The sequence below is a fragment of the Nematolebias whitei genome, chromosome 19 (genome assembly GCF_014905685.2).
Source record: "Nematolebias whitei isolate Nwh7 chromosome 19, NemWhi1, whole genome shotgun sequence".
In the NCBI taxonomy this organism is placed as follows: domain Eukaryota; kingdom Metazoa; phylum Chordata; class Actinopteri; order Cyprinodontiformes; family Rivulidae; genus Nematolebias; species Nematolebias whitei.
Window position 1 is genome coordinate 24,463,445 of NC_056516.1, and position 58,928 is coordinate 24,522,372.

At 39.2% G+C, this 58,928-nt stretch overlaps 7 protein-coding genes across 8 annotated transcripts; 5 read left to right on the forward strand and 2 right to left on the reverse strand.

Moving 5' to 3' along the window:
* The first annotated feature begins 4,479 nt into the window (after positions 1–4,479).
* Positions 4,480–8,341, forward strand: sgo1 (shugoshin 1). The gene is made up of 9 exons (XM_037692882.1): positions 4,480–4,651; positions 4,773–4,981; positions 5,152–5,204; positions 5,297–5,352; positions 5,460–6,311; positions 6,405–6,527; positions 7,507–7,671; positions 7,880–8,066; positions 8,164–8,341. The coding sequence occupies exons 1-9, from the start codon at positions 4,507–4,509 to the stop codon at positions 8,312–8,314; spliced, it is 1,941 nt and encodes a 646-aa protein (XP_037548810.1). The 5' UTR covers positions 4,480–4,506; the 3' UTR covers positions 8,315–8,341.
* A 1,094-nt stretch (positions 8,342–9,435) lies between these two features.
* kat2b (K(lysine) acetyltransferase 2B) lies at positions 9,436–19,274 on the reverse strand. Its single transcript, XM_037693203.1, has 18 exons — positions 18,953–19,274; positions 17,597–17,723; positions 17,369–17,514; positions 16,331–16,417; positions 16,066–16,247; positions 15,790–15,981; positions 15,194–15,297; positions 13,254–13,379; positions 12,752–12,885; positions 12,425–12,633; positions 12,228–12,354; positions 12,039–12,149; positions 11,805–11,948; positions 11,612–11,726; positions 11,482–11,512; positions 11,223–11,286; positions 10,886–10,970; positions 9,436–9,916 (listed from the first exon to the last, which is right to left on the reverse strand). Exons 1-18 carry the CDS (start codon positions 19,151–19,153, stop codon positions 9,723–9,725), a joined length of 2,379 nt encoding a protein of 792 aa, XP_037549131.1. The 5' UTR covers positions 19,154–19,274; the 3' UTR covers positions 9,436–9,722.
* A 2,449-nt stretch (positions 19,275–21,723) lies between these two features.
* On the reverse strand, positions 21,724–27,920 carry rab5aa (RAB5A, member RAS oncogene family, a). Of its 2 annotated transcripts, none has more exons than XM_037693205.1 (6): positions 27,697–27,920; positions 23,910–24,128; positions 23,582–23,733; positions 23,317–23,439; positions 22,163–22,256; positions 21,724–21,935 (listed from the first exon to the last, which is right to left on the reverse strand). In XM_037693205.1, the coding sequence occupies exons 2-6, from the start codon at positions 24,073–24,075 to the stop codon at positions 21,820–21,822; spliced, it is 651 nt and encodes a 216-aa protein (XP_037549133.1). In that variant the 5' UTR covers positions 24,076–24,128; positions 27,697–27,920; the 3' UTR covers positions 21,724–21,819. The 2 variants fall into 2 exon arrangements, with proteins under 2 accessions (XP_037549133.1, XP_037549132.1); XM_037693204.1 differs by having other exon boundaries at positions 23,910–24,131.
* Positions 27,921–30,157: 2,237 nt separating this feature from the next.
* On the forward strand, positions 30,158–33,767 carry otud6b (OTU deubiquitinase 6B). The gene is made up of 8 exons (XM_037692753.1): positions 30,158–30,370; positions 31,543–31,691; positions 32,114–32,209; positions 32,395–32,595; positions 32,678–32,798; positions 32,881–32,942; positions 33,046–33,152; positions 33,520–33,767. Exons 1-8 carry the CDS (start codon positions 30,304–30,306, stop codon positions 33,602–33,604), a joined length of 888 nt encoding a protein of 295 aa, XP_037548681.1. The 5' UTR covers positions 30,158–30,303; the 3' UTR covers positions 33,605–33,767.
* Positions 33,768–37,827: 4,060 nt separating this feature from the next.
* Positions 37,828–39,261, forward strand: LOC119426126 (ecto-ADP-ribosyltransferase 4-like). The gene is made up of 2 exons (XM_037693685.1): positions 37,828–37,890; positions 38,545–39,261. Exons 1-2 carry the CDS (start codon positions 37,828–37,830, stop codon positions 39,259–39,261), a joined length of 780 nt encoding a protein of 259 aa, XP_037549613.1.
* A 5,156-nt stretch (positions 39,262–44,417) lies between these two features.
* LOC119425273 (T-cell ecto-ADP-ribosyltransferase 1) lies at positions 44,418–46,690 on the forward strand. Its single transcript, XM_037692796.1, has 2 exons — positions 44,418–44,562; positions 45,974–46,690. The coding sequence occupies exons 1-2, from the start codon at positions 44,500–44,502 to the stop codon at positions 46,688–46,690; spliced, it is 780 nt and encodes a 259-aa protein (XP_037548724.1). The 5' UTR covers positions 44,418–44,499.
* Positions 46,691–48,067: 1,377 nt separating this feature from the next.
* lrrc69 (leucine rich repeat containing 69) lies at positions 48,068–50,240 on the forward strand. Its single transcript, XM_037693132.1, has 8 exons — positions 48,068–48,262; positions 48,366–48,492; positions 48,570–48,642; positions 48,784–48,979; positions 49,094–49,165; positions 49,229–49,330; positions 49,415–49,594; positions 50,063–50,240. Exons 1-8 carry the CDS (start codon positions 48,068–48,070, stop codon positions 50,183–50,185), a joined length of 1,068 nt encoding a protein of 355 aa, XP_037549060.1. The 3' UTR covers positions 50,186–50,240.
* Positions 50,241–58,928: the final 8,688 nt, after the last annotated feature.

The following is a 58,928-nucleotide window of genomic DNA, read 5'->3' on the forward strand; positions in this document are numbered from 1 at the left end:
AGATAGATAGATAGATAGATAGATAGATAGATAGATAGATAGATAGACAGATAGACAGACAGACAGACAGACAGACAGACAGACAGACAGACAGACAGACAGACAGACAGACAGACAGACAGACACTGTAAAAATGTAATGATTATAGATTTTGAACATATAAGATGATTTGAATATCATTGTATCTCGGCATAATAAACCTCTTAATGCAAATTAACTGTGAAATAAATATTTATTAAACTGTAACTGCATGATTTGATATGGACTTTTCAACTTAGAGTTGTTTTAAAATGTCAGCAATCCATTTTGTTATCAGCGCTGCGTGGACCAGCCATTATCTTCTGGTGCTCTTTTCTGAGAACAAAAATGGCTCAGTTTCATAAACAGGCTAAAATCGGGTGTGGTGGTAGCTGCAACTCAACTTCATCTCATACTCCGAGCTCTAAAATATTGCACCAGATTCTTGTTTCAAACATTGACATGTAAGGTAGCAATCAACATACAATGCTAGTTTTATTTATCAGTTGTATCATTTCCTCAGCCCATTTTGATATTTCTTAGAGATTAATAAAAACATATTCAAACGATTTAAACTTCACTGTCACTTTGTCTTTTTATCCTCATTTCACCTATATGTCTCACACTGCCACAGAGCTCATGCTATTTCTTTTTTTTTTTTTTTTTTTTTTAATGAACACCTTCATTTCCTGTACCTCTGATAATAAGTTTTTCTCCAGGCACCTGACATGTGGATAGTAAGAGGTGGCATGAAATGACTGTGTGATGGATTTGTCCATTAAAGCAAGCTGAGCAAAAACCCGAGGAGTCCCTCTGGCTGTCTGTCTCCCCGACTTTATAAGTGCCTCTCCCTCCTTCTATGCCGTTTTCTTTTGCTCTTTAAAAATTGACTCACAAAACGCACACACAGACACACACACGACTTCGTATTTCCCTGCTGTGAGGGAACAGCTGTAACATTTGCTGGCTTTTAGCAAGAATATTACCTTTTAAGTAAGCACAAGTGATGTTATTGTTAAAACAATGAGTCATTTTGTAAGGCCACTTTGTAACAGAATGCCCATTTAGTCCTCGAACCCTCCCTAAACTGGTAACACCTGTTACTGAAATCACATATGTCCTAATTTATCCTTTTTTTTTTTTGTCTTAATAAAATTTAAGTGCAACAAGTCCTCAGTTAAGCTTTATGGAAATATTTGGAAAATGCATAGAAAGCATCAAGCTCTGCATAGATGGACTGAATAGCTCATTTGCTGCTCTACAGGGTGCAGCCTGAGTCTGTTTCACAGCTGGGACACCTCGATGAAGTCATTTGTTTTCACTGGGTGACACCTGGCGACGCTCGAGCTTTAAAAGAAGCCTCTGCGGCCTCCGTGCGCTGCAGCACATCTGCCTGTGCATTCAGCAGGTCAGACAGTGGATGGTTTTGCAAATGAAGAGCCACTTTTAGGCACGAAAAAAGAACTGGAGGAAGATTTACCATGAACATTTGTTTAAAATGGTGCAGTTCCTATAGAAACGGCATCACTTTGAAATAAAAAGCTTGTTTTTCAAGTTAATACTCTTCCTAGAAACTCTCATATGAATAATTGTTGGTTATTTCCACCTCTAATATGAAAACTTTACTTCCAGGAAGCCTGTTAAAAACTTTCTTCACCTAACTCATGATGACATTATAGTCCGATATATATAATTAATGCTCTAATTTATCCATCTATTTCACATGTTTCATAGTTTTACATGAACTCTGGTCACTGATGGCCCATGAAAGCTCTTTCTGTTTTGAGCAGAAGAACGGAAGAGGAATGGGAATGAAACGTGCAGAACATGCGAGCAGGTTCAGGGAGAACACCTGAACTCCAGAAACATTCAAGTCACATGCCCCTGAAATAAAATAAAAATAAATAAAATATAAGTGGTGAAAACAAACCTATCAAAAAAATAAAATTCTGCTTGTGCCAGGTAACTTAAGTTTTTAATTCCCACATTCTTCAGTCACTTTTCCAAGATGCTCAGCGTTTTTAACATGACATTTAAGATAAGATAAGATAAAACTTTATGTCCAAGGTGGACATTTTCCTTCGGCTCTCCAACCATAAAATAAAACACATTCATACGATCAAAATATCAACACTTTGTGCATACAATAAAACATTTCACATACCATAGGTAGATGTTATCAGGTGGTTTGATTAAGAATGGCTATTGCACTCGGAATAAATGACTTCTTATAGATGTCAGTTATCTAAAGATGTCTTTCTGTCAATAACTGATTTTCTTAAAGAGCTGTAACCTTTATCATTTCTGTGAACAAATACTTGATCATCTGTATTTTGAGATGATGGGACAACAACTTTTTCAACCACAGTTTTAGTCTGGGATAGAGCCCCTTTGTTTGCACAAGTAAAAACGTAGCTAAACGTGCAGTAAAATGTTCCAGTGCCAGTCACTTGGTTTGCATGGACACTTTCTTGGATGCCCGTTGACAGAGCATCCAAATGGATGCCGTTAGCTCCATGCTAATTACGTCCTTGCACTCTGCCAAAAAGTCATGTCATGTTTGACTTTTAATGTAAATGAAATCACGGGTCTTGGTGTATCGTAAAGCATTCCAGTATTCATGGAACATTTATTGAGAAAATCTCAAGAGGGTAATAATGAATGCTATGAAGGCAAGGTGGCTTTAATAAGAACAGCTGTGTAAACGCACGAACGGTGTTTGTTTAGGCCCAATGTCAAAAGCAAGACGGTAGGAATGTAGACTCTTAAGAAAAGTGTCAGAAAACTGAAGTTAATTGACTTCTTAGCTGAAGTGAAATCTGAATAAGCCTTGAGAGGTTTAGAAGAATCTCAGGGAACATTACTGAAAATTCTGCCTGTCGGTGAGATTAACACGGTTATTAGCTCCATCCACTCGCTGCACAGCACTTTACAGCACTAACTCTTATCTACAGAGGTCAATTAAAAACACTAATTTCAGTGGAGCTGCAGGAGCCCCATGGAAATTAGATATTCACTCATAGATTACGGTCTTTGAGCTTATTAGGCCTTCATTTCCTAGTGGTACACATCTTCAGTGTTTTGTTTGTTTCCAGTTGACTGGCAGGAAAAGGGTGAAAGAGGACTGATTATGAGACGTCAAGAGTTATAATTAGATAATTGTAGTGCTGTTTGGACCTAACAGATAAAACAAATGAGGAGTTACAAATACAGGTGCATCTAAAAAAATAATAATTAAGAATCATAGTTCAATTTTTATTGTCAATCGTTTCATAAAGTGAAACTCATACAGGTTCATTACACAGTGAAATATTTCAAACCTTTATTTCTTGTAAATCTGATGATTATGGCTTATGACAAAAAAAAAAAATTCAATCTCAGAAAATAGGAATATTGTGAAGAGGTTCCAGTATTGTAAACTCCTGGTGTCACACCCTAATCAGCTGATTAACTGAGTTACAAATGTCTCATTCCTCAAGTCGAACCACTCCTGAATCAGAGAATATCAGAAGCATCTTACCTACAGGAGAAAAAGAACTGGACTGTTGCTCAGTGGTTCAATGTCCTCTAAAGAAAAATTTTCACGTCATTTAGAAATCAAGGTCCCGGAGTCTGGAGGAGGAGTAGAGAGGCCCAGAATCCACGTTGCTTGAAGTCCAGAGTGAAGTTTCCACAGTCAATGGTTTGGGACGTGTCCTCTGCTGGTGTTGGTCCACGTGCTTTCTGAAGTCCACAGTTAACGCAGCACCTATTTTAGAGCACTTCATGCTTCCTTCTATAGACAAGCTTTATGGAGATGCTACTTTCATTTTCCAGCAGGACTTGGCACCTGCCCACACTGCAGTGGCTACTTAATATTCTAATTTTCTGAGACATTTAATTTTGTTTATTTCATTATTTGTACATAATCATCAAAAATTACAAGAAATAAAGGCTTGAAACATTTCACTGTATATGTAATGAATCTATGCAATATATGAGTTTCACTTTCTGAAGTGAGTGACAATAAAAATTTAACTTTTTCATGACGTTCTCTTTTTTTTTAGACGCGCCTGTAGTTCACGTCTCTTACTTCCTGTACATTATCGCCATCTCGCGAGCAAAACTGTTATTTCACGCAAAGGAAGTGACGTCACTACAAAAATTTCACCAATCAGCAGTCGCGGCTCTGAATTCGAACAACAACTGACAACTTAGCCGAGATGAAATGGATTGTTTTACCGCATAATTTCCATTATTTTTGTTATTGAAACATTTAAGATAAAATCTCCGTGATATATATATATAGTCTCTGATAGGTTTTAGGTTTGCTTCATTGTAATTTATAAAGTCGGGTTGCTAAATATAGCCTAGCGTCCTACCAAACCAGTAACGTTCTCTAACTTAGCTTGTAAGCTAACAACACATTAGCGTCGTCGTGTAGCGATATGTGTCATTGATGCTGCGGAACGCCTAAATAATAATATTACTTTACATAGACCCTAAGCCATGGCTAGAGAACGGGTTCAGAAGAAGTCTTTCCAGCAGAGTCTGGAGGACATCAAGGAGAAGATGAAGGAGAAAAGGAGTAAACGGCTGGCCAGTGCTGCAAATCCGGGCATGAGACGATCAAGAATGATGAACAAAAATACTGGTAAGCGGTCAAGCTTATTTATAACAATTGTAGTGCATGTCTATATGGTTATGCATACAGATGTTTCAGGCAGCTGTTGTTATGCAGGATAGTCAAATGTTCTGACCAAACTTTCTCCCAGGGCCTAATTCTACACACAGCATCTTAAAGGGTGCACAGCTGAACAACAAAGCGCTGGCTGTGGCCCTTCAAGCTGAAAAGGAGAAAGTGAGGCAGGCCAATGCTGTGATCCTGCAGCTAAAGAGGGAGCAACAAGCCCTGTTCCTTCACCTGCTACTCCTGAAGAGGAAGCTGAAAGAGCAGGAAGCTCTGGCAGCTAGTGCTTCAATGGTACACTCTCTAACATGTATAACTTGTTTACTGTTCAAGACTGATATTGAACTAGTCTAAATTATTTAGGTTTCAAGTCTAAAAGTAAGTTTTCTAGAATAATTTTGTAAACCATGCCAAATAATTAATTTGCTTCAATTGTTGCATTTCTTTTTTTTTTGCTGAGCTAGACTAAACCTGCAGACATTCACGTGGAAACTCAGCACCATCCTCATTCAGCGAGGTGAGTTTTAAAATGAAGAGACTATCCGAAAACGATGTTGTGTTCTGTATATTAACTGTCTTGTCAACATTTTTTACCTTCATTTTTCAAAGGAGCAGCCAGAAACTTGAGGAGCCCTTTCTGAGTAAAGCTTCACCAATTTGTGAAGGTATTATTGTTTTATTTTTATTTGTGGCGTTTTAATAACTTTTACATTTGTTGCGACCCGGAATTAATTTATTTTAATCACACTGATGTTTGTTTTATTTCACATAGATCCTCCAACCTCTAGAAGGAATGAACAGTATTGTGACAAAGAGATTACCTTACCATCCACAGTTGGTGTGAGACGCAGACACACAGACGGAAAAAGCAGGCGAAGATCTGAGCGCCTTAGACGTTCAAGCTTGTTAAGTGAAGGAGACCCGTTTGCAGACTTTGGTGCTATACTTTCAAGTCCTATTCACAGTGACAGTAGAGATCTGCATCCAAACCAACAAGGAGCAGAGCCAGAAGCAGTAGATCTCAGCAACACTGAGGAAATGCGTCACTCCACTCCTGAGCATGTTCCTCCCAAAAAGTCAAAGCAGCCAACCAGGAAGCAAGCCCAACAGCAGCAGCAGCCTTGCTCCAAACTAGAACCAGCGTCGCAGAAACCTGACAGAGGCCGCAAACCAGACCGTGCCCAATTAAAGAAACCATGGGAGAATACCAAACCCAGAGCTCGCTCTAACAGTCGGGACCGTTCAGCCACACGGGCCAAAACAGCACCACCAGCACATAGTAATAAGCTTAACACATCACTCGGCTTTAACGACACGTTTGATTTTGACTGTGAGGAGGCTATCCACGTCACACCGTTTAAGGCCAAAGCAGAGAACAGTCAACCAGCCACACCCATAAACAAGGAGGCTCAAACCGAAGCAGCATGTGCAGCTTCCAAACAAAGTGAAACCAGCTCATCCTCTCCGTCCTCAGACTCGGACGACAGCCTTTATGTCCCTAAGAAAACAAAAGGGAGACCGATTTCTCCTGACAAGATCAGAGGGATCACCACTCGTAGACGCCAGTCCTCAAACGCTGTCCCACGGAAAATAAATGACGTCCCTCCAAGTCGAGGGTTCTTTGGTGAGTACCGGTATTTACAAAACCCATTTAAAGCTTCAGGTTCATGCCTGTTTTTTACAAGTGATAATAATCACCTGCTTCTATAATTTTCAGTTTTTGTTGATGAGGAGGAGTCAGTTTTCAAAGAGGCAGACTCTGACTCTAATGAAGCTAATTGTCCTCACTTGCCTGATTCTACTCTTGCTAACGTCTCTGCTAGAGATGAAAATTCCCAAAGTAAGTAAATGATCTGTTTACTTCCCATTTATTAATTCTGTCTTTTTTGCAGTTACAAAAAAGTTAAGTCAGGCCATCTGGACAGATTTTTCTTGGTTGTAACGTTTTGTCTTTTATTCGAAAGACTTCATCAGTCTGAGGCCTGCCAACCAACTCTGTCGTACAAATAGAACCTTTTCAAAGTGGTTCAGGCCAGTCTGCTGTGGAATTCCAGAAACTAGCTTTTCACATGTAAAATATGGAACACCAAAATGCTCAAAATTAAATAAACAAATAACACATTAAGAATTTGTTCTGCTAAAGTTACCTGAGCTGAACAAAGTTCATGCAATTCTGCCATCTTTGATGACTGTTGAGCTAGCAAGTCGCTACTAGCTGCTATGTTAGCTGTACCAGTTAGCAGCAGGAAAACGAATGGATGTGAAGGATCAGCCAGTGGGTGTGAAGATCCAACCCACTGACACTGATTGACAGCTAAAGTCACTGCTGAAAAGTGACATTGTGAAATAAATAAGTAGTTATGAAAAGCACAATTATGAAATAAAAATGAAAACTTTTCATTATAATGAGCTTAGATACTTATTTCATCATGCTTTATTTATTTTAGAGCATTTTTGGTGTTCCATAGTAAAAAGAGGACCATCAGTCTTAACAATCAATCGTTGGTGCATAACAATAAATCATTAGAAGCCTGATGGCCGCTTGCTATTCACCAAACCAGCCTGAGGACAACCCAGGATGTTTTTTTGTGCAGTAAAATAATAAGACTTGACAAAAGACAGAACTTCATTTGTATACATAATGTAGCTTAATGTAGACATTTGTGTTCACGTGTTTATCAGTGATACATGTCAATAGCAAAGTACACAGCATGTTTGTTTAGGTTGAGTCTTTAGTGATTAATAGTTGCTGTTGAAACCTTCATTTATTGATCAGATTGTAAAATATGAAAACTTGAAGTTGACTGTGTTTGTTTCAGGGCCTCCCAGTGAGCAGATGGACCGTTTGCTTCCTGTCAGTCCACTTGTTGAGGCTGAGATGACGAGAATAAACAACGTCCTGTCCAATTTTAGAGACAACTCGTGCGAAGCCTCTTCTCTGTTGCCTCACCAAAAACCACAGAGACTCAAAACGAGCCAGAAACGTGAGTTGATATTTGTTACTCTGCTCCCAAATCACTTTACAGAATCGACCGTTCGGAAAAAATATCTTCAGTCACCACTGTTTGTACAGCTGATGGTCATATTTTGACCGTTTTCACTTCTCTGGGCTTATAGAATGGGTTAGGTGTTCACTTTTGAATGTAAATACACAAGTCTGTTTCCATCACATCTTTCTCCACATATCTGCAGGTGGGGGTGGTATAAGGACAGAGGGGCAGGGCTTAAGACTGTGCGATGTTACCAATCTGCAACCTGCACCCTTCCTTAACTTCTGTGGCGGCTCACGTCTCTCAGATGCTCGATGCGCCACGCCTGTTCCTGGTCGCAAGCGGCGCTGCACCACGTCAGTCGACTACAAGGAACCTTCCTTAAACGCGTACGTTCGCGCTTGGAGCCTGCTCTCTTTGATGCATTTCCTTTTTTTTTTACTACTACGACTCCAAGTGCTAAACAATTGTTTTCTCCTCCAACAGGAAACTTCGCCGTGGCGACAAATTCACAGACCTGCAGTTTCTCAACTCTCCTGTTTTCAAGCAGAAGTCTGATAGGAGGTCTGCGCGGAAATCTGCGCGCAGCCAGCAGTCACTTGAGAAATACAACGAGTCTTTTGTTGGATGTCGCTAAAAGTTGCTTTGTAGTGACTTGTTGGATGTTAAGTGCTTTTATTTACCTCTGTGCTTTCTTTAGGTATATAAGATTAGTTTTAGATAATTTTGTGCATTTCGTCCCTATTGTTACTTTTTTCAAATGTAGTCAAATTTAGTTATATTTCCTAAAAATGGTCAGTTTTTTTTAGAAATATCCAAGTTCCTTTCAATAACGAGAAGCTGAAAGTACGTGTGATGTCCCTTTAACTTGATATCGTATGTGATAATAAACATTTACCGCTCCTTACTACTTGCATACTTCTTCTAAAAGCGGTTATGGTAAATAATTGCAGGTTGGAATATTTTTTATGCACAAGTTGAAATTTATTGACGAGTCAAAAACAGATTAGCTTTGCATTTGTTTTATTCAGTCTATAAAATAGGCTAAATCTATGTCAAACTGTACAAAGCTTGAAATCATTAGACGTTTTACAAAAGATTGTTTTTTTTTTCTTCTCTTCCCCTAAAGTTTGGAAAGTACAAACACTTCTTTACAAAACAGCAAAACTACAAAGTATTGCACAGTTTTTGCTTTTTTCCCCCCAAAGTATAAAGTTTTCAATCTCAATTTGCAGGACAAAAATAAGACAATAAATTAAGACCTTTGTCCTAAACGTAACTCTTCTGAATTTCAGCACATAAATAAGAATAGACTCTAGATAATTAAATTAGTTTTAGTTGACAGTGTAATTCATGAGAAGAGGCTACATTTTTAACTAAAAGTGCATTTGGATAGTCAAACTGCAGCTTGTGGCTTAATAGAAAAGAAAAAAAAATGTAGATATTAAAATATACAGTTGGCATAAGTGCTTTAAAATTATTAAAATATTTACAAAATTAAAATCTGTATTCCTCTTTTTTTGGCAGGACGAACTCATCACAGACAAACTTTAACCCCACTGGAGCTGTACATGCTCGTAAAAGCAAAAAGAGTTGAACAAAAACTCATTTTCCTCACAGGAAACACTTGAATGAATATTTGGCTCCTTGATGTGACATCCCTACACGAGTGAGAGGAAAAACACGAGTCAATCAAACAAATATTCAACTAGGTGTCATTTTTGCTGCATTCAGCCACTAAATAATGGAACCTGTTTCACGCGTATTCATCTGACATCTTGTAATGATCTTTCTTTCCTGGTGTTGAAACACAAAGACCATATTTCTCGTGTTTACAATCAAACAATCTCACGGTTCTTCACTGAGGACCTTCGTCTTGGTCGCCTTTTAAATAAATATCTGAAGTTCTGATTCAGGATCTGCGCCGAAACAAGAAAGCATTTTCACCTTGCTTGCGAGACCTTCCCAGTCCACAATCGGTAGGCTTTTTCTTGTTTCCTTCACCCCTGATCTCATCTCTCAGCTTCGGAGGAGAAAAACCTCATCTACTTCTCGATGAGCCCCGCTTCTTTGAGCTTGGTGTAGAAGAACTTCTCCAGTATGTTGGCACACTTGTAGTACTCGCTTTCCGGAGGGTTGTATTCGCGGCAGTTGGTGAAGATGCGCTGCATGTCGGCCATGAACAGCTTACGTGTGGTGTAGTACCTGTTTTTCAGACGCTCGCTCATCGTCTTCAGATCTGCGAGTCACAAATGAAACCGTTACAGGAAGTGCTGCTAAATACAAATACACAATTAAATAATTAAATTAATAAATATGCAAATATACAATTAAATTATTAAATACACAGTTAAAATTATTTATTTCATGATTTATTTATTTCATTTTGTCCCATTCCACCTTTGTGTGTCACCATGAAATTATGTTAACAGTCAGTCAAACTCAGTGGGCGGGACTAATGTTGATCATGTAAAATCCATTGCTTCGGTCTGAATAAGTTCATACATGGAAGCTCCCTCCATGCAGCTCCTAAAAGCGCGCCGTCGTCTTCTTTACATTCATGGTATGAAAAAAAGGTTTCATCCAAACACACGTAAACACAATTACCGCTTCCTAAAGATTTGGTATACATTTTCTTGCCTGTGGATCAATCCATTATCTGCAGTCGATTTGTCTTCGCTTGCTGTGAGGAGCAACCAATCAGGTGTCAGGGTTTGTTCACGAGCCGCCCTAGTCCCGCCCACTGAGTTTGACGAGTGAGATTGACAGTTAACATAATTTCATGGTGACAAAATTAAATAAATCATGAAATAATTTAAAAGGCACATTTCTTTATTTAATGGCATATTTAATCATTTAATTGTACATTTAATTATGTTTGTATTATGTATTTATTTCATTTTGTCACATTCCGTCCTATATACAACAGACTCACTTGTCTCCTTAAATTCACACCTGATCCTTGTGCTTGTGATCATTTTTAAAAGTTATTTCCAAATTCCTTAATGTATAACATTGACGCCGTGTAATTTTGCTAAATCAGAAAAAAAAAAAAAAGAAGCTCTTTAGCGCCGTTGCTCAACTTGAGCTCAAGTGGAATTACAAATTGTGCATACTTATCCAGAGTAAACACTATGGCGTTTTTTTTATTCGGGTCTAGCATATATGTTTAACCTGAACCCCAAAGAAGCAGTCATATTACACATACCCATGGGGAAGCGAATGACTTGGTAGTAACCAGGAGCCTCTGTTTTCTTCACAGGCTCCATGAAAGGCCAGGCATTCTGGTGACTCTAAAAATAAACACATCAGCTTGTAAGAATAAGTGTGTCGGATTGTGTGTTACATGACAACTGAACAGGAGATGGCACGGATGTAGAAAAGAAGCAGAATTGAATGGTGATGGAGAAATGGCTGAAGTAGCCAATCTAACAAGCTTTTAGACTATACAGGCATAATGAACCATTATTATCACTGTTTGTCTTCAGTATAAGATGTTTGGCCGTTGATCTCACAGAACTGAGCTGAGAGTTTCTGTCCCTCACCTTGACGTGCTGGAGAATAGTTTTCAGAGTGCTGTACAGTTGGTCTGGATCCTTCAGTTCCTTCCTACAACAGCAGAAGAAAAATAAACTAGTTTATTCTGTCCATGATCGATGTATGTGTGTTATATCTAGAACAAAAATCATGTATTTTATATGCTGTAAATGCAAACGGATCTCATGTGAAAACAAGATCAAAGTCTACGACTGGATTAAATTATTAGTTGAAGTAATGCATAAAGACAAAGTTTCACACTCTTACCCTTTGCCTGGGGGCTTCCAGCCAGTCTCACCTGTCAGTAAAATCAAATCAGAAAAAAAACAATCACCTCTGATAGATAGCTGAGCGAGTTGCTCCACACTGTATGCTGTGCAGTTCATAGTAAACATACGTATGCCAGGAATGCTCTCAATGGGAATTTGCCGGACTCCGTCCTTAAAACAGGACAGGCCTGGGTAGACTTTTCGGATCTGAGCTTGCTTCCTTTCTATGAGCTTCTTGATGATCTATGGGGGTTTTAAAGAAGATGGATGAATTAGAAAAACAGAAACGTGATAGACCTTTTTCAAATGTCATCTACGTACCTCCTTCTGCTTCTTGATGATAACAGAGAACTCTGTGTAAGGGATGCTGGGGTTGAGCTCACAGCCCATGAGCGTGGCTCCTTCATAGTCTTTGATGTAGCCCACATACTTTGCTTTGGGAACTTTGATGTCCTTTGAAAAACCCTGAAAAGGACGAGGAGAGGGCTCTTTATTTTTTGCAGCTACAGTATATTCATTAGCGTGTTGATGGTGTGCACACATTTCAATAAACACCTGTTTCTTGAAGTAACCAATCGCATATTCGTCAGCATAAGTAAGGAAGTTCAGTATTTCATGCTTTATGTGGTATTCCTTCAGGTGGTTCATCAGATGGGTTCCATAACCCTGCAGAGAAACAGACAAACGTCAGACTCTGGCTGCACAAGTGGAGCTATTGAAAACGAAAGCAGGAAGCACTCTCACCTTGACCTGTTCGTTGGACGTGACGGCACAAAAGACAATTTCTGTAAAACCCTGGGATGGGAACATCCTGAAGCAGATTCCTCCGATAACTCTCCCATCCTTGATCAATGACAGAGTCTTGTGTTTCCTGCAGGAAAACACATCTATTAACTATAACTCTGCTACGTGCGTGATGAAGCACAGTTAGAAAAACTCACGGGTCAAAGACCAGCCGGGTGATGTACTCCTTGGGCATGCTGGGAAGCTGGTGGGAGAACACGTTCTGGAGGCCAACGAGCCACATCAAGATCCTCTTATTGGGCTTCTGGTTGAGGGAGTTCCCTATGACGTGGAATTCAATCACTCCTCTTCGCTCCTCGAGGCGGGCCGCTTCATCGCGTGCAGAATGAGCCGACAGCAGACTGGTCTGACCAGGAAGGGAGGCAGAAACTCTTGATCATTAAACCTTTTAGATCTTACAAGATCCATTATAACTAAGGGCACATGTCACAGTGTAGAAGGCCACATAAAGAACATCAGGTTACCTCTGGAATGGCAGCAGGGTCAGTGATGGTTGCCATGACTTCATTGATGAGGTCCATGGGGATGTCTCCCAGCACCCTGGGTCTCTTGTTCTCTTCGTGGTGAAGAGGTTCTGATGCCTTACGCTTTTCTCCAACTATAAGCACAGTTCACAGGACACTTCAAAATCCTCATCCGTTTAGCTTTTATGAATGCCCATAAAATACAGAATCAGAATTGAAACAACGACAAACAGGATTGGAAGCTGGATAACGATGAGCTCAGCTGCAGCAGCTTTGTTTGCATCATCAGGAAACTTTCTCTGGGTTTTCCTTTTGTCTATCGTCATGGCTGATGAAACGACTCTGAGACTATCTTGAAGTTTAAGAAGCAAAATAAACCTACTTTATTTAATCTTTGATCTCACTGTGGTATCTTGATTTAAACTGGGGTAGATGTAGGGGTGGGTTAAACCTGCACAGTAAACCTGTTTAATTCCTGTTTTTTTTTTTTTTTTAATCATACCTGAGTTTGACTCCAGGGCTGAGGCAGGTTTCCTGGCAGGACTGACACTGCCACATGTGGACGGGTCCACAGACACAGGACTGGTGCTGTAGTAGATTGGCCTGGACACTGGAGGAGCACTAATCACTACACAGAAAGAAGGAAAGTATAGAGTCTGATTATCCTGATCCAGGTAGAAAAATCTAACAATGTTAAGTCAGGTCCTCTGAACGGATTCATCTTGTTGAAACTCCAAAAGACTTCTTCAGTCTGAGGAGCTGCAACAAACTCAGTCTTATAAATAGCACCTTCTCATAGTGGATCAACTAGTTTGTTGGTTGGTGACAGCCAGAACTATTGGTGTCCCCACTAATTCAGGAGCTAGGGAGAAGGAGAAATCCCACACAAGACAGGCCCTGGAGCAATGTGGATATAATAATAATAATAACAATAATAATAGTAATAATACATTTTATTTGTATAGCACTTTTCTAAATACTCAAATATGCTTTACATGAGTTAAAAAAATAAAATCAACAATGCATAACACATAAAAACACAGCAAAACATGCACGAACAGGCACCAAGTTGTTGGGGCAGTGAGTTCCGGAGGGTGGGGGCAACAATGGAGAAGGTTTTGTCGCCCCAGGTTCGGAACTTGGTCCTACAGGGGGTGAGACAGAAGGTTGGCATCGGAGGAGCCCTAATTTGGTCTTCTTGAAAGCAGGGAAGAAACCCAAACAGGACACCAGTCAGCCATCAGGTGAAAAGGAACCCAGACCAGTGGTCATTCCATATGTTGAGGGAGTATCAGAGAAACTGAGTTGTTTATTTTCTAAACATAACGTCCCAGTGGCTTTTAAACCCCAAAATACATTACGGCAAAGACTGGTTCATCCCAAAGATCCAGTCCCCCGGCACAAACAGATTAATGTTGTGTATGCTGTTCAGTGTCAGGAGGGCTGTGATCAGTCTTACATCGGGGAAACTAAACAGCCACTGGCCAAAAGGATGGACCAGCACAGAAGATCAACATCATCAGGCCAGGACTCTGCGGTCTACACTCATCTCCAGGCCAGCGGTCACTCTTTCAGGGATGAAGATGTTCACATCCTTGACAGAGAGGAACAATGTTTTTTTTTTTCATTCAACCTTTATTTATACAGGTAAATCCCATTGAGCCTCGAGGACTCATTTACAAGAGAAACCTGATTTCAACAAAGAATGATGACAACAATGGACAACAGCGACAACAATAGACAGCCACAAAAAGGCATACAGATTTTATTTTTTTTTACAAATAAGATGTCAAAAAAAGTAACAAAAACCAGCTAGATTCTAAGGCAAATGTAGAAAACTAAAAACAGGAACATGTCTGCATTGGTCCCTGCCAGGAGTCCAATAGATTCTTAAAGCCACTTAGAGAGGTCAAGGTCGAGAGCTTCAGATCTTTTTTATGCACACCAGTCTATTATCAATAACAGACTGGTGTGTTAAAGTTTGAGAGAGGAGTAAAGGAGGCCATCTTTGTGAAAAGAAACCATCCATCATTAAACAGGAGTGGAGGCCTCCATGTTCAACTGTCCCCCTCTTACAAAGCTGTTATTGCCAGTATCATTCAACCCTCTGTGAATAGCAAGCGGCCTTAGGGCACTAATGATCCACTGTTAGGCTGATGGTCCTCCTTTTGCATGTGAACAACTAGTTTTGGCTGTCACCAACAAACTGGTTGATCCACTATGAGAAGGTGCTATTTATAAGACTGAGTTTGTTGCAGCTCCTCAGTCTGTAGAAGTCTTTTGGATAAAAGACGAAACATTTCAGCAAAGAAGAATCCATCCAGAGGACCTGACTTAACTTTGTTAGATGGTGTCTGATTGAGTCATTGTATTCCTATTTGCCTTGCAAATCTCAAAAGTGAAAATAATCACGCGTGCTAACAAAATGTGTGTGTGTGTTACCTGTGTGGATGGGTATTTGCCCTCCTGCAGCTCCTGCCAGGAAGTCTTGGTTCCAGATAGGGGAGCTGTGACTGTACACCTCCTCCTCCAGCATAGATAAGAACCTGAGCAGAGAAAAACACAGACGCTGCATTCATGTGATAACAGAGGGAAGAATCCATGTTGTAACATAGTAGATAACAAGGATTAGATGTCCTAATCCTGCACTTTTTGTTTACTTAATCTAAAAAAAAAAATAAGCCTGTCATCCCCCTATTTAGTTTACATTCAAGTAAAAGTCAATCAAGTACTTTTTGTGGTTCGCAAAGGCCCTGAAGGTGCAAAACTAAAATACAACACACAAATCTGAGTTATCATTTGCAGATTTCATGTTTGTTTAGTTGTTATTTGAATTGTGTTTAAAAATAAAAAAAGTGCACTCAGGTTTTTGTGTGTGATCTGTAAAATGTGGTTTTCTTGTATGAGTGTCTTTCATCTGACGTTGATGTGTTTCAGACCTCCAGATCTAACACTAGTTGAGTAGACGTGTACAAATCTGTAGTGCATGCATTATGTGCACTATTTTTTTTTTGGTAATTGTCTTTCGTGTCTCTTACTTTGGAAAGTGTGTGAGGATGAGTGTGCGTTTCTCAGGGGGGAGCTTGTCCTTCTCCTGCCGGGCCTGCTCCAGCAGCTGCTTCCTCATCACAGTGAACACAGAGCGCAGCAGCGTCCGGCCGAAGATCTGCGTGGTCTCGTAGCGGGGCAGGCTGTCACAGAACTGAGGCACATTGCAATAGCAGAGCCATCTACAAACAGAACAAAACATTTTTTTTTGTTTGAAAAAAAAAAAAGCTCAGAATTAGGTTGCAGGAGCATCTGCTCAGTCCTACCGTGTGTAGTTGGCTTTGTACCCCGCTGCGTCATCATTGGGCACCCGTTGGCGTCTTTGAGAGGGCGTTTCTAGCTGCCAGTAGTTGATCTGGTTCAGAAACATCTTAGCCAGCTCCATGATGGTTTGACGTTCCTTTGATGGGAGATGGCTGAACTTATATTGGACGAAATTGTTCACTCCCTTTTTGGTGAACACACAGGAAATTTGAGTCAGGATATCAAGTGATAAATGAAATGAAGGTTGTTTTTTTTATTAGACTTTACCTGCTCAATGCTGGGTTTTTCAAACGGAGGACTCTCCTGTGCTTCTAACATTGGTTTCCCCATTTGAAGGATAGATTTTCTCAACAGCTGGAAGATAAACAGAATATTGGAAGTTTAAGTGAATGCAAAGCAGAGCTGGACAAACTTACCGTATTTTCCGCCGTACACGTCGCACCACCGTATAAGTTGCATCAGTCCAAATATGTCTAATAAAGTGGAAAAATCCATAAATACGTCACTTCACCGTATACGTCGTATCTATTATGTGTCGCATTTGTTACGCGTCACCGCTGACAACCTGGAAATTTGGGCTGGTGTTGTGCCAAAAATCGACTGGCTGTCAAATGGCGGCTGCTGGGGCGTGCACGGGAAGACTTTAACAAGAATTTAACAAGATTAACACTTAAAAACAAATATTTGTTTGCTCGAAATTATAGTAAAGGTGTGTCTCAGTCTAAATTTTGCTTAATAAATGCACTTTGACAGTCAGCTGTATTTCAAAAGCCGATAGGTGGAAGTAAGCGCGTGCACGGGACGAGTCGCTGTGCAAATTTAACAATAACCACCTAAAAATAATTATTTGTTTGCTCGAAATTATAGCAAAGATGTGTGTCAGTTGAACTATTCCTTAAAAATGCACATTAGCAGCGAGCAGAATGAAGGTGGGGGACTTGGGCAAGCTGATTGTGTCATTAATAGCTGGTGAAGATTCTCAGTCATCCACCAGGACATGGTAAGTTCAAGACAAAAATAATAAAGTATAAAGTAAAGTACAATAAATAAAGTCCAGTTGTTTTTGTCTTAAACATTTTGAATTTGTCATTATAGCCACATTTTCCTATTACATGATACAATGGCATAACTTGCTAATCTGTTGCCATCTAGTGGCTGAAAATGGTAGTGTTCATTTTTTTTCAGTCGGAATGAATCGCTTCAGCCTATAAGTCGCAGGGCATACAAATTATGCAACAAACCACGACTTATACGGCGAAAAATACGGTATTTGTAGAATAAATATCAGCAACAACAGGAAATTACTTTAAAAAGAGAAAAGTAGACTTGTTTGGTGTCAGCGTCCTCTTCTTTGTGAACGCATGTGTACAAATACTCCACATCCAAGACGATTCCTAATAGTCTGTTCATTTCCTCTTCTGACACATTTTCAAGGTGAGTCACATGATCGCCTGGGAAAGACAAACATGTCTTGAGTAACACAGAATAAACTTTTTTTTTCTGCAGGATTATGTTCTGTTCACGCTCGTATACCCAAAGTGTGTGAGCAGCTCCGACAGGGCTCCTGCAGGTTGACTGTGTTGGACTGCTGGTCTGTCTGGGGTGGTGTAGGTGGGGGGTTCTGACTTTTCCAGCCATTACACTTACAAGGTCCTTCAGCCTTCGAAAACAAGTTCAAGGAGAAATTGATTAATGAGCAAATCCACCCTGAATTTAAGTGTACAGGTATAGTCATAGTTATAGTCACAGTGAGTGGGGAAAAAGTAACGCTGCATAAGAGAAGCTACAGTAACTGATAAACATTCATACAGTGAAACTTTTGACTATTTTTATTTAGACACTCTGATCCACGCCTGACAGGTGAGGTAAAGTAGTTTACTGATAAGACAATATTTAAAGCTAAGCAATTGTTTCAGATCTTGAAATCAAATTCTGTCATTTTCATTTAAAACAGATCAGAAGTGGAGCATCTTCAACTAACAGAAATGAGTCCAGATTTGCCGTGTCCTGGATCTACATAAACAACACATAATGTAGCAGAGTTTCTTTTTTTAAATGGGATCTTTTTAAGGCGCACAATGCACGTGGTCAAATGAGTGAAAAAGCAGCCAGAATCTGATCTGATTAAGAGAACTCTGAAAATGTAACAAATCTTGGCTCTTTAGATGTAAAGTCTAAAGATATTTGGGATGATTTAAAACTTTTGCACAATACTGTACATGTTAAAACTTTGAAAGGTCACTCGGATTAAAATAATTTAAGGAAACTTAGAAAAACACAGCTGAAGCTTGTCAGCACGGTCAGCTGGTTATGCAGATCTGCGCATGCGCACTGAAACCACAACAAACTCCGCCCACCGCAGCAGCTGTCACCCTGTCAAAACAAAGACTCCGTCCCTCTCTGCGGCTCAAACGCTGCGTGAGCCCCCAGAAACACGCTCTACATTCACTGCTGGGTTCCAACAGACTATTCGGACACTGGGAAATCTTGTGAAAGCACGAGACCGAGCACGAGCACAGGCTGGGATACAACCCCCCCCCCCCCCCCCCCCGCGCTCACGTCCAGCAACTCCCGAAAGCGTCGAGCCAATGTTTACGCTCACCAACCCCCCCACCTTGACAGAAACAGCATCACTGTAAAAATACAACACAGTCTGCAGCGAAAAGGCCCCTGCCGAAAAGTCCTGGAGCAAACAAAACACTTTGTGTTCAAATTCTTCATCTTGGTTCGTGCCTGTACAATTAAAACGAGAAAAAAACTAAAGTGCGGCAATGGCTTCCTTTGCTGCGCTTGCATTTAGGAAACTCAGCCTAGTCCACCAGCATGCCTTTAATTTTGGATCAAACGCAGAACCTAAACAGTTCCTAAGTGTATGCATATTGCGCATACTTTGCAAGATGAATACACTCCGAGTTTCTCCAGCTTCTTCGGCCGCGGTGCCGAGCGGAGTTGCTCCTTCTTCGCGGTGATACGTGCGGATCCTCCAGCCGCGCCGGAGCCTTCCGTCCCTCCGGCTCCGGGAGCGGCCGGAACCAGGCCCGCAGCTCCGATGGCCGGTGAACCTTGCTGAATCCCTGCGCTGTCAGCCATGAGGTCACCCCCGAAACCCGAAGGGGAGCGCAGGCCCCGGGGAAACGATCGCTCGGCTGTCCACTTTACTCCACAAGCGGAGGATCAGACATGGCGCTCATCCTTATTTTCAATTTCAGGCTGTAGCGCCATTTTCCTCCTCCAGGGGGCGCCAGACAGACCAGCTTCAACCGCAGCTCAGGAGGGGGGGGGGGGGGGGGGGTCACAAAATCCAACCAGCTGGGGCAAAAACTCAAGGTCAAATCTAGAAAAATGTTAGGCAGTAGCCCAAAATCTGATATAATTTCATTTTTGAAGACGGCATATATACAACATCAAGAACAATAAATACATGTACACACAACCTGCTTGATTACTTTGATAAATGTTCCTTTTTTTTATTTGGTTATGTAATAGTACTGTAAAACTTGCATGTAAATGTGTCGCGGCAAAGAAGCGTTTGCGAGAAAAAAAAACAAGCCCTATCACGTTATTTAATTTAAATCTCCATGTTTTTTATAAGCAGACAGCCGTTAATTTTTTTGTGCATTTCTGCAATATTTTTTTTTATTTTTTAAAGGCAGAGGGGCAATCGTTTTTAATTTAATAGCTCCTGCTTCTCAGAAACTTTTATAACCAGTAGTTCTGGAAAAAAAAAAAAAAATCTTAAAAAGCCAACAAAAACTTTATTTGGAAACCAACAAAAAACAGGAAACCAACTTTGGGGGTATAACATATTTCTTTTCTGAGAGAAAGAGTACAAGACAGACATCTAAATAAATGCAATGTAATTTTTGTTGTTAATAACACTACATATATTTATAAAGACCACCACTGATTATAATTTAACTGTTTGTGTGAAAAAAGAGACGGCAACGAAACTCCAAACCCAGATTGTAGCTGCTTTTCTTGCTAACTGTACATTATCTTCCTTCCTAACGATTATCTAGACAACTCCTTCGCAAGCATTAGTCCCATCACTAGGAAAATAAAAAAGTAACTACACTGCAACACCATATTTACAGTATATTATTTATATATTTATATTATGTATATATTTATAACACTGAGATTATGACAACATAAATTCATGAGCATTATTAGTGCAAGGCATGAGTAAGACAGATCAGTAAAAAAAGATACTGACTAGGAGTATTCTATGTAATTAAAGTCTGTGTGTAACAAGAGGGGACAGGGAAAAATGCAAGTGCTGACAATGGTGCAGGAAAGGTAACAGGCTACAGTTGATCTACCCTCCTGCTGCCCTTGGGTCAGAGGTGTTAATCAGAAACTGAGGCTTTGTGGGTCATTTTGATCAGAGGGCTGCAGGAGGGTTAAGGTTGGGCAAAATAATAAAAAAAAAAGATTTAGTTGGGAGAAGTCTTCCATGCGTTTTATTGTGCAAACGCATGTTCAAACATGCACACACAATAATGTGCATGTTACTAAGTTTATACATGAAATCAGTCACCAGCCAGTCCAGGAGGAGTTAGAACAAAAGTGACACACGTATGCGTCTAAAGCACTTTTCTAATCAAGGTGTCAAATAATTATGATTCCTTAAAAATGACAAAGAACTCACGTATTGCAACTCTCCTCCCTCACTACCACCTTCGTCGTCGTTAACCCTGTGCAAACCCCGCAGGGGCCCAGCAACACTGACATGATGAAAAAGGCTAATTGCATAATTAGAAATCATCAAAAGACAGAAAACCAACGGTTTGACCAAAATGAGATGCTCATCAAGATTTATGAAAGGCCGCAACGTATGTCAAATGAAGAGGTGGTCACTGAAGGTCTCGAGCCTTGATGGGTGGACGGGGGGGGTTGCAGGGCAAACACTGGAAAACATTGCACAATGCCACTATGGACCAACTCCAAGCCGGCACAGCCCCAGAAAGAAGCCTACAGGTGGAGGGAGTGAATGTACTCTATAGTGTGAGAATTGACTGGAGCATCGGGGGGGAGGCAGAGAGACGGTGAAATCACTGTAGTCACCTTTGTTTTTTTTTTTAACTTTTAGATAAATAGTTTTTTTTCCCTTTCTCGTTCTCACCAGAAATTGTCCATTTTGTCCCTAATATTTTATTTGTGCTACTGCAGACCAAAAGGTAAAAACTGTGTTTTTGTTTCTATTTTAGCCCATGTAAATATGCATAAATAGAAGTCCAGAATTTAAACAAAATCCTATTAAACAATAATCATCAGAGTCATCAAAAATGATCAAAACAGAAGATTGGTGTAAAAAAAAAAAAAAAAGCTGTAGTAAGGTCTTGGGCTATTTCAAAAAGAGGATGTGATCACTTCCTTTAAATGAATCTCTTATGAACATGTTGGAGCGAAGATGATGGACTTGTGTGTTTCATATCTGCGATCGTTGATCACTCAGATTAATTCATGGATGCAACCAGCTGGACGGCAGAGAGTAAGAGTTAGGCTTCACCAGGTAGCACAAAGAAAGAGGCAGAGCTGCAAAGAACCTTCAGTGAGACGGCACCGACTTTGCAACTGCAGGAAAAACTGAAGTAAGGAGGGCGGTGCGGGGGGGGGGGGGGGGGGGGGCAGCCGGGGTTTTTTGTTTATCTTTTGTTGTTTTAAACAGGTGACATTAGTAGCTGCAGTGGCATCTGGGGCATGGACCACATTAGTTACTAGTATACAGGTCTAAGAAAAGTGTGTTCTTCATGTTAGTTTGAGCAGCATGGAGCCTTGGCTGGCTGGGCGGTTTCCGTCAGGTCCACCCCCCGGGTTCGACCACTGGTGGCTCCTGGAGCTTGAGGCTCACTTTTTGGCAATCTCTTTGCTATAAAATAAAAAGCAAATGTTCATTTAAGGACAACAGAAGCCAATTTTTCCCAGTTAATACATTTAGGATGATCAATAGCAAAAGGACCAATCGAGTTGACTCAGACAAATGCACAGACTACCAGTAACATGTTAACACAATACGATAATATTATATATATATACACACATAATACATATAATAATATAATAACCTGTAACATGTTAAACATAATAATAACTTACCAATAGCCATAAATATCTCATTCACATTCATAGATGTCTTGGCTGATGTCTCCATGAAAAGTAAACTGTTGTCATCGGCGTAAGACTGAGCCTCCTGTTGTCACAAAGAAAACAGCATAAATATTCTGAGCATTTTTATTTACACGCAGGAGAAAACAGCTGAAGTTACAAAGATCATAGCTGCAGAAATTAATCATATTTAGGATATGGTATCAGCATCGGACGATATTAGCGATAAAGTTAAATATCGGACATTTCATCAAAATAACTCACCGATATAAAAGGCAATGTTTGTTTATATATATATATGTATGTATATGTGTGTGTGTAAATAAATAAATATAAAAGGAGCTGTTTTTGTATGACGACCCAGTGACAAGGATGCCTGCAGCGCCAGCACAACGTTATGACGTCACGCGCACCTACCTGATCACGGCGGGAGAGGAAGAAGTGAAAATGTCGGCGGTGTGGAAGTTTTTTTTAAAGCGTTGGAAACTGACAGCAGAACTGCTACTTGCAAGAACTGCTCTGCGTCAGTGATGTGAGGAGGAGCGAAAATGAAGTCCTACAACACTTTGAACCTAATTAACCATCATAAGAACCACCATTCCGACCATTACTTCTTCTGTTTTAAGTTGTTTTTTTATTTAAGAAACTGTCAAGTATATCTATTAATGCACTACTTATGCACTTTTCACTTGTGAACAGGTTGAGTTTAGATTTGTGAAAATGTACAAATTGGCACTGTTCGAGTGTTTGTCATTGTGTTAGAGAGTAAATGTCATGATTAAATTTGACATTAAACATAATCTAAGTTGAAGTGTTGCATCATTTTCAGCCCCTTTTTGACATCTGCATTTGGTAGCAGGTCAAATTAACAAAGACCGTGCAGAATAATGTAGTATTTTATTTCCACAGCAGATAAAGCTATGTAGTCTCTGTAAGTAGGTCCAGGGGAAAAAAACTTTGGTATTCGTATCAGTTATTGGACAAATAAGTTTTAAAATATTGGAGTATTGGATATCGGCCTAAAAACCAATATCGTGCATCTCTAATTATATTATTTGTGATGCTTGCTTTGAAAGTCTTTGCATAAATAAAACACGAGATGTAAAAGGTGTTATAACAGGCAGGAGGGGAATGTGCAGTCTGACCTGAAAGTCAACGGCTCTCTTGTTGGCTAGATCGGCTTTGTTTCCCGACAGAGCGATGACTATATTAGGGCTAGCTTGTCTTTGCAGCTCCTTCACCCAGTTCTTTGCCCGTGCAAAGGACTCCTGCAAAAACAGAGAACGTGCAACTTGTTGATGCCCCTGTGAGTCCTCTGTAATCCTAAATAAACCCCAGTGGCATCAACAACTAGAAGTCGCACAAATGTTGAGAAAAGTTCAGTAGCGCCTTAGGAGCTGGTGTACGTGCCTCGTTCGTGATGTCGTAGACCACAATGGCAGCTTGTGCTCCTCTGTAATACATGGGCGCCAAACTGTGGTAACGCTCTTGACCTGCAGTGTCCCAGATTTCAAACTTCACTGTTGTGTCATCTAGACACACTGTCTGGGTGAGAAAGGCCGCTGGGGGGGTTACAGGATGAGGTAAAGAGGGTGAGTCAGCACAATGTGGACAAAATAACCAAACAAACTACATGCTTTCCACAAATCAGGTTACAAATACACTGAAGCACAGCGCCACATTTTAAGATGTTTCCAATATCAAATTGTTTTGGAACTCATTTAAGTAAAGATGTCACCTCCTATTGTGCTTTCCTGGAATTCATGGAACTGGCCTTTGACGAAGCGAAGCACCAAGCTGGACTTCCCAACAGCTGATTCCCCCAACAGCACCAGCTTGAACTGACAGATCTTGTTCCCAGCGTTGGGTCCGTTGGGTCGTGAAGCTCCTCCTCGACTGGCCATGACCTAATCAGAATCTTCGCTATCTCGTGGGCCAAACTTCACTATCTGCACCTCTGCTGCGAGACACAAGAGGACAAATGCATGTTCAGACTCCGATAACGTACAGCAAAGCCACTAGCACAATAAACTAGGTCAAAACCCGAATAAATATGTGAACAGCAATTGTGTTTGTGAAAACATACTCCGAGTTCTGGTCTTAGTTTTGATAAAATACAGACTTTACATCACTTAAAAGCAATGAACAAGTTTTGTTTCTAATATGGGAAAGTTTTGTAAGGCAAGAAGCAGTAAAATGTATAATTAAGAATTAAACATAAAACCTGAAAATACTGACCTATTTAGGCAAACTTAAATACATTATATAGTATTCATATAACTTAACGTGATTAAAGAAAAGCAGAGCAACAAAACACCAAATAATTCTAGTGCCTTGCTCGATTTATGCCGTCCGTCCGGTGTGGGTGTGTTGTGGCAAAGAGCAACAGTAATGATGAAGGAACTCATCATTTATGTGCCAACACAGCCTAAACAGCAGCTGTTATTTGTATACACACACACACAAAGATTATTAGTGGTTAATGTTTGGAAATGTTGTGATATAAACTTAATCTTTGTTGGACTTAATTAAAACTTGGTCAATCCGGATTTCAAAATGGATATCTTATTTTTGTTCACTGTGTGTACTGCCTTTTGGAAAAACTTCACCCAAACAGGAAATATGAGTTATTTCCTCAAATAATGACAGTAGCGTTATAGATTTGTACAGTCATTTTAGTATTAAAGCACAAATCCATCCCAACCCTGAAGGAAGCCGCTTCAATGCCAAATTGTATGTGGAAGTCCACTGTTTGATGCAAAGTTTGCATGGGTTTGTTGTCAGTTTGGAGAATGCTGTTAAATACATTCTCACTGACAAGTGTCTACAAAAACACAGCCCAGAAAATGGCAACACAGTTATAAAACTCAACAGATGTGTGTCCTGAAGAAAATGAAACAAACTTCTGTGTGTCTAAAACATGAGTTAATGGAATTAATCTGTACTTGAGTCTTTTATTTAATATGAATATTTTGTGTTGTGTGCCTATAAGTTGTATGTGTTGTCGTTTTTAAAGACACATAACAAGAAGGAAATGTCAGCACGTCACTGTAGACACACTTTCTGATAACCTGAAATTATCACAAGAAGTCGCATCTTTAGTATATCATTATCAAATAAACTCCACAACCTCGAAATGTAACAGCAACCAGAAGTTGTTTTGGAGTGACACACAACAGTGATTCATCACAGGGTGAACGAACACACACACGGATTATCCGAGCCCGTTTCTGCTGCAAGAGCTGTTGTTGGCATGCATACCATGCATTACTCACTAACTTACTTAGGAATAAATGCTACCAATAAAACAGACGGCTGTTGTTGGGATAGAATAAGTCAATGATCCGGAGAGGGTAATGTGTAGAACATTTTGTGGAATTCTAAGACAAAATACAAACGTAATGTTCAGCGTACACGCTATCTTGAACTTCTCGTCACAATTAAATCTGCTTTTTAACATCTAATAAAGTGTAAAGTATCCTCTTTTAAAAAAAAAACAACTACGTTTTGCAGATCTTGTTCCCAAAGAGTTGATAAATGTTGATATTGACATTTAAAGGCCAACAGTTGTTTTGTTGTGAACCAGTTGTGTTTCCCCTACCATTAGCCATTGTATGGAAACATACAGTGCTGACATTGTGATGACATTATTATTATTATTATTATATAGGCGGGGTGCCCCACCCCGTCAATAGAACTGAGCACCCCACCTATCAAACCAAACTCCCCCCCACCCAGCACTGACATAGCACTAAGCAAGCGGTGCGAAATACAAGCTCTCAAGCTAAAAAGCTAAAGTCAGTGCTCACGTTGCCTCTTTTCTCAAGCTGAACCCCCCACACATAAAAACTGTCCCTATAAACAGCGCACAACTCAAACGTGTTGTGCTAAGCTAGCAGCGCACAATACAGGTGCTCTAGCTAAAAAGCTAAAGGTGCCTCTTCCCTCATGCTGAATGCCCCCCCAAAACAAAAATCATGGATGAGATGAGCACCCCGCCATGGCAAGTTAACTAGGGGAAACACTGCAGTTACAATAAAAATCATAAAATAAATAATAAAAATAGATCATTAAAACTATTGAGGTCGATAATAAAGTCACAATTAATAAACATGTGTTACAAAATATTATGGGCTTAATAACTTTAGGATTTTTTCTTTAAATTGGACACCACCGAAAACAACATTACAGTAATAAAAAGACAAATTATTGTGATTTAAAAAAAAATCATTCACTATTTATCTAAACAGAGCAAGATTTTTATTTATTTATTTTAAATACAGTGCACTAATAATTTCTCTATTTAATATTTGGCATTTATCTCTTCATAAAGCACTTTTTTTCCACATTTTATGCAAGAAGCTGTTCATAATAACAAAACACAGGCTTCAAATACACCCTGTGATGTTTAATTGTGAGCTCTTGGATGAGCTAATCAAACATAGCATCAGCTTTAATGAGAAAACAAAACCACAGCCTATTTTTCTCATCACAACAAACTGACCAATAAGTAGAATAAAAACCACACGGATAACGCCTTCACGCTAGGTGAAGTGAATTTTTCAAACTATTTCATGACTCGGTTTTCTTTTTATGCAAAGCTATGTTCATCAACAGGAAACCCATTTTGAGGCTAGTTTCTGTAAGACAGTATATGCTTCAACACAAAATCAATTCTTATACTTCTGCAATTTAACAAGTTTTTAATGGGAGATTATAGAAAAAAAGTTAATCCATCCTGTCAAATAAATAAAACGAGCCGCATCCTGAACATACAGACTTTAAGCTGGTTGTATCTGTACTTTGAGGCACAAATTATATATAATTTTTTGCAGAGCAGTTACAAATTTGAGCTTCATCTTTTAAGGAGCAAGTCTTAAAACATAGACAAGCAGCAAGAACAGACTGTGTTCACCCAGAATTATCACACAGACTGTCAACAAACACTGCGCCCTATATGACTACTGTTCTCACATAATATTTGGATTTAGCTGCAGCTGCCATTTGTTGACTACAAACAATCGGGAACTCATGTTGGCAGCGGTTCATGTTTTCACACAAGTGACGCGTTTTGTATTTGGTAGCTGGTTAGCTTACGAACTGCTTTCCCCTACTAAAAACTAGGGGTGAAGTAAAACTGAAGTGGTAAAAACCACTATCGTAAAAGTAGGAAAATGTACAGCAAAAGCATTCTTGTTTTACATAATCACAAACGAACATAGCTGCTAAAGCTATCTTACTTTACTCGAAGCCGAATCGTCATTAGCTTGCTAGCTAGCACTTGTTAGCATTCCACCCACTGTTTAGCTGCTGGATTAGCAAAGTGTCTGTTGCTAAATCAGGCTTTACTAACCGTTTACCAACATGAAAAGAGTCGCTGGACTCGATAGTGACTTATATTTATATTTCACGTTGCTGTAACGGATATCAGACATTAGCTGGAGTCAGCTAGCGACAGCGCAGGCTAACGATGACAACTGAGCTAAAGGTTAGCGCTAATCACTCCGCCAGCTGCAAACACCAACCTGTCAAGAGCCAGACGACGAGGCCGAACTTTTTAATGCCACCGCTTTAATATAGACACACGGACGGAACCCCAGGGGCACTAATGGCGAGATGGCTGGGGGGAAGCCAAGATGATAATTTCAAGAATCCCGTCACGTCTCCTCCTTTCTTTCTTCTCGCAACTTCCCCTCAGAACCAAAACACAAACAAGCTCTTCCGCTCTCCGCCACGTCACGCGGCACGTCGGCCCTGGCTCCCAGCCAAAACGTTCACCTAAAAACACACAAATTACAGTTTTCATTCAGAAATTACCCACAATTTTTAATTTTTATTTTAAAAGGCTGGAAAACGTGTTCTTTGTCCAAAACGACCATCTTTCAACTGGGCAATTTGCAATTTTTCAAACAAATCAATCAACCTTTATTTAGACAGGTAAATCCCATTGAGCCTCGAGGACTCATTTACAAGAGAGACCTGATTTCAACAAAGAAAGATGACAACAATGGACAACAGCAACAACAATAAACAGTTATAAAAAGTCATACTGCAGGTTTTTTTTTTTTTTTACAAATAGGATGGCTAAAAGGAAAAGGTAACAAAAAACAGCTAGATTCTAAGGCAAATGTAGAAAACTAAAAACAGGAACATGTCTGCATTGGTCCCTGCCAGGAGTCCAACAGATTCTTAAAGCCACTTAGAGAGGTCAAGGTCGAGAGCTTCAAATCTTTTTGTAAGATATTCCAGGAAACAGGAGCGGAGTAGGAGAAGGCCCTTTTGCCTAGTTCAGTCCTCACTGAGGGAACACTGCAGGTAATAATGTCCTGAGAGTGCACGCTGTAGCTGCACTCACACAGAGACATGTAGGAGGAGATGTATGAAGGCAGCAGACCAAGAAGTGATTTAAAGATGAAAATATACCAGTGAGAGAGTCTGTGTGAAGTTAATGATGTCCAGTGAATACAGGGTGCAGTGGTGGGTACGATAATCACAGCCAGTTATGAATCTTAGTGCACCATGATAGACAGCATCCAACATCTGCAGAGTGCTTGTAGGAGCGTTCATGAAAATAATGTCACCGTAATCAATTGAGGGAATGAAAGTCACAGATAGAAGGCGTTTTCTAGCATTCAGGGTTAGACAGGATCTGTTCTGAAAAAGAAACCCAGTTTAACTTTCAGTTTCTTTACCAAGTTTTCCACATGGAGCTTAAAAGAGAGATGTGAGTCGACCAAGATACCCAAATATTTATAGGAATCAACAAACTCAATGGGGACACCAAATAGTTCAACAAATAGTTCTTTCACAGTTACGTTGCTGGAAAATTACTTTTTACATATCAAACTTTGAACTTTTTGAACTAAATAAATGGGGACAAATGTTAGAGGAGGGACTAATAAAAAAATACACACATTTACATTTTTATTTATTTGCCTATTGGTTCATCCCTTGAGTTATGTCCTTTTAAATTTAGTGATTGGCAATGTCAATTGGCTTATCAAACTAAAACAGATTAAATCCTATGGGTGTAGTTAAGATTGAAAACAGAACACAAAATTAGTTTAAAAACAGTTTTGAAAAAACCTTCAGAAAACCCAGAGAACTTCAAATCAAAATAGAATATTGAAAGTAAATCTGACTCCATATTGACTAATATGATCAAAATAAGGACTGTTATGGAATGCCCCCTCCGGGTCAGAGGGATCGAGTATTTTCCTCGCTGGAGGAGTTCAAGTATCTGGGCATCTTGTTCAGTAGTGATGGTGGGATGGAGCAGGAGATGGATAGATTGGGTCCTCATTCTCAGTAATGAGGGTGTTGCTTTGGTCGGTCGTGGTGAAGAAAGAGTAGAGTTGAAAGGAAACACTTTCAATTATCTGTCTATGTTCCATCCCTCGTCAATGCGGTTTTGATTATGACCTAAAGGATGAGATCCAGAATACATGTGGCTGAAATGAACTTTCTATGTAGGGTGCTCAAGGTGAGGAGCTCTGTCATCTGGGAGCTCAGAGTAGAGCTGCTGCTCTTTTGCATCAAAAGGAGTCATTTGAGGTGGTTCAGAAATCTGATAGGATGCCTGCCTTTGGAGGTTTTCTGGGCATGTCCCACTGGGAAGAACCCCCCTTTTTAAATGCTTTTTTATAAGGGGGTTATGTTTGATGCTGGATTTTGTCTTGTCCAAAAAAAGGAAATGTTATGTTCAACAGAAGTTTTAATTTTTACATTTGTTTAGAATACTAAAAACAATTTACTTGGCATTTTTGTAATTAACTTCTAGAGGTTAGAAAATAACATTTAAAGAATTATGGTAAAACGGAAAACTAAACACTTCTTTAAAATAAAAGTGACAGCATGTGTTTTTTTAAGCTGCATTGGATTTATGGCGCTGTAGTACACAAATTATCCACCAGGTGGAGATGTTGCTCCACTTTCCGCTTTTAGCCACGCGAGGAAGAGGTTTTCGTCATTTTTTTTCTTCCGGGAGGCCAGGAAACCACGTTCGTATTTATTGTGTGGACTCAACACCGTTTTTCTTTTGGCACTATTGTGCCACATTTTACAAGGGTGACTCCTCAACACGTGTAGTTTTATTCATGCAGTCTAAAAATTGAACAGCGCGAACTACAAACATGGAGGAGGAGACACCGGAGGAGCTACTGACCAAGAAGCACCGCAGAGAGAAAAAGGACCTGCAGGGTTAGCACATTCACCTGCTTTCATTTACATAAACATAGCTTCTGGCTTATGCAGTTTGTTTCCTATTTATTCGTTTAAAATAAACTATAGCTGATGAGTAAAATTCTCTCAAATCAAAGAGGACAGACACAGATCATTTGTGGTTAAAAATATAAACGTATTTTATACAATGTCATCACTTACACCATAGTTTCAAATGTTAAATCCTTTATTTATTATTAAAATTAACAGATTTTTTTAAAATTTTTAAGGGATTAAACCGACCAAGGATCCAAAGCAGCAGTGTCCCTGGTGTTGAGCTTTTATTTTGTATTTTTTTAAATTATTGTTTACGTTTTTGGTTAATTATTAAGGATTTTAAATGTGTTTAAGATATATATATATGATCCACAAAAACATTCAGCACAGCAAAATGACCACATAGATAAACATTTCTAACAAGAAAAGTAAACAGATATGCAAAATGTTTGCAGAGAAATAATTGTTTGCATCTAAATGCCAAATGCATGTACAGATCTATAAAATAAACAAACTGTTAAGAAATTTAGTAAATTGATACCAAATGGGAACTAAGACTTTAAATCGATAATAAAATAATATGTAGTTTTTACAGAAAGGGGCGGGGGTGGTGGCACAGAGGCTAGAGAAGTGAGCCTGTGATGGGAAGGTCGCCGGTCCGACAACATCAAAATGTAAGTGGGATAGGTGGATCACTCACATCTGCCTCCACCCTCTTTTTGCCCCACCCTGAGCCCTTGAGCAAGGCCCTTAACCCCCACCATCTGCTCACCGGGGAGCCCTAGATGGCAGCTCTCTGCTCCACACAGAGGGCTGTGGTAGCTCGGTGGTCTGTGGTTGTGAAGGACGCCCGGTGTAAAAACAATCGCCAAGTCTTTGTCCGAGTTAGTTCGCTGTGGCGACCCCTGAGGAAAGGAGCAGCTGAAAGAAGAAGATAGTTTCTACAGAAAGAAGTTAAACAAAAGCAAGACCCTGTTCTATTGAGCCCATGACATTTAGATTTTTTTTGTGCCTGTTTTGTGTTATAAACAGCTATTATTAGTGACATCTGCAACTTTCTTCTTCATAGCCATTTATTGTTTTGGTTAATGTTTTTGTTAAAACCAAAACACAACTTTCAATTATTTATTGTTATTTCTGTGCTTAATTTTCAGCTAAAATCCAGAGTATGAAAAGCGTAGTCCCCAAAAACGACAAGAAGAGAAGGAAGCAGCTATCAGACGAGATCGCAAAGCTAGAAGCTGACCTCAGTGAGAGACACGAGGAGGAAATCAGGCAGCTCATATCTACAACTGGCACGAAAGTACTGAGTTTTGTTCAAATAAACATGTCAAATGTAGCTCTACAATATTTGTTTAGAAAAATGCTTTACCCTGACACTGCAGCGTTTTCACCATTTACTAGAGAATTTATGAAAAGTTGTCTATAATTGATAATTTTGGCTTTCATATCTATAAAAATAGACTCCGTGAACAAACCTGTACAGTTTTGAAACCTATGTGATGAACTTGCTATAAGAGGAAGTTTATCTTCGCATCTTCAGGAAGTATTGCCACACAGAAAGTAAGCTGTTGATCTGAAAAGTTTAATTTGTTCCGTTTTGACACAATCCATTTACAGTCTTAAATGCAAGTATTTAAGTCGTCATGCTTGGACTTCATGTATTCTCATCCAAACAGCAACTTGTGCAGCATAACCGAGGCTACATTTATTCATTCTTGTAAGGTGGAGGAAGTGTTGAATGGTTTGGAGACCCTGAAAGTGGAAGGCGGAGAAGAAGAGGTCAAACAGCCACGAGTAACTAAAGCACAGAAGCGAAGGGTGAGAAACGGCTTAAAGTGCAGCTTGTTTTCACCAACTGTGCTTTAACAACAATGTGCAGCAAGAGATCTCAGCATTTAATTATTAATATGTCTGACAATAGATGGAGATGTGATGGTTACTCAAATTTCTTTAGCTGTCGTTTATAGTGATAAAATCCATTTTATTTAAATGATGCTCTCCAGGACAAGAAGGCCACACAGGAGAAGGAAAGGGAGAGCAGGATTGCAGAGGCGGAGGTCCAAAACCTGCAGGGCGTGAGGCACCAGGAGGGTTTAAAGCTGGCTCAGAAACTCGCCCAGCAACAGCTTCAGATCAAGGAGATTTCTTCTGACGGCCACTGCATGTACCGAGCCGTCGAAGACCAGCTGGCACAGCGATCAAAGGTCCACATTTGACCATGGTACTGTCGTAGCATGAAGCACTAATCACAGATGTGATGAGCGCAAGTGTTTTGTTTTATTTTAGCCTGGGTTGTCAATGAGTGTGAAGGAACTCCGGTCCCGTACCGCTGAGCACATGAGAAACAATCCTGATGACTTCCTGCCTTTTCTTACCAACCCCAACACTGGTGACCTGTTCACTACAGGTAATACTAACTTTGTTTATCTAAAACTGTTCGAAGTGCAAATGTAACTGCAACGACAGCTAAGCCGATGATCATCTTCTAGATGAGTTTGAGAAATACTGCAGTGATGTGGAGCACACAGCAGCTTGGGGCGGGCAGCTGGAAGTGAGTGGCTTTAATATATATTTGAAACATTTACTCTTTCTGTTGTTTTTCATTCTACTCTACTTAATTATTCTGGTGTATTTTTTGTGTTTCTTTCCCACAGCTTCGAGCTTTGACCCACATTCTACATTTACCAGTAGAAGTGATCCAGGCCGACTCCCCGACCTTAAAGATTGGGGAAGAATATGACGGTGAAACCATCACTCTTGTGTAAGATAACTTACTTGGCATTGTGGCTGAGCTGCATGGACTAAAGTGAAGACGTTTAAAGCAGGTTTTGACCACACGTGCTTAAACATTATGTAAAATAATGTTATGTAAATGAAGTCACTTCGAGGGAGAATTCTTTAGAGCATATCAAAAGTTTTTTATCAACTGCACGACTGACAGTCCATCTATAAACTAGAGTCACATGAGACCATTGAGAATGTAAAAAACTGAACACATCAAGGTTAAAACGCAGCTTGTAAAACAGGTGCATGCAGACACATGGTTCCATCTTACGCCATCTTGGCAGTCACAATTTCAAACTTTCTCCCATCTCTTAAATAAGTATATAGTTTTTGTTTGTTTTCAGATACATGCGTCATGCCTATGGTCTCGGTGAGCACTACAACGGTGTGGAGCCACTACAGGAGCCGAGCAGTGCTGAGGACGTGTGACAGTATGAATACCGAGGAGCGCTCAGGCTTCTCACAGAAAGGACTCTTAAGTACCAGCTTGTTATGAAGCTGATCCTATTGTCAGAGACACAAACTTAAAGACTGCGTCTTTGTTTGGATGGATAAATAAAGTGCAACGTTTCTGTTCTGAAGTTAAAATAAAATGATCAGGTAGAGCGAATAAAGACTTCCTTCTGAAAACCGTCTCATTGTACTTGTCTAACATTTTCTATAAAGAAAATGATTAGATTAATATTCATTCATTCAACTTTTATTTATACAGGTTAATCCCACTGAGCCTCGGGGACTCATTTACAAGAGACACCTGATTTTTTTTAACAAAGAGTTATGACAACAATAGACAATCATAAAGAATGTGTACAAATTTAATATAGTGTTTTAAACAAGTGAAAAAAATAGTAATTAAAAGAAAAAGTAGCCAAAAAAAAACAGCTAGATTATAAGGCGAATGTAGAAAACTAAAAATGGGAACATGTCTGCATTGGTCCTTGCCAGGAACTTAGCAGATGTTTGAAGCCACTTACAGAGGTCAAGGTCGAGGGCTTCACATCTTTTTATAAGATATTCCAGGAAACAGGAGCGGAGTAGGAGAAGGCCCTTTTAACTAGTTCAGTCCTCACTGAGGGAACTGCAGGTAATAATGTCCTGAGAGCGCACGCTGTAGCTGCACTCACGCAGAGACATGTAGGAGGAGATGTATGAAGGCAACACACCAAGAAGTGATTTAAAGATGAAAATGTACCAGTGGGAAAGTACATGAAGTTAATGATGCCCAGTTAACCAGTGAATACAGGGTGCAGCGATGGGTACGATAATCACAACCAGTTATGAATCTTAGCGCACCATAGACAGCATCCAACATCTGCAGGGTTCTTGTAGGAGGGTTCACGTAAATGATGTCACCACAGTCAGTGGAGGGAAGGAAAGTCACAGTTACAAGGTGTTTCCTAGCATTCAGAGTTAGACAGGATCTGTTTCTTAAAATAGATAACTTTCAGTTTCCTTACTAGGTTTAATATTTGTTTAATAATTCTGAGTGGCACTAAGGATCTCCAAGGTTCTCTTGTAGCCCCTTTTTTCATTTTTTTTAACAAATCTGTATTGGTAGTTTTTCACAGTGAAATTTATTTAGCCTAATAACGTTGGTTAATATTAATGAATGAGAGGATGTGTTAGCTGAAAATTCCCTTTGTCTTCATAGTTTAATGGTATATATAGTGCTAAGGCAAGTTGTGATCTAAGTTAAACGTTATACTCAAAAGTACAACTTCATACATTTGATAAATTAGTGGTACTAACAGTGTTGTAATGTAACAAAGTAGAAATACGTCGTTACTGCTCATAAGTAGAATTTTGACATGTTTTTACTTCGTGATTTACATTTCTAGCGACTTTTACTTCAGTACATGTCCTCAATACAATGTGTACTTTTACTTCCAATACATTTCCCTTAACCATCTTAGTTACTAGTTACTACATTTTAAAATTTGAAGAAATCTGATTGGACAATGCCAGTTTGTTCTCCCAGTACCAGCCTCTCCCCCACTGCTTGTGTGAAAACTGAAGCTCCCACTGTGAACAAGCTAGATGCATACACAGAGATCAATTGTTACAATAGAGCTTTGTTGACTCACAGTGGAGACACGTTCCTGGTAGATGTGAAAATGATGGTAGCTGCTAAAAAAGGAGAAGTTTGGTCTTCTCCAGGACATGAACCGCTTCAAGAGCATAGGAACTATTAGTTCCTATGCTATTATATTCTACTATAATATATCCTATATTATTAATTAGTCAGAAAGAAACGAGCCATAACCAAACAGAACCTAGCTCAGTAAACAAGCCAACTACACAACAATGTGGGCTTTCTAACAGCTTTGATAATAAACGTTAATAAAGGTTGAAAGAATATACTTCATTAGAATCAGACTTTTTAAAGAACAATCTTTCACTGTTCAGTTCAAGCTTTCCAGGTTTTTGTCACTGGATATTACACCCAATAAATGTTGTTTTGGAAATTCTAACCATTTACTTTTACTTAATACTCTTACTTTAAGTACATTTTAGAAGAGAAATTTACTTTTGATACTTAAGTACATTAAATGTCCGATATTTTAAGACTTTTACTTAAGTAATAATTTTAAAGGCGACTTTAACTTTTACCAAAGTAATTTTATGGTAATATACTTGTACTTTCACTGAAGTATAACTTTGAGGTACTTTATACAACACTGCTGACAATAAAATGATCTCAGAGTTGTTTATGTTTACATATTTCTAATCTGTAATCAGCACAAACAGCTAACAGAGACTGAACAGGTGAGCTGGCTTCTAGAAGACAATCTCATCTCCTGGAGAGGACCATGCTATTGGGCCTACATTTAACAAAATTCAAATGTCCTGGAGAAATGAAATGTACAAAACCAGAGTGAAGAACGTTGGAGCGATGCATCAACAGATCAGCAGACACTCGTACCAGCTGTCAGCTCTACAATCATAGAGCTTTGAGCTTCTTTTCCAGCCACAGGAGCTCTTTACGGTCACTGATCATGAACTTCTCTCTGTACCTAAGTACTGAGTGAAATGTGAGGTGTCTGCTGAATCTTGGCCCAATCTGGAGCGCTGGCCTCCAGTTCTACTTGTTAAAAATCTTGGTGTTATTTTGATCAGGACATGTCTATTATCCCCCACATTAAAAACTTTACTACAACCACCTTCTTCCACCTGCGTAATATCTCTAAAATTAGAAACAACTTATCTAAAAATGATACAGAAACTGGTTCATGCATTTGTCATGTCTAGACTGGATTATTGCAATGGTTTATTATCTGGGTGTCCAAATACTTCTTTACAAAGTCTTCAGTTAATCCAAAATGCTGCTGCCAGAGTCTTAACTGGAGTTAGTGGGAGAGATCATATCTCTCCAGTTTTAGCTTCTCTCCACTGGCTCCCTGTCAAGTCCAGAATTTAATTCAAACTTACTTCTAACCGACAAAGCCCTCAACAACCTAGCTCCATCTTATATTAGAGATCTTGTTCCATATTTTCCTAACAGAGCACTTCGCTCTCAGACTGCAGGCTTACATGCGCTTCCTAGAGTTTCCAAAAGCAGCATGGGAGGAATATGTTTCAATTATCAGGCTCCTTTCTTGTGGAACCAACTTCCAGTTTCAGTCCATGAGGCCGACACATTGTCCAGTTTTAAGACTAAGACATTACTCGTTGATAAATCTTATAGTTAGGGTTGACTTGTTATGCTGCTATAGGCTTAGACTACTGGAGGACAAATGACCTCATTTCTTAAAATGAGTTGTTACAAATGAATAATTTTCATTTGATACTATTTCTATCTTAACATGATTCTGACCTGCCATTGTGTATCTATTTCTCCTTCCTGTTCCTCTCAAACAAAGCTAGTTGAAGCAGATGACCACTTGTCCTGAGTCTGGTTCTGATAAAGGTTTCTTCCTCATGAGGGAGTTTTTCCTTTCCACTGTCGCCTTCATGCTTGCTCAAGATGAGTCTGTGATGAGGTTAAACTCAAAGCATTCTGCTCCTCAGATAAATAATGTTATTAATGTACTTTTTATGTACATGAATGTTTCTTTGCAGTGTCCTGACATGACTTCTGTTGCGACTTGGTGCTTTACAAAAAACTGAACTGAACTGCGACACAAGATTCTGTCGATGATTTTACCATACATGTTGAACTTTGTCTTCTGGTCAAACACAGCAGCAGATCTACAACAGAACAGTTACACTAGTCTCTGATGACCATAACTTCAACCAATCAGCAAAATCATCTCGAACAGCCGTTATAGAGTTTGTTGTAAACTGCTGGAGTACAACGCACTTTGGTTATTCAAATGGCCAAATGTGAGTGCATTAATTGATAACACAAGCGCACAGTTTTACATGTTCGTCTTTGTACTCGTTTATTACTTTATAGCTCTGAACCAAAGAACAACTTTTGGAATTATCTCTTGCAGACAGAAACCGTTTCTGGACCAGCTGACCTGGATCTTGATGAGAAACGCCACCTGCACTGCATATAAGGTGAGCTGAGACCAGAGAGGTCAGGTCAGATTCTGTGCACTCTCACTGACTTCACTCTCTTGCAAAGATAGAAATTATTTTAAATTTCATCTCCTCTTTTTGTTTTTCTATTTGATTTCATTAAAACTTTGATTCTAACAGTGACAGAGATGCTGATCTTCACTCCGCTCTGTTTCCACCTGTGCTGGATGCTGACTTTAGACCTCCTGCCGGTAAGTTTCTCATGTGATAGTCTCAAAATGTCACCAGCTAAGGATCAATACTACATGATATTAACAACAGCTTGTGTTACAAATCCCCAAAATGGCCACAATCAGAAAACTTTGAGGCCTTTTTATACAAATTAAATGTGAAACTAGAAAATTATTTCGTGTTGTGACGTGGCTCACAACAGCATTTAGCTCCTAGTGATTGTTTTGCTACTTTTATCAGCTAGCTTGCCAGTTTTAGCTACCCTTTTGCTACTTCAGCCGTTAGCTAGTTTGTTGCTACATTTAACTAGCCATTTTCTACTTTTTGATTGCCTTTTGCTATTTTTAGTTTCTAATTTTTAGCTAGCATTTTCCTACCTTTGGTTTACTATTATCATTTTATAATTTTTTTGTTTAGCTTTTTTTAAATATACTTTCACTAATGTTCAGCTCAGTTTCAGTGTTTTCAGCAAATTTGTGCAAATTTATTCATCGCCCAACAATATTTAGAGACAAAACAGTTTCTCTAGTCATTATTTTTTCCCAAAACTTCTGGTCTCAGTCCTCTCTTACATTCAACATTAAAATTACAATTATAAATTGACACAGAAAATTCTCCATGTTGTACTTATTTGATGGTCTAATGGAGCACCTTTCATTTTGTTGTGTTTTTAGATGACTTGCAGTACCATCCAGTTGGGCATGGTTGAAGAATCCGTTGACGACATGTACGATGGCTGCAGTGATAAAATGAAGAACATCCTCGACCAGAAATTCTCTGCAGAACTAAACCACGTCGGCTGGACAACAAGCAACATATGTGCAGATGACAAATTAAAAGAAAGAAGACCAGAGGACATGGCTCTGACTAAAGATCACCTGCAGGCTATCTGTATGTACACAGACAAAACTCTTGGGTATAGTGAGATCAATAAGGCCATCAGGGAACAAAAAAACACATACGGTACATCGTTCCAGTTCCACATTTTTCATTTCTTTCTGACTACAGCCATACAAATCCTAAAACGTAATCAAAACTGTCACGCCACTTATAGAAGAACTCCAGATAAATACGAAGGTCAAGTTGGCCAGACAATCCGGTTTGGTTATTTTGCTTCCAGCTCCATTAATTCAGACTTGACTGAGTTTGGTAAAGAGACCTGCTTTAAAATTACAACCTGTTTAGGTGCAAATCTGAAACATTATCCAAAGCTTGGCACCGCTGAGAGTGAAATTCTTATCCCACCGTATGAGACGTTCATCATCAAAGAAAAACTCTTAAAAAAGGAAGCACCTGCAGGTCTGACTGACTGTGAGAGGGTTTATGTCTTGGAGAATAAAGGATACCAGAGCAATCTGAACTGCAAGCTGGTTGGAATGTTCAGTGGTTAATCAAGCACATGGATAAAGTTAAATCTTGTTTCATCATTTTTAACTTTCTAAACTTGTTGTCACTGAGGATTATCGGTACAATAGATGTAATACCAAGCTTCATACTTATAAACTATTATGTACAACTTCAACATTAATCTTGGATGTGTTGTCATATTTTATACCTATTAAATCATTGTATACCAGGGGAAAGTTCTTTCTTTTATTTTTGTCAAGTTTGTCTCAGCTTTACCACTAATCATGTAAAGGCTTTAAAAATTTTAAACTGAAATACAAACAGATGGAGCATGAGTTATTTTTGGTCTCTCTTTATTTCTGCAGAAATTGGAGCAGTCAGTGACAAACCCAACTCAGTAAGAAGTTGTCTCCATCCAGATCCTGGGTTGGTTAAATGTCTATTTACGAGGTGATCATTGCCCAATTTGCAGGTGTAGAGTCATTTTCTCTTTTGACTGTTACTGTCTGACCTGCACACAGAGCACCAACCACATGAAAGTGACGGTTCTGATGAAAACAGAAGATACCAGCACAAAAAAAATACAAACCACATCGCAATTTCCAATTGTAAAATTTTATTTGCCAACCTCCTGATACACACTAACCTCATGGAGTTAGACATTTTTCAGAGATTAGACCATTTTGCAGGTGCAGATACTGGCTTGGTTGCAGTGCAGCTCTCCAGATCAGGCCAAGTTTCAGCAGACTCCTCACATTTTACTCACGATTTTGATACACAGAGCTGTTCGTGATCTGTAAAGAGCCCAGTTCCTGTGGCTGCAAAAGAAGCCCACATTTTTAGCCAAACATGACAGTGCATTGAACAAGCATTGTTCACTTTTGTAATGTATGTTCCATTTCCCCCAAGAGATTTGAGTTTTGTTCAGGTGCAACTTTGCAAATCTGTACCCTGCTGCCATGTTCCTTTCTAGGAGAGAAGAGATGTTCCTCTTTAAAGAAATTTGAGTAACAAACAATGTTTCTAGCTTAAACTGCCAGATGTATTATTAGTCATTCATTCAACCTTTATTTATACAGGTTAGTTTCATTGCACCTCAGGGACTCATTTACAAGAGAGACCTGATTTTAACAAAGAGTCATGACATTAGTAGACAACAAAGGCAACAGTAGACAACCATAAAAACATACAAATTGAGAAGAACAAATAAAAGAAATGGTATTTAAAAAAACGAAATAAAAACAGCTACATTAGAAAGCAAAGTAGAAAAACAGGAAGATGGCTGCATTGGTTTTTGCCAGGAACTTAACAGATGTTTAAAGTCACTTAGAGAGGTCAAGGTCGAGAGATTCAAATCTTTTTGCAAGATATTCCAGGAAACAGGAGCGGAGTAGGAGAAGACCCTTTTACCTAGTTCAGTCCACACTGAGGGGACACTGCAGGTAATAATGTCCTGACCAGTGAGAGAGTCTGCGTGAAGTTAATGATGACCAGTTAACCAGTGAATACAGGATGCAGTGATGGGTACGATAGTTACAGCCAGTTATGAATCTTAGTGCACCGTGATAGACAGTATCCAACATCTGCAGGGTTCTTGTAGGAGCGTTCATGTAAATAATGTCACCGTGGTCAATGGAGGGAAGGAAAGTCACAGTTACAAGGCATTTCCGGCATTCAGAGTTAAACAGGATCTGTTTCTGAAAAAGAAACACATTTTAACTTTCAGTTTCTTTACCAAGTTTTCCATGTGGTGCTTAAAAGAGAGATGCGAATTGGCCTAGTTACCCAAATATTTGTAGGAATCGACCAACTCATTAGGGACACCATTCGAGGATAAAATCGAAGGAAGAACTGCCGGGTCCAACTTCCTGTTTGAAAACAACATCCCTTTGGTTTTGTCGGCGTTTAGGACAAGTTTGAGATGGAATAAACTTGACTGGATGATGTCAAAAGTGGATTGCAAAAGCTGGAAATCCTTAGCAACCATTTTAGCACAACAATAAACAACTGTGTCGTCGGCATAGAAATGTAAGAATGCATCTGGAATGATCTGACCTACATTACCTATGTAGATTGTAAAGAGGGTGGGACCCAAGACTGAACCTTGAGGTACACCATTGTTAACCGTTAAATAACGGTAAGAAGTACCATTATGTTGAACACATTTTCTCACATTATTAAAAATTAAGTAATGAGATGTCCTGCTGCCCATTATTGTACATAAGTTAAAATACTGTTTCTCACCCTTTGCTATGTGCTTTAGTTACTCATGACTGTTTGACTTCTTCTTCTCCATCTTCCACTTTCATGGTCTACACAACATTCACCACTTCCTCCAACATACAAGAATGAATAAATGCAGCAAAGGTTATGCTGCACAAGTTGCTGTGGGGACAAGAATAGAAGAAGTCCAAGCATGCCTACATTAAATACTTATATTTAAGACTAAATGAATTGTGTAAAAATGTAACAAATTGAACTTTTCAAGATGTTCATATTCTTCAGAACAACAACCGTGTTCTTGAGATTAATTTCTGTGTGACAATACTTCCTGAATGTTGTGCGAAGACAAATTTCCTCGTATAGCCAGTTCATCAAATAATAATGAAGAGGTTTCAAAACTGTACAGGTTTATTTTGCAGAACATGTTTTCATAGATTTATGTATATTAAAAGGGTAAATATTCAGACGTTAATAAATTGTCTTGTGAATGGGGAAAATGCTGCAGTGTCACTGTAAAAACACTTTTTAAACATATGTTAAACTACATTTGACATGTTTATTTATCTGAACAAAACTCAGTGTTTTTGTGTCAGTTGCAGAATTGAGATGTTTTATCTGGAGTGTCCTCCACCGAGTTCAGCTCAGGGCAGCTACAACAACGATGGAAACACGGAGCATGGCCCACTTGGACTCCATGCAGCTTCACCATGTTTGGTTTTAATTTGTGGAATGACTAATAACTCTGTGCTCGCTGATCTGAGAGGCCTGGGCACTTCACAGTGTGGAAACATGATCTGTTAAGTACTGTACTGCTAAGATAGTCCAGATGACCTGACTGAAAAATGTTGGATAGTATACATGGATTACTGAGCATGGACTTTGTCACGGACACGACTGTCAACAAGGAAGAGGGCCGGCAATGGATGAGGGGGCGTGACAAAGAGACCATCTTAGCACCAACATAACTGGTTTGTTCCAATTTGAAGTAAGCTTTTGGGGGAAGAATCAGTTTTGTTTTGTGTGCTTCCTTGACTGATGAAGCCTTCTGGATCAAAGGCGAAACGTTTCAGCACAAAAAAAAAAAAAAACTGTCCAGATGACCTGACTGAAAAATGTTGGATTGTATAGCTGGATTATTGAGCACGGACTTTGTTGTAGTCAGTATTATTATTATTTTTTATCTAGTATTAGGTCATTGGAACCAGTTCTCATTTACAATGACGATGTGGTCAAGAGGCAGCAACACAAGTGGACATAAAGCAGCACTGACAAAAGCAGAAGACAAAAAACAAATGGCATAAATCAACATTTTAAAAACACTATTAAAAAAACCCCATTGGGATCAATAAAACTGGTGACAGGCATTGTAAAACTAAAAGCAAGGACAGTGATCTTGTAGTGAATATACTGAATTTTGCAGAGGAAAGCGAATTGAATGAGCCGAGCTTTAAGGTGCGTTGCAGATGGTTCCAGTCATCTGCAACAGAAGAAGGGATATTTTGTGATGTATTCGGTAATAAACTGGTAACCAACGAAGTAAGTAAATAATTGGGGTTGTCTGTTGAGATGTTGGGTCTTTGGTCAGCTGAATTTTGTGCCAGCTGGAGCTGCTGAAGTGTACTTTCAGCAGGTCTTGGAGCAAACTACAGTAATCTTAGTAAACTGGAAATAAAAGCATGAACAAGGATTTTAAGATCAGGTTTAGGAATAAAATCTCTGATTCTTACAATATTATCAAGATGGTAGAAAGATGATTTAGTTATTAACTGAATTTGGCTTTTGACATTTAAATCTACATCCAAACTCTCAGACAGAACCAAAGAACAACTTCTCTCTAAAACCTTTTCTCCTAATTGTTTTTATTTCATTATTTATTTCTAAATGACTGGAAGTTGATCAAAACCTTTAGTTTTAAAGTTTTAAAAGAATGCCCATTGATGCACAATGTATTTATATTGTTTCTTCAGTGATTCCATGTAAATCTGCTTTTGAGTTGAGTCAGGTTGCATGGCTGATGGTAAATGTATTTGAGTGATTCTGAGGGTGTCACTCGGGGCAATGAGCTGTTTTTGTCTTTTGGTGCAAACATGTTCTGCTTTTCTTAGACTGTGCATCTGTGAGGACAGATTAAGATCTCTTTCTAAATGCAAGTAAAAGAGGAACGATGCTCACATAGAACATTAGAGATGAATCTTGCTAATAAGGAACCTAGTTTGTGCTGGTCATGCACCCGCAGGGCAGGGACTTCCTGTGCCACTCCACCTAAACTGCATGTGGTGGATGCTTCCACCACCACATCGTGTTAGTATTTATTTAATTTACATTATTAGTTACAGATTACATTATGTATAAGTTTAAGGTATTTTAGACATGTATTTTCTGATGGGTACACACTTTAGTTAATATTTGTCTGAATGGTTTACTAACACTTGTTCTTTTGTTTTGAAGTGCTGCAAATGCAGATCAGCTGGAGGAGGAAGCCTGGAGCATACCACTTTTTCTCAAAGACTGAGGGAAGGGGAACTTCTATTTGTTAAATTTGGCTTTAGTTGGTTAATTTGTCACTTTAATGTTCACTTATTTGTGCTAAGTTAGTTTTGCTTTATTTGTTTCAGATGCTGTTTTAGCTAATTTTGTATTTTTGTCCCTTTATTATGTTGTTGTGCCTCCCTCATTTGGCAGATTTGGATTACTCCACCCTATTTAAGCAGCCCTTTGTTCTTCGTTTAACAGGTCAGTTTGAGAAGTGTTCAGATGACCTCATTTAAGTTAGGCCCAAATCTGTTATTTATCTTTTGGTTTATTTTTTTCATAGAAATTTGAATCTTTAACCATTTTGGAATTATTAAATTGACATTTTGGCTGATTTTTGAACACCTTTGTCCTTATTTAAGTCTGGTCCCTCACACTGCATATAAGCTGAACTCAAACCAGAGAACTCAGAATCACTCTGACTTCTTTCTCTTGCAAACACTGAAATTATTTTGACACTTGTTACCTATTTTGAGTCATTTTAAGTCATAATCTGTAGTAAACCTTTGATTCTAACAGTGACAGAGATGCGGATCTTCACTCCGCTCTGTTTCCACCTGTGCTGGATGCTGACTCTAGACCTCATGCCGGTAAGTTTCTCATGTGATATTCTCAAAATGTCACCAGCTAAAGATCAATACTACATGATATTTGAGCCACAACTTATGCTACTAATTCCAAAAATGGTCATAATAAGAAAAGCCAAATTTATTGAGGCCATTTTACACAAAGTCTTTTCAGTCTTTGATCATATTCCTCAAATTATTTTGATTTTTACTTTTTGTAAATGTGCCTGCTTATTTTCTTTGTAGCTAGTCATTCTTGTCATTTGCATTTCTAAAGTATTAGGTACCACTTTACAATAAGGCTCCCTTTATAGATGGCTAATAAATAGTTTATAGATAATTATTAATTCCTCTATAAATGCTTTATAAATCATTAATAATTGTTTATTATGCATTAATTAAGGGTGAGAAAGAGACTAAACTGGCCAGTTTATTGCCAAATAATGAGCCAAATCTATTCACCTGTACATTTCATCTTGTTATATTAAACATTCAGCAGGGCCGAGCTCAAATCGCAGCAGTGACATATTGTCTCTCTAAACATTTCAGATTAAGTTACTACCTTGTAAGCACAATAAGCATTCGTAAACCTATTTTTTTTAGGATATAATGAATATGAATGTCTAGAGGACCAGACTTAACTTTTTTAGATTTTTCTACCTGAATTACTGAGCATGCATCAGAATATAATATTAGCTGTAAATGCTTATAATGCAGTGATAAAGTACAATATTATATGCTAAAGAAATAGGTTCACAAATTCTTATTGTGCTTACAAGGTAGTAACTTAGTCTGAAATGCTTAATATAACAACTCTAGAAGACATATATACAGGTGGCAGATTTGGATTTGACAAGAAACGGCTCAGTTTTGTCTGTCTGTCACCCTTAATTAATGCATAATAAGCAGTTATTAATGATTTAAGTGTTTATATGGGGGCCGAGATGGTGTAGAGGCAGAGCTGCCGACTCGGGACCCGAAAGTCCCAGGCTCGATCCCCAGTGATTGCACATCTCGTGGTGTCTCTGAGCAGGACACCCTATCCCCAAAATGCCTCTGTGTGCTCTCAATAGAAGCCCACTGCACCCCCTGGTGGTGAATGGGTTAAATGCAGAGATCCAATTTTGCCATTATATGGGAACATACAATGATGACAATACATAACACATTATTATCATTATCATTATTATAGAGGAATTAATAATGTATCTACTGTATAAACTATTTATAGCCATCTGTAATGGGAGCCTTATTGTAAAGTGTTAACAAGTTTATTCTCAATTATTGTGTATGTTAAGTGGTGTCCCAGAAGCTATAAGTCAGTTTGCAGATGGACTGTTGCTGGTTCAAATCCACTTGCTGACTAACATCAACATGTAGGTGGAAAAAAAGAAGACTGAACTGCGGACAACTTTATTTTTTGTTGTGTTTTTAGATAACTTGCAGTACCATCCAGTTGGGCATGGTTGAAGAATCCGTTGACGACATGTACGATGGCTGCAGTGATAAAATGAAGAACGTCCTCGACCAGAACTTCTCCAAAGAACGAAAGCACGTCGGCTGGACAACAAGCAACAGATGTGCAGAGGACAAATTAAAAGAAAGAAGTCCAGAGGACATGGCTCTGACTAAAGATCACCTGCAGGCTATCTGTATGTACACAGGCTATGTTGGGTATAATGAGATCAATAAGGCCATCAGGGAACAAAAAAACACATACGGTACATCATTCCAGTTCCACATTTTTCATTTCTTTCTGACTACAGCCATACAAATCCTAAAACTTAATCAAAACTGTCACACCACTTATAGAAGAACTCCAGATAAATACGAAGGTCAAGTTGGCCAGACAATCCGGTTTGGTTATTTTGCTTCCAGCTCCATTGATTCAGACTTGACTCAGTTTGGTAAAGAGACCTGCTTTAAAATTACAACCTGTTTAGGTGCAAATCTGAAACATTATCCAACGCGTGAAGAAGCTGAGAGTGAAATTCTTATCCCACCGTATGAGACGTTCACCATCAAAGAAAAACTCTCAAAAAAGGAAGCACCTGCAGGTCTGACTGACTGTGAGAGGGTTTATGTCTTGGAGAATAAAGGATACCAGAGCAATCTGAACTGCAAGCTGGTTGGAAAGCTCTGTCTGCATTGAGCACTCGGACAAAGTTAAATCTTGTTTCATCATTTTTAACTTGCTAAATCTAATTTCACTGAGGATTACAATATGTGTAATGCCAAGCCTCATACTTATCATCTGGTGATTTGTTATTCTCAAACCTATCATGCTATAAACTATTATTTACAACTTCAGCATCAATTTTGGACGTTTTTTTGTTTGTTTATAAAAAATACTTTGTATGTCGTTGGTAATTGTTTTCTTTTGCTTTATGTAAAGTTTGTCTCTGCAGCAGCATTAATCTAAAGCCATTAAAGAATGCATTTTATTGAAAAAAAACAACCTGAAATAAAAACTCACAAAGCACGAGAGACATGATTTATAGTCTTTCTTTGTTCCTGTAGAAACAGGAGCAGTCAGTGACACGTGTCTACCATGGCGTGGGGAGATGGCGTTTAATGGCCCCCCTTGGCTAGACAGTTGTATCCTCTTTTTCTTGATGATCATTTAAAATTTCCCCATGATATTTAGGAGTATTTAAACATCATAAAAATTAAAACAAAGATGGCTGATAAGCAATTAGTGGTTAAAATGTAAATATATCCATCTATCCATTATTCATTATCTTTACTCACTTCTTCCTTTTTGGGTCGTGAGGGTCACTGGTGTCCATGTCCAGCAGTCAGTATGCGAAAGGCGGAGGACACCTTGGACAGGTCTCCAGTCCATCACAGGGACACATAGAGACAAACGAGACAAACAACCATTCACTCTCTCACTCACCTAGAGACAATTTAGAGTTACCAATCCAGTCTAACATGCATGTTTTTGGTCTGTGGGAGGAAACCGGAGCACCCGGAGAAAACTCATGCATGCACCGAGAGAACATGCACCCAGAAAGCCACCCCACTAAAATATCTGGAAGTACAACATAAGTATGTTATATTGATAGTTTGTAAAATAAAATACACCATAACTAATATTATTGGTTTAACTTGAGTCATACATTTAGTTATGGTTTTCACATGTCTACAAGTTTTATATGACTCTGACCTTCATAAACACAAGAAGTGTTTATGTTGTAAACTGTGAATTAAGCTAAAGCTCCTGCTTTGCATTTTACTGCAAACTTCAGAAACTATTTAAAAAAAATCAATATCTTGTTTATCTGTGTCTTCAGTCCTAGGCCTCCCTTGCAAAATATATCTGTGATCTCAGTGGGTTAAATAAAGTTTAATAAATCAAATAAATATTCATTCTTTTTCATCCATCTTGTTATTTATACTGTATCCCTCTCAATGGTTTACATGTCATACACCTTGTTTACCGCTAGAGGTCGCCACTGCTTAGAGCAAATCTCAAAGCATTTGTTGCCATGGAAACTCAACAGCTTGATATTAGTTTTTAATCATAATGGCTTATCGATCTTCTACAGTCAATAAGCTAGTCATTCGAGCTTTATATGGCAAATCAACGTCTTTAAATTTAAATTCAAGGTCAGTGTTCAGTGTTCCCGAGTGCGTTTCCAGATTAACAAACCTGTCCGTCCTCCTGTTGAGGAACAACTTCATCACCGGCCTCCCTCCTCAGCTGCTCTCTCTACAACAAGTGAGTCATCTTTGTTAGAAAATTACCTGAGCAGCACGTGAAATGTTGAACAAATCACTTAGAATCCAATTAAACCATCTACTTTCCCCCATATCTACATTAGCTGTCCATATTAAATTTAGGAAATAACGCCTTGAAGGAGGTTCCTCTTGTTCTGAACCGTCTGAAGTCACTGAAAAAACTGTATCTGTTCAGCAACCAAATTGCTGCGGTGCCTCCTGGTGTGATAGGTAGGGCCTTAAAGTTTCAGGTGATTAACACAAAGCTTCAGTAATCCCTAATGACTGTGATGGTTTGTCTTTTGCAGGTCACCTGGAAAACCTTGTTGTCCTCAATCTAAACCACAACAACATTCAAAGGCTTCCATCGGACATTAAAAGGTACACAGCTGAACACACGAGGTCTAAAAGGACTTTATTCAGTGAATAATACTATAACGGGACATAAAAAGCTGGTTATTGTTGTTGACTGATAGAGTTGCTTTACATCTAGGTGTAATAACATATTTCTGTGAAAATTAGCTTGCGGAAGCTTCAACACCTCAGTTTGCAGAACAATAAGCTGGAGGAACTTCCCCGTGAAGTTGGTTATCTAACGAAGCTGCGAGAGCTGAACTTGACCTTCAACAAGCTGTCATGGCTGCCTCTGCAGCTGTACCAGTGCAGAGAGCTGACAAAGCTTCATGCAGCCAGAAACCAGCTGACAAGTCTACCAGATGTGTGTTTCCACTCATGTGATCAGTAAAGATTTTTTTTTTTTTTAACAACAGCTGTAATTGCCTAAAATTATGGAGTTAAATGAATGCCTGACTTTTTTTTTTTTTTTGCACAGGGGATTGTGGCACTAGATAAACTTCAGGTTCTGGATGTGGCTGGGAACAGGTTGTCTATGTTCCCTGTGGAGGTATGTCATGAAAAATATTCAAGTTATATGTGAAAAGTATATTCAAGCTCACAGTGTGTTCAGTTCCACCTGCTGCCTCTGAAGGAGCTGCACTGCGAGAGCAACCGACTGGTGAAACGTGAACCAGTTCTATCACTCCCAAACCCTGACGTTCTTTCACTGAAGGTCCGAGAAACAAATAAAACTCAAGTTATTTATGGCATGTTTGATTTTCAAACAGTTTTTAATGGTATGTTTTTGCATCTGTAGGAATTAGTTGCCAGATTTGTTCTGCAAGAAGACCAGAACAAGTTCTCTCTGGTCCACATGATGCTCCCACGTTACCCGGACGTCTCTGCCCTCCTGACCAGCAGCAGCTCTTGTGCATTTTGTCAGCATCCCTTCCTCACCACCCGACTGGAGTGTGTGCATTTTGTAAACCTGAAGAAGGTCAGGAATGTGTTTATGTTTTTCATATTCGTAGCATTAAACCATTTCTTTAAAACTGTGATAAATGTTCAAACCTTCTCCAGCAAATATAACTAAATAGGTGCAGTACTGTCAGTACTGCACTGACTCTTTAGACATCAGTATTTCCATATATATGTACTGATTACAGGTACAGTGACAAATGAAGCACATTAGACAAATATCTCTATTTTTTTGTTAAAAGATCTTCTCGTATTGTAACTCTTTGCACAAGTCTTTTGTCACTTTACTTCCCTATGTAGGAATAAGTGCGGCTAAATGGTTTTATTACTGATAATAAGCATCAAAACCTTAGTTCAATCATCGTTGTTAGTGCATGACACATGAAACTTAGTCAACATGCTTTTGAATTTACATTCTACATTGTTGTTAAATTATCTGTTAATCATAAATGGCTAAATGTGCATTTTTTATTTTATTTTTCTCCAGGATATGAACTTGAGGAGTTCGCTGACTGTTCCAGTTCGGGCTTTTCTGTGTTCACACAAGTGCCTTAATTCAGATGGACACTCTTACTATGGTGTTGTTACAAACAAAATGAAAGTCCATTAAAAGTTACATCATGTTATGTCACACATTTTATTATTTAATACTGTGTAGATCTGTCAAAGCAAACATTTGATCATTTTTAGGTTTCCTTTGAATGAGACATTGACCAGTTTGACCACTAGGTGGCAGCAGAGGAACACCGTACAAATTCATGACTTGTTTGAACAGAAAATGTGGGCTCTGCTCCAACTATATATAATCTTCTTAAAACTCACAACAGTATTGACAAAACTACAAGGTGGAGGAATTCATAACAAATATGGGTGGGTTTGCAAAAATACACATTTGTTCATAGATAAGTGCATGCTTCTTTTGTTACATGGGTTATGCAGGTATGTGCAAGATTTTTTTTTACACCTGTTGAAAAATCCATTTTGTTTGTTTAAGCCAAACATTCACAGTTACATTTACATCTAAAATCCAACTGTTCAGAAAATTCCAACATATTTTTATAGTATAAATATCTGGAGCTCCCCTTCGTCCCATCTTTGTCTCCATCCTGTTTCTTCGTGGCATCTGTTTCAACCTGCCAGACGAGTGAAAGATAGGGCGAGAGAAGGATGAAGAGAACTTCACTGCAAGCAAATTAATTTCTCATCCATGCCTCCAGAGCTTATACCAGCTTGTTCACTAGCTGCCACGGCCACCGCTGCTGCTGCTGCGTGTGTCTGCTGAGTCGGAATCTCATACATAATGCATCAGGTTTAATTGCAAACCCAGAAACTAATGACTTTGGACTGGTTAACAGCAGGGGAGCCATACATCTCAGGCAAACTGAATGAAAAATCAGCTCTGAGGAAAGAGAAAAAAAAGCCTAGCCCCTAATTGATGAATAATTGAAGCGGCGAGCTACAGGGCATAATTGTGACATTTTGTTTCAATCAATTTCCAAGTGGTGTGGGCGAAAGTGCACTTAAAGGGAAAAGGCAATGACAATGAATGTGAAGGAAAGAGAGAGATGGATAGAGCGAGCTGATGGTGATGGAAATGGATGTGTCTTCAGTCACTGAAATGACATTTGCTGAGGCAAAAGACTGGATAAAGTGACTTTCGTCTCCATCTACCTCTTATTTGTTCTCAAACCCCTTTAATGCTCTTATTAAGTCTCTTTTTCATCACTGCAAATGGATCTAGTTTCTACTATTTTCTTCAAATACACCTCAGTCCCACCCACCTCAATTACATCTACACTTTTCTTCTAGTTATCAATGTTTTTCTTTAGGATTTAGAGTTATTTGTTAAAATAATCACCTGTTCGATTTGAGTGACGTGTATCTTATTGACTCCACTTTTTGTCTCTTTAAAGTTAAGCCTAGAGCAAAACGAGCACTGGAGAAAAATGGATGTTTTCTAGGCCGAGGTGACCAAGTGTTGATTTTTTCACTGCTGATAAGCAGTCTAATAGACTCTGTCAGAGTTTCTTTATTGTCGAAAATTATGTACACAGGGTCCCAGTTATATCCAACAATAAAATGTAAAAGAAAAACAGTAATAAGATCTAAGACAGGAATGTACATCAAATGGTTTTTGGGGGTGAACATGTACGCATTGCAGATAAGTAGGTCATTTCATTCTACTGGCATTGCACTATAGGTGAAAGGTCATCGGTACGTCGTCTCATGCAGGGAACAGATGTTGGTTCGTGCAGCACCAGCTCAGCAGCCTCAGGACTAGTCACGTCTGGCTGGTGTCTGAAGTCAAGCTTCATGCGTGCATTCAAGCGCACGACAACCAAACTTTGCAACAACACACTGCAAAAAAAAAAAAAAAAAGAACCCTCGTTGCGTTGTTTTCATTATGTTGCCTTAATAAACACATAGCCACGCCTTTTCCGTATCAGCCGTCTCTTATGATTTCCACATTCAACCCCCTTTTTAAATTTTTTGCAGAATGCCACACCGTATGATTGACGTATATGGAAATAAGAAGGTTGCGTCCTCAGAGGAGACGCCATACGGATGGGAGCCTCACACGACCAAAGGCATCTACAAAAGGTTCTTGTAAATTCCTGACGTGCCTAACATATGTTAATGAGCCATTCTCTCACTCTGATATAATTACTGCGAGGGGACTTTGCCTTTGGTGGAAATAGCTGTCTCGCGTGCCTTTGTTACCTCACGGAGGGGGAAAGGTAAAGATGATGAAGTGGTTGCTGCATAAATTCTCATTTACCATGCGCAGAGATACAGACAGTGAGGTTGGCAAACTCACTCAGGATGATGTATTGAGGAGATGGCACCTTGGGTTTATTATATTCTCTCTTTGTTAAGGGGCTTTCTGCAGCCTCGTGCACTTTATTAGCTGTTTGTCACTTGAATGGTTTCGTCTGTGTCTTCGAGCTCGCAGCAAAGTCGAATGATCTGTGAGCTAAAAGGACTTTTTGATTGGAGGTTTGTGTTTTCTGCTTGATGCTCATTTAACCTCAGTATTTTTTGTTGAGGCTTTTTTTTAATTTTTTTTTTACGTTGGTTGTGGGTTTGCAGTTGGCACATCAAAACCATTAGTCTTAAAGTTAAAAAAAATTAAACATCTTTTTGGACTGTATCTCTTTCTAAATGCACGATTGACACGTATTTATCAGTACGAATGAATTAAACGTATAAAATCCATGCGTGAGGTTTTTTTTTTTTTTACGTATCTTATTGAGGTCCAAAGCAACTGCCTGTATGGTAAGTCCACCCCTGGTATCACTGTAGCGTCTTGCATCTCAGCACACTCTAAACTCAATTTCAGTTTCTCCAACTCGCATTCGAAGGCCACATTTTTACACTCGATGGAGTCGTGCTTAAACAGGTCGTTCCAAGCCATTCCAGCAACGTGGCGTGAGACGTGCGGCGCATTCAGTCATTTTCAGACTTTTGTGATTGCGGTCTTCACCTCGGAGGATTGATTTGACTCCAGCTCACCTCTGCTTCCCCCTTCTTCTCCTCTCAGGTCAAAAGAATACGAGGCTCTATTAAAACGAGCCACATTTGATTCCTGAAATCTTGTGACTTGTAGGAAAAGAAAAACCTGCCATTCGTTTGTGCACCACACCAGATAGGAGAATCTGTTGTGTTGAGTTGATGCCCATGAATCAGATCTGGTTGACAGCTGCACAATCAATTCTGTCGTGCTCTTGATGACAGTGACCACGAGGGGGCAGTGTGATTCTCTGCTAGGTCTTTAAGTGATGGGAGCGAGATGCTCTGATAAACAGCCCACTGCGATGCGCCTGATGAATCTAAGAGATAGAGCAGCTAATAAAAGCAAGAACAATGAGCTGTTTTTGGAGTCGACGCTGACCTGAAATCTTCGCTTCAGATCAAAGCGTTCTGAGACACGTTCAGCCAATAAAGCTAACAAACAAAGATTCACTGCTTGGGGGAAAAAAATGGGGGATGGGGGGGACTTTCCTTGCACTCATTGTTGCATATTAATTAAAAATAAGATAGTGGAAGCGCCAGATGTGCACGTCAATAAGCAGCATCTCTGTATCCGGATCGTCACAATGCAACAAAAGTTTCCTCAAAAGGAATGAGACGTGATAAGGTTGACTTGAAGCGGTGAAATGTTGCTGCAAAACACAAACACCCAGATGTAACAGCTTCCTCCGAAGTCTTGTTTTCTTTTACGACATCACAAAAGAGGAATACAAGAGTCTGAGTTCAAGCTCTCTGTCCTTTGTGGTGTCGAAGAAGTGATTCCACGAAATGTTCCTCATTAGGGGAGTTCTGAGACGAGGGCCCGGTCGTCAGGCCTGCTCCCTCTCTGTCTGGCAGTTCTGGGTCACCACCAACCTCGATGTAAAGAAAGAAAAAACGCAATTTACTGCACAAAAATATGACAAAACACTGCTGCAACATGAAAAGAGCCACTGGTAGATCTTTATTTTGGGTGTTCTTGAAACTCTTGGAAGGTTTTGTTGGGTTTGGTAAAAACAGACCTTACACGCGGGGACCAGGAATCTCTTTTATTTCTTTGTAAGAAAGTGGAGATTTATTTATCTGAAGAAGAAAACAGGAGGATAAATCAGGCTGAAAGACGTGTAGGGGTTTGATGCTACTTGAGACAGAATATGATGCTTTGTAACATCCCACTGTTAGTTATTTTTAAAACCTTTTTCAAACAGGAAGTAAACTGATCCTTGCAGACGATCAGTTAAACATGGGTCTGAGCCTCAGAAAGTGTTTCCCTGTTAGCTCCACTCTGCTTCATCATCCATGACTGACGGCACGTGCTGTCGAACCCCCGTTTTGAGGTCATGCGATGGCCACTGGAGCATGTCCATCGCAGCCGAGCGGCAGGCGGGTGGGACACCAGGTAGCAGCATCTGCTCTGGGTTTTTCTAGAACACACACTGCCCGTGGCGCTGCAAGAACATCTGTCTGCAGAGTGCAGGCCGGCTGGATGAGCAGACCTCCAACCCAGCCAACCAGCCAAATGAACGTCCTGCACACATGGACGTCCTTCAGGAATATCTGGGTTAATGTCTGTGTTATCTCAGTCAGACTTCTCCCCCTTGTTCCTTTCTGTCATATCAATCTTTTCAAAGCTGCACTTTCCACCCCCAAGAAAAAACACACATCTTTAATTTTTTATTGCCTTCAGCTGAAAGACTGAGGCAGACAACTATATTTTTATTTATGTGTGTATTTCTGTGCTGGTTTGTTATAAAAATACCTCATGAAACACTGAGCAAATCTGAATGAAACTTGAAGAACGTAATCACTACATTTGATCAACTTTTGGAGTCAGCCTGATTCAAGATGGCTGCCACAGCCAGCACAACAATGACTGTCATTTAGTCAGTTTTCCAGATGTTGAGGTAGAATCTGGTGTGGTAGCAGCTGGAACTCCTTCAAACCCACTCAAAATGCACTGAGCAAAAACTTTGCCTCAAATTTGAGCTTTAATTATTGGAGTCAATCCTGTTTGTTTTGTTAGCAAAATATCTCATGAACCACTGGATGGATCTGAATGAACCTTTTAGAAAGTGATCAGTAGTTGTGCATCTACAACCTTATGAGTCAATCCAATTCAAGATGGTCCCCACAAATAACTGACATTAGCCAACACAAAAATGTCCACAACTCCGTGACTTTTACATGCATTAAGTTAAACTATGGGGTTTGCAATCTTTATGATCAAATAAGACATTTTTAAACCTTCATTCACTAAATTAAATGTGTCCTGAGCCGAAACAACCTGCTACAACTGTGATCATCAACTCGTGGCCCGTGGACCACTTTAGGTTTGTTGGAGGAGACTTTTGTGGCCAGTAGGGGTGACCTTATAAAGCTAAAAATATCTAATAATTTTTTACATTTATTTATATTTTTACAATTTAAGACAAATGAAAAGACCATATTCTTGTGTGTGTGTGTGTGTGTGTGTGTGTGTGTTTGGGGGGGTAGATTTTTACATAAAAAAATAAAAAAAACTATAAACTATGTAGACCTATCGGATTGTTTTTAATTGTGGAAAAAATAATTAATTATGGAAATAAAGCAAAAAGTTAAAATGAATTTAAAAAAAGTCAGGAAAAGTAGTATTGTTTGTTGATTGTACGGTATCACAACCAATAAAATTCAGTTTTACGTTTGTTTTGGTCAAAGCTTGAACAAGCCGCTGCAGCGGGACAAAAGATCCGCCTGTGGCTCCAGAGCCGCAGATTGCAGACCCCTGATGTGGTAGTAGCTGAGAGTTATTTACAACACATACTATGAGCAACACATTTCTCAGTACTCTGAGTTTGACTCGTTGCAATAATTAGTGATAATTTCTTTGGCATTATTCAAAATGACGACCGTCATTTTTCTACAAGAGATGATTTTAATCTGAAAGTCGTGACAGGAAGCAGGTGACAGGGCTTTAATTCTACTTATTAAGGTTTATTTTCTGGTAAGGCAAACGTATTTTCACAAATGTAACAATTGCTTTTTCCACGTTTGAGCCAATTATTTTTCTTCACAGGAAGATGCGACATATTTTTTTAAACAATAATTAATTTTAAGAGGGCTATAATAAATATGTAATTTTTGTCTCCTAAACTTTTTTCAGCTTATTTTTGTCCACACATTTTTCATTCTAAGCACACTTTGTGTGGTATAGAAAGCCACTGCACATTTCTTTGCCCACCATGTTGGATGTGCATGCTAGCAGTCCATGCACACAGCACCGCGCATAGATGTTCAATTCCAAGTGACATCACCTCCAAGCCTGAATAAATTTGAGTAAATAGAAAACCAGTTCATTGTGTTGAACTGTTTTCCAGAACCTACTGTTCTTACACAGTAATTATTTATAATTTTGAGTGATTGTTGTCAGATTGCAAAATGAACGAGGGATGAATCACATCCATGCAATCATAATGAGAGTGTATGAGGTGCACAACTATACTTCTGAGTTTTTGTAAAGCAGAAGATTATAATATAAATAGTTTAAGATCATGCTTGTTGTGTTAATATGACATTTAACACTTCATTTTTTTTATCTTTAAATTGTGATTAAAAAAAAGATTTGTTGAGGTGGGATTTTATGAAAAGGTTCATAATAATAAATATCTTACCAGTTTCAGATAACTTTTTAACAGCCTCAGTTGAATTCTGACCAGAAAGAGGGGATAAAAGTCAGAATTAAACTTTATTTTTCCAACTGTAGGCCACCTAACAAACATCTGTAACAGGTAAGATATTCTTTATTCATAATTTTTCCGCATAACCCCACATCTGCAGTATCGCTTTAAGAGTTCTGTTATTTAGAAGTCATTTTTAAAGACAAAAGTTTAGCGCGTCTGTGCTCTGAATGACAAGGAGCTGCTGTAGAACAACCACTTTAACCTTGCCAAGATAATTGAAGAAACTGTGCATACATTATCATGTCAAGCATGCAGGCGCTGTCTCCTAGTGACAAAGGGTAAACGATCCCAAGATAATGGGGGAAAGAATTCACATAGATTTGAGAGAAATCAACCATTTATGTTTTTAATTTTAACTTTGCGTAATTATCCCATTTCTTGAATTCACTGATTAAAAGTGTCTCTAACAGTTACGGTGTGGGAACAATAATGCAGTTCTTCCTCATCCTTTTTATGCAAAGCTCCTTTATTTCTCTTTTCCTATAGCGCTTTAACCCCCATAGGAGGAAGACAGAGCAATAACATTTGAACGACACAACCCCTTGCACACCTCAGACCGACAGAAAAGAGCAGCATGATGCTTCGCGCCCGCTTGCTCTCTTCTAATCCAACCCTGCTGACACCAGATGGCCTTCTCTTCCCACAATGCCTCACTGTTCGCAGATGTCAACAGAGGAGGTGACAAATAATCTGCAGGTGTCTGTCCCTCTGTGTCCGCCGTGTGTGTGCTCATGTGTTTGTTTGTCTGTGTGTGTGTACAACAGAGGACAAGGAGCATCTCTCTTATGGGGGGGGGGGGGGGGGGGGGGGGAGAAATGTGTAATTGATAGCAGAGGACAACCTGCAGGAAGGAAGAGCCATCATATGTTAAATTGATGGGCACAGTCTGGTACACACTGTAGGAACAGCTGTGCGAGGAGGCAACTTTATTGGGGGATTTAAGGATCTGAAATTTCATGTGAAGTTTTATTATCACCTGTAGGCTGTGTTCATGTCTGTTAGCAACATGTCTCATGAACCCTAAGACAAATTTGAATGAAACTATCAGCAAAAAAAGCACGCTTAACTTTTTGAATCGACCTGACTGAAGATGATCGCCACAGCCGATTGACACTAAAACCGGAAAAATGGTTACAGCTCATTCCGTTTCATAGATATTGAGCTAAAACTTGATGTGGTAGAAGATGAGAGTCATTCACAACAAACCATCTCTCAAATATTGCACAAACTGTGCACAGACCTGTGGCGCTGTGTGAACATTTTGTGTAACAAACTCTTTATAAGTCCAGCGCAGCTACGTAGGTTTATTTCTGAACTGTTTTTCAAAGCCCTCTGCATCTTATTGTCGGCCCGGCCAGGTGTGGTGGTTAGCAGGGGTTTGCTGAGCCAGGTGATCGAGCTGCTGAAGGTGCCCCCCCACAAAAAAATCTCACTACACTGACCAGATACCATATGGCTCAGGCACTAAGCACACATAAACACCAGAGAGCAAGCTGTGCAACTGCACCTCCTCACTAATGTTTTCTATGTGCACACTCTCACAGATACCAACACGTGCAATAAAAACAAGAGCATTAGGAAACACTGCAGCCCTCCAGTGAGTTCGTGAATGAAATGCTTAATGTGTTTTTACTGTACGTGTCTCCCAGCGGCCATGGCAGAACTCATGCACAACATGCACCACGTCAGAGCTGCACATAAATGTCGCAAAGTCTGAAGCAAGACCATTAGGGATGAATTTCTTTGCTTTATGAGTTTCCACTTTTCTTGTCTTAAACGTTAACGTTTGACTCGAGCTGTTAATGGAAACTTTGCTGCAGACAAGAAAGGTACACTTCCAAACACGTGTCAGTTAACATGAGGTTGTGTGTGTAGCGTTACCTTTCAATCTTTAGCTATATATGCAAAGTGAGCATTTACAAGCCACTTCGGCATTATTTTACATTAAACCTGCATCTTTTAATTTAACTCTCCATTAGCCACAAGCCAAGCGTTTTGATTACATGAAAGCTTTCTGTGTTAAAGCGTAGTATGTTGCTTGATGATATAGGAAGCTTTAACTGAAATTAGGTCAGTTTGTTATATATACATACATATATATATATATATATATATATATACATATAT

Excerpts from the sequence above, each read along its gene's own strand:
- kat2b (XM_037693203.1), bottom strand. The coding sequence starts at position 19,153 with ATGGCTGACAGCGCAGGGATTCAGCAAGGTTCACCGGCCATCGGAGCT. Across the intron at positions 15,298-15,789 it reads ATCCTCACACACTTTCCAAA|GTTCTTATCTATGCTGGAGG; the intron begins GTAAGAGACACG and ends TTCTCTGCTCAG. Across the intron at positions 13,380-15,193 it reads GCAAATACCCATCCACACAG|TGATTAGTGCTCCTCCAGTG; the intron begins GTAACACACACA and ends CTTTCTGTGTAG.
- rab5aa (XM_037693205.1), bottom strand. The coding sequence starts at position 24,075 with ATGGCCAGTCGAGGAGGAGCTTCACGACCCAACGGACCCAACGCTGGG. Across the intron at positions 23,440-23,581 it reads TCTACGACATCACGAACGAG|GAGTCCTTTGCACGGGCAAA; the intron begins GCACGTACACCA and ends CTGTTTTTGCAG. Across the intron at positions 21,936-22,162 it reads TGAGATATTTATGGCTATTG|CAAAGAGATTGCCAAAAAGT; the intron begins GTAAGTTATTAT and ends TTTATTTTATAG.
- lrrc69 (XM_037693132.1), top strand. The coding sequence starts at position 48,068 with ATGGCTTATCGATCTTCTACAGTCAATAAGCTAGTCATTCGAGCTTTA. Across the intron at positions 48,980-49,093 it reads AGCTGACAAGTCTACCAGAT|GGGATTGTGGCACTAGATAA; the intron begins GTGTGTTTCCAC and ends TTTTTTGCACAG. Across the intron at positions 49,331-49,414 it reads CTGACGTTCTTTCACTGAAG|GAATTAGTTGCCAGATTTGT; the intron begins GTCCGAGAAACA and ends TTGCATCTGTAG.
- sgo1 (XM_037692882.1), top strand. The coding sequence starts at position 4,507 with ATGGCTAGAGAACGGGTTCAGAAGAAGTCTTTCCAGCAGAGTCTGGAG. Across the intron at positions 5,353-5,459 it reads AGCTTCACCAATTTGTGAAG|ATCCTCCAACCTCTAGAAGG; the intron begins GTATTATTGTTT and ends TATTTCACATAG. Across the intron at positions 8,067-8,163 it reads AAGGAACCTTCCTTAAACGC|GAAACTTCGCCGTGGCGACA; the intron begins GTACGTTCGCGC and ends CTCCTCCAACAG.
- otud6b (XM_037692753.1), top strand. The coding sequence starts at position 30,304 with ATGGAGGAGGAGACACCGGAGGAGCTACTGACCAAGAAGCACCGCAGA. Across the intron at positions 32,596-32,677 it reads AGCTGGCACAGCGATCAAAG|CCTGGGTTGTCAATGAGTGT; the intron begins GTCCACATTTGA and ends GTTTTATTTTAG. Across the intron at positions 32,799-32,880 it reads TGGTGACCTGTTCACTACAG|ATGAGTTTGAGAAATACTGC; the intron begins GTAATACTAACT and ends ATCATCTTCTAG.
- LOC119426126 (XM_037693685.1), top strand. The coding sequence starts at position 37,828 with ATGCTGATCTTCACTCCGCTCTGTTTCCACCTGTGCTGGATGCTGACT. Across the intron at positions 37,891-38,544 it reads TGACTTTAGACCTCCTGCCG|ATGACTTGCAGTACCATCCA; the intron begins GTAAGTTTCTCA and ends TTGTGTTTTTAG.
- LOC119425273 (XM_037692796.1), top strand. The coding sequence starts at position 44,500 with ATGCGGATCTTCACTCCGCTCTGTTTCCACCTGTGCTGGATGCTGACT. Across the intron at positions 44,563-45,973 it reads TGACTCTAGACCTCATGCCG|ATAACTTGCAGTACCATCCA; the intron begins GTAAGTTTCTCA and ends TTGTGTTTTTAG.